Here is a 72089-nt window from a genome sequence, read left to right on the forward strand (position 1 = left end):
ATGGTCCTATGTCCTCAAATTTACATCTATCACTAGTCGTGTGATTTGAACAACCACTATCAATTACCCATCTATTACTTTTTTTTCGTATAAGAGATTAATGTATATTTATCATCTTCATCAGAATCTTCTTTCGTAGCAACATAGCCAACTTCTACATCATTACTTTCAGATTTAGTTTCAGTTTCTTCTTCAACAATATAACAAAATTTCTTAGCTTTGTCTTTGTAGTCCTTTCTCTTCTTGTAGTCTCAGTCATCTCCTCCTCCTTAGTATTTTCTCTCCCTTTCTCATCCTTGTCTTCTTTGTCAATACATCTTGCAACAATATGACCAAATTAGTTGCATAAAAAGTAGATTGTGGGAAGTTTACCTTAGTATTTTCCTTTGCCTCTTTTGAATATCCTAGCTATCAATGCTTCAAGTTCATCGAGTTCATCATCATAAGTATCACTCTCACTTTTCACATGTTTTTATTTTTCTTCCTTGGTAAGAAACAATTGTAATTTAAAAGAATATTCAATAGTAGGAGTGTAATTATCAAAATTAGACATCTCAAAAGTAGTAAGCCTACCAATTACACCTTCTAGATTTATGTCATTACCTAGTGTACATCTTAGTTCTTGTATTACAAAAACCCTAATAACATATATAGGAAGCATAGTTATCAATACCATGCTTATTACTGTCTTGTCCTTAATATTTTCATTGACACCTCAAATAGTATTGACAACATCTTTTATGCATAATACTGAACTATGATCTCACCTTCTCTCATTCTCATTTCATCAAACGTTCCTCTCAAACTTTATAATTTGGTTCTCAAGGAATTATCATATCCTTCATATATGGTCTTTAGTTTATCCCACATTTCTTTTACATTCTTGCACTCTTTTATGTCATCAAACTTAGTATAGCTTAGGGTCGAAGCAACTCCAACATTGCTTGATTGTGTTCTTGCTTTTCTTTCAATTATTTTGCAATCAAATTGACTATTGTTATAAATGTATGTATTATCTAGAAAATATATTTCAGCATCACCAATACTAGCTATATGTACTCTCATCAACATTTTCCACATAGGAAAGTTCTCTTTGTTCAACTTTGGTACCTCCTTTTTGTATGCAATGATCTTCAACTTTGATTACCTTCAAACTTCTCCCTACAAGCACCAATTCTTTGATACCAATTGTTAGAATATTTAGAATAGCTAAGGGGGTGGGGGGGAATCAACTATCCAAGGTCCAAATGTACCAATTGAATAAAAAATCACTTAAAAAACTTTAGATCTTATCAATCCATTGCTCAGTATTTACAGTCAACTATTAGCAACATCAACTAGCTATCCATTGTCCTAAATAATAGAGTTGTAGAATGTAAACATTAATCAATAAAACACCATAATAACATCCAAACAATTTTGACACTAGGATTGAACATGGAAACCCAACTTTGGAAAAACTACCAGTAACATGTCACTAATTTTCACTCTTCTGAAGTGAGCTCTATTATGAGCCAACCCTATTAAAGGTTATAAAACATATTGTTGTGACCTTGTTAAAGGATTTAATCACCCTATTAAGAGTGACCTTGTTAGAGGACTTTAGAACATTCCATTAGAATGTGACCCTATTAAATGATTTACATATGACTATTAGGTCAAACTTGATTAAAGGATCTCAAATATTGTTTACAATAGTTAGAAATTAATAATAGGGTTTTGATTTGTTAAGTACAACTCAAATTTCATGTACAATTCTCAGTTCAGTTTATGAGCTGATTCATTGATAGGCCCTCATATTCATCTTTATGCTTGATTCTCTTGGAAACCCTTCAATGCGATCACTCTTCACTTCTTGTCAACTTGTTTCAACCTTCTACTTAGATTCCCTAGTCAATAACATCAATAACTTGGTCCAACTCTCTGGAACTCTTTCACACTTGCATATACTCTCTGCACATACATAATTTTTTCCCTTGTACCTCCTTAAATAAGTAATACTGATATTTTTCCACTTAAACACCATCGTAGATCTTAGGGTTTATGATTAGATCCATCAAATACAATGTATCTGATTACCATTTTGTTTTTCTCTTCTTTTCTAGAAAATTCTCTTGGAATCTAATGCTTAGGTTGTTTACCTAATACTCTACTAATATTAAATGATCCATCTCATTGATCCTTATCTTCAACACACTTTCCATATCCCAATAAATCAACTTAGTCAACTGGAAATTACAGTTTCTCATAAATAGTTAAAATGTTGTTCCTCAACCAACACTATGTTTTGACAGTTGGTCATCACTGGGTTACTTGGTTGCTACTAAATTTCTTTCTTGACACATACACTATCACTTGGTCGATATTGATTCTTGGTCAATACTAATTTTTCTCGGTACTTACTATGGCTCGGTTGATACTAGCATCACTTGACACGTACTTCAAATTTCTTTAGTCTTCTACTATGTTACTCAGTCAAGCCTATGCATTTGATCTATGCTTTCTCACAGTCTCAAAGTGAACGTTATTGTCTTCTCCACTTGTAACATGATTTAAACAATGAATTTATCTTTTCAAAGTCCAACTAATCAAATGTCCATTTGTAGTTTCTTCTTCATAACTCAACTTATCCTCTAGATTCTTTTGTTATGAACAAATTTAAATCCTCTTCATCAATCAAATAGATATGACACTTAGATTAGATATAAAACTATCTCACCAATATATTTGACATCAATGGTAATGTGACAATTGTTTCATTTGTATTTTCCAACACCTTCAAGTCTAGTCATCAGTGCAAAAGTTTCACCATAATCCTAGCCTTCTTCTTGAGAATATCATTTGCAAAGCAATCATTCCTTGTTCATCATAACTATTAATTCACTTCATTAAGGGGAAAATGTGATTCAAGGAAATTAAACCTAAGTTTATCACATAGCCACACTTACACAATTCAAAGAGGGACTCAAGGAAATTGATCCTTAAATCCCAATTCTAAAAGACTAGATCTAGGAAGATTAGTGTTAGCCAAGTGATAAAGGAGCATTAATGAAGATAGATCCTAGTGAGTAGAATAAGGAAAAAAATGCAAAATTCCTTGAAAACCATTGTAATAATGAGAGATAGGAAAGAATATGTAGACATAATAAGTAGATATGCTAAAATGACAAAGAGGATAGAAGACTCACCTTTTAGATATGAATTTTTGCTTGCTATGTTGTTGCAAACTAGCAAATAATGTTGGACCTAAATCTAAAATACTAAAATATATAAAACATAGAAATCATTCGACGATTTGGTAGGGGTGAATTTCATCCAAGGGTGAATTTCTCCTAAAGCAGGGGAGCACTACGTCCTCGATCAAATATGTTCAACCTTGACTCTTTTTTTCAAAGTTTTGTAGAATGATGAAAATGGTATATGAATCTATGATCTATTCACTAATCCAATTTTTGAAACCTACAATAAAAAAGGTGTTTGTAATTTTGATGGGGGGTTTGCCTCAATGAAACCCAGTATAGGAATTAACTTTGAATTAAAATAATCGAATTGCATAAATGTAAAGTAAATGTATGAATTCACCTTAGAATAGTTAGATCTCTCAAATCAAATGCAATGATCTCTCTTTACTAATTGAATTTGATCAATAATGTAAATTAATAGATGTAGAATATGCAATGAAGGACCTTAAATGGATTGAGCAAGATCTTAAAGATAAACTTCTGCAATTGCTTGAATGCTTGAGTCCCTTATCTTCAATGGAGGAATTTGCTTCAATGCTTGAAGACATGAATGCTTGAGTACTTGAATTTTTGAGTGCTAGTATGCATGAGTTCTTGATAACTTGTAGATGAAACAAGAAATGGATAAAATGGATGGGTTTATAAAGGGCTCAAAATTAAATTTATCCTAAAGGGTAACCTAGCTTAAATTATGTACCATGAATAAACCAAGACTCAAGATACAAGAAGGGAACCCAAGATAGAGCCTAGAAAGGTATGCACTATATCCCTGATGGGCCTATTAGGGATGCATTACATCTCTAATGGGCCTATCAACAATGAAATATTGGAAAGATTAATGGGAAATAAGACACTGAGAGGGGGGAGTGAATCAAGATTGTAAACTTTAACTTATTAAACCAAATTATTAATTTCACACCTAAACTATCTCATATCTTTAACTAAAAAGCATAACATAGTAAAGCTAAAACACACTCATCCATGAAAACTTCAAAACATAACACAATGATATGTTAACCTAGAAACACTTCAATGTTAAGGTAAAACTGGGGTGGGGATAAAACCCACAAATCTTCACTATTGCAACAATAAGGTTAACCTATTAGGGTTACAATGTTTGATCATTAGATATGATCTACCCTTCTAGGGGTCTACCCTATCAAAAGCTTTAGAGACTATTAGGTCTCACCTTGTTAAAGGATTTTACACTCGCAATGAAGTAAGGGCTTTGTTAGGAGGTTTACATAGATCTGTTAAGGCCACTCTATTAAGAGATTTTCTTTGATTCAATTAACTATAACTGATTCAGTACTTGACCCTCAATTTCCCTATAAGATGATCTTGGGTCTCCTCTTTGCAATGTCTCTTATTTGATCTCCTAATTTGATATCTTTGTTTAGTTCTTCACTGCTCCGATTGCACTCTTTCTGATATGCTTTCAAACTTAGTCTTTTCTCTTTATGTGTGCATACACACATTCACTCATTCATTCATACATACATTCATACAGATTCTAGGGTTATAATCCTCCTTAAATAGATGTTCTATGAAGTTCTAGATCTTGATCGACAATTTACAATTTACCATCTTTTTTTGTTTCTATCTAATTTTCTAATTGGTTGAATTGAATTCCTTGGGATCATTACCTTCTACAATGACACATGGTAATCTCCTTAGCTAGCTCTACAAATATGAAATTCCATATAAAAGTTGGACAAAATGGTTTACATATGTGTTTGTGCCATTACAAACTCATATAACAAAACTAAAATTCTTGATAGTTGAATGTTTAGATGTTCGGTCATGTTGACTCATTCATACTCTCACTCAACTTCTATATACCCACTTTCTTGACAATCATTATCTTGTCAATGTGCTTAGTTATGACTATATTTCTTACCATGTATGTATGCTTAGTCTTAACTAAATACTGAACAATCCCTATTCTTCTCAGTATGAGCTTTTATACTAAGTGTTTACTAGATGACTCAGTCATAGTGATGACTGTGTAATCTTGCCAAGTAAATGACTAAGTGTTTGGACACTAATAGACAACATAGGCTTAGAGATCAACAATTTCCCCCTTTGACATTAGGAGTAAAAAAACTTTGTCATGAAAAATTATTTCCTTCAAAATGAAGACTCCCCCTGAGACCATAACTCAACTCTGTTATGTTTTGGTGCCTTTAATAAAACTTCACAAATGTTTCCCCTTGTGGTTTATGTCACTTCCTGTTATGATTATTTATTACACCAATAATTCCTCCTTATTTTTGTCACAAATGGCTTGGAGCTGCTAGGGTTAATTTGTGCTTATCAAAGAATTTCTCATGACTTGCTACAATATTGGCATAACATGTATTCAATCTCTCCTTAACTTGATCCAAAATTTGAAACTAAATTTCTAGCTCAGTAGCTAGATCAATAAATCCTACAAAATGAGAAAAATGTGTTTCTTTCTTCAAAATGTTATTGGCAATAGATATCTCCTTATGAATGATTTCTATATATGGCCGTAATTGAAGTTGAATTAGTGTTAGTTTATTCTTGATTGCTATATCTTTAGCCATGAGCTAGACTATCCTCCATGGACCAAATGTCAATTTGTTATATGAGGATGAACTTGAACTTATGTTCTTTTCCAAATAAAATTATGCTTGCTCTCATGTTTGCATGTAGCATTTATAATAAACGCTTAGTATCAACTCTAAAGAAATTAATATCACACATTTTTAGGTACAATGAATGAATGGTTTACAAAATTATTTCCAGTTCTGTGACCGATGTAGAAATCACAACTTTTCTATTTACAAGTTCCCGTGAGACTTTTTGTAACACTTTATGCTCAACTCTTCTTTTAGACCTATTGGAAAATAGATTTGTCTTCACACAAAACTTTCAAAATAACTCCTATTTTCCAAATAATGAAGACACAAAAGGATACCAATAGGTTGGTCACTTTGCCATTGGATTGTGCAAGCACCCTCTAAATTTTACAGGGTACGACTCCTTGTTTAGATATGCAAAGAATGAGATTAAGAAATACTTTTAACTTGAAAGTGAAGGCTACCCTCACTATTCTTAGATAAGGAACAAATAACTATAACATAAATGAAAAGGAACCCGCATATGCAAAAATGGAAACACACAGTCCCTTCACCCACATATGCTTTCAGAAAGGTCAAGAAATGACTAAACAAATAAGAACTATGCCCAATATACAAACCCAACAATACAAGATGAACCCATAATTGAATCTTGATTCAAATATAAACCATAGAAAAGGATCCAATGTATGCAACCTTTGAATAAGATATAGAGCTTTTCATTCATCCAAAACTCATTTGAAAAAGTTACACTTTTGAACATTCAAAATACTTGCAGAGAACTGAAAAAGACATCTAAATTAAAACTATCAGATTCGATCACAATAAAAAACTGCTCATCCTCATACATTCTATGTTTCCCCTCATATGCAACACACATTCTACCTCTTTCACAAAAAGAAGAACCCTTCCTCTGGCTTTCAATTGCACTTTTGTCCTTTTGTTTCCTAATAATTTCCTTTAGTTTGAATAATTGATTCTTTATTGTCTTTTCAAGATATCCCCTTCAGCAGTATAAGACTTCATTTTTTTATAAACACTGAAGCTAAATTTTAGTAATAAAATGTCAATTTTGTCCAGGTGTAATAACTAATTGACAAGCATATTTTGGAGAAAGAACACTGTATAAATTATTCATAACATGTTTGCCACCTCAATCCTTGTTTAAGCATTCCCAAAAGGGCAGTTGTCAATAGAAAACAAATTTCTTGTTTATGTCATCACCTCTACCTAAGAAACAGTTGACAATGATCCATGTGTGTTCATATATGTTCTTTTCATCGTCAAAGGATGGTTGAGTATATCATGTATCATCAATTTAAAGAAGAGCGCTAGGAATTTGATTTATATGAAGTTAAATCTAACATCTTCATTTTCTTGGGTGCATGGACTCATCTTAATCACCATGGCCTACTCACATCCAATGTCAACAATTAAATAAGAATGAATTTGGATTCATGATTAGTATTCAGTCCATCATTTTACCAATTGGAGAAAACCACTATCGAGCATTCTGTCAAATGATTCACATGCACTCTCTACACCTTCATATGACAATGTTATCTCATTTGGACTCATAATTAATTCACAGAGTGTAGGGGATTAATCTTTAACCTGTCAGGCATTCCATCAAATAGTCCCTTTTTGGTCAACACAAACTTGATGATGATAATATGAGCTATTGGTGTTTCATCCTCCATGACAAGAGAATGTTGCCCTATTTGTAAAATTAGCCACATATTGAGATAACTTCCATCTCAAAATTGTGAATGCACTTTTTACTTTCCACCTAGAAATGAACTTTTCCCAATGATGTAGTAGCTATTGATGTTGGGATTAAGGCCATATCAAGATATAATTTGATCCATACCTTGTACACCGGTCCTCGTGCGATGCTTGTATATGCAGTGCTTGGCCTTAACTCATAAACTTGGCATGCATTTTTTGGGCTTCCACATTTCAATTTATTTGTACTTAAAAATTTTGCAAAAAGATCATTATGCATGCTTGGCTAGTACCATAGAGCAGTCTTTGTTGTTTCTCTATTTTCTCTTGAATCTACCAACCATTATGAAGTGCTCATCAGTTCATAACCTTGATGTGGGCATCATTATGCTCAACTTTTAGTGGAATTATCTCAATTAGTAACTTTTTGAAATAGGGAACTCTTTCTCTAACCTTTTTAGGCCTTAACTAACCATCTTGCATGGGAGCACTATCCAAAACAATATTTTGAGTTTCAAAGAATCAACAGAGACTTCAAATTGCCAATGAGTCTCTTCTTAATATAAAGATGGATTTCATTTTTCACAATGCCTTTGTGCATGATCATGATTTGGTGCACTGTAATCAACTTGATTCATCAATGATGATGGACTCCTACATACACTGAGGCTCAAGCCAGGTTTTGCATATCATTTTATGCCATCCTTTTAAAATATATCGAGACTTTTGAATTGAAAACAATCTTTCTTTGATTTCCTTTTTATGTGTCAGTAGCTTAGGCAATGTATGAACATTGAGTCGATGCCCCTCATCATCATGTATTAATTTTGATGAATTATCTCATGCATCTAGGTGTTGTTGGCTTTAACAAGCACTACAGCCTATGTTGACAACTGGTCAAATAGTTTATAGTTTTCCTCCAAATATTGGCTTTGGGTGTGTTCACTCCTAAATTAACAACTTTTGAATAACCTAGTGATAGGAACAAATACATCTAAAGGCAACTAATTCTCATGTTTAACATACCTAAATTCAAACATTGGGTCCAACTATAGGGCTATACTCCTTCAAACTTTGTAAAACCTAGGTGGGTGAACCTCAGATTCTTCATATGGTACCAGTTTCAAAGCATACAATTGAATCTAGACAAAGAAGATAAAACCCTTATTTATCCAATACTCATACAATGACAAAGATATGCAGTAGAAAATTGAAAAACCTATGAAATCCACAAGTTGAGCGAGGGCATCCTTTCAACTCTTAAATAGAAAGGGAAATGGATAATTGATATCAACAAAATCCAAATATGCAACAACAAGAATATGTAGATCTTGTAGCTGATCAGTGTCTTATCTATTGGGTAATTCCACAAATCACACACTACATCCATGATACTAGTGACATATTCCATACATCAAGATATCAAATCTATCCTATTACTTTGTGAATTAGACATTAGTGTTCATAAAGACCTCATACTCATGAAAAATCCTTCTCATGTAATCAACAACCCTATCAAATATATTAAGCATTTACTTGGCACTTTGTTCCAATAGAAAAACATATTGAGACATACAACCTTAAGGGGCTACAAACAGGTTTATGTTCTTTGTTCTTAAACCACAAAACATTGTAAATAATTGAGATAGAAGACGAGAATTAGAATGAAACTAAGAAGTTTGATGTTCATTTTATTCATTTCTTTGAAACTATACATTCAAGATGCAGGTAAATAACTCATCAAACCATTGAATAGACTAGAACTATCTATATTAGATTTATTACTACTGTTCATACAAGAGAGAATGTTGAAGAATGGTGGAAACCTAGTTGAGAGCTTGCTTACAAAACATAACAACCAATTCTAGAGAAAGAAAGAAAAGAGAAAGATAAAGGAGAGGAAAGAAATCCTAGATCTGATATGGAAGTGACACATATCCACTTGAATCTACATCCTTTACTACTATAAAGTATCTCTCTTCTCTCTACAACCAAAAATTGAAAAGAATCTCATCATTAAGCTTTGACAAACTCAAAATATCTTCTCCAACTGATGAGAAACCTTCATTTTGATAAAAATATTAGATATGCAAATGAAATGCTGATAAAATCTTGACTAAACTAACTTGGAGGTGAAAAGATATCACTAACTGTATCCCTACTAACTTTGGCACACACCTAGTTTACCATTTCACCAAAAACCAAGTCTGAATTGCTATACTAGAATACAGTTGAAAAATAAGCACTTGGGAAAAATCCCTGAATATTTCAAATATACTGCTTCCTATGAAAATACAAACTACAAATCTAGAAAGTTCATTCCGAGAGATTTTTGCTTGTATTTGATAGTCTTAAACCCACTTATCAGAAATGCCCAAGACATCCATTTGAAGATAAGGTTTAGAAACTAACTTAGAGGCCTACATAATTTGCAAAAATTTAACCTTTCCTTAAGGTTAAAAATTTATAATATAACCTCTATTTATTTAAAATGACCCTCTACGTGAAAAGGAGAAAAATCTTTTAAAATTTGATTTTATTACCTTCTATTTTTCCCTCTATTTTTCTATCTAGTTCAACCTACTTTGACTAGCCTATGACATGTGTAACAATTTTATTGGCTAGCCTTTTCTTAATCATCTACCTTGTCATCATCTTCATCACCTAGGTGCCATATGGCACCACCTAATTAGTCCTCAAACTACAACATTTGATCAAGCCCATTGCCACATGGCAACTTTTGATTGCATTTCTATTTTACCATGGTTAACCTCCTTGCATCTTCATTTCATGATATAGTGACGATTATTGATTTTGTACCATGTGGCTCAAGGTGTTGCATCTGTCCTACAACCATCAACTTAGCATTGACCGCCGTGTGTCATTCTATTGCTATCCTACCTTAGCAATTGCAACATCACTAGCAACATAGTGATGAACATGGATTTTGTGGCACACAGCTCAATCTAGTGTTTCTTTCCTGCAACTGCCACCTTAGCATTGACTGCCACATGTCACTCTATTGCTATCCTACCTTAGCAACCACCATGTCACTAGAAACATAGTGACATAGTGACATTGTGCCATGTTTCTTATGGTGCCACATCATTGCCTTAGTTTCCTTGCCAAGTCTAGAGATGTCCACCATGTGTCATGCTCTAATTCATCATTTGATCCTTGTCACCATCCATGTAATTTTTGGGTTTGTTCAAAATATATTCTTTATTCTAGCTAGCCTTAGCAACTGCCATGTCACTAGAAACATAGTGACATTGTGCCACGTGTCTTATGGTGCCACATCATTGCCTCAGTTTCCATTCCAAGTCTAGAGATGTCCACCATGTGTTATGCTCTGATTCATCATTCAATCCTTATCACCATCCATGTAATTTTTGTGTTTGTTTAAAATAAATTCTTTATTCCAACTGGCCATCTGTCCATGAGCCCCACCACATGTGGTTGTGACTTCAAAAGTGCTTGTCTTAAAGACATTATTTTACTCGTGTGTTTGTGTATAAAAGTTCCCAACTTTCCCATTACACTATGAATGTGGGACTAAGCACTATGAGCCATTTTTTTAACTTGCAATGATCGAAAAAGTTGAAATTCTCACCTCAACATAGGCGAATATAGTGCTGAAAAATGGTGCTCATTAGAGTTAACTTCCAAAAAGTGCAAGGTCCAGATTCATCCCAGAGAGCTTCAAAAACATTCCATAAGCCTTGAATTGTGTATACAAATCCCTACTAAATATTTTTGATAGAAAAATTGCACTAGGAAAGGAACCACCGACTAGCAATCAACAAGAGAGCTTTCTCCGAGTCCTCTTCTTTTAGTGTCTTCACATCAATCATCTTGACTGGCCTTCTTCCTCTCTATGTGATCTCATCATCCATGCAATTTAAGTTCACAGTTTAAAACTGACAAAAATGTCCCCAATCTTCATACATTGCATCTTGTAGAAGGCATGGTGCATACTATTTCAAATCCACATGTGAGCATTGCTTACTTTTTGAACTTTTTTGATTCAACAAAGAAGTTTCCTAATTGATCCTTAACATCATCACATCAAAACTTCTCATACCGTAAGTTTGTAACAACAAATGATGATATCTATAAGGTATATTTGGTTCTCCACTTCATTCATGGGCCTTCTACTTCTGGCCTATGTACAAGACCCAAATCATCGAATTTGGCTAAGCCCATTTCACTTATATCCCATCCTAAGTTCTGTTATGGTACTTTTTCTTTGACGTTGCACATGGATTTAGTAGCTCAAGCATTTAACTTCTAAGACAAAACATTTATCTTCTTGTTAGATGTTAGAGTAGCAGCTGTAGGTCTAAAAGGGATGATGCTGCAATTCTCTATCTTTTGGTTGATAAATTCAGTGAGATGCTTGGCTTTTACATGGATCAAAATAGAATAAATCCAATAGTGGAACTTAGAAAGGATTAAGAATGTAAAGAGCTATTTGTATGTAATCCTATTTATTAAGCCTTGGTTTAATGAGGCTTCACTGCAAGGATATGCAGTTCATGCCTTAATCATTGCATGTAATACTATGTTATACTTTCAATATTGCATATTCATTTAGTGCATTCATGGTCCCTCTGAGTTGGATTTAGTTCCCTCGACATATATCTTATTGCATGGAGTTGTGCTTTAAAAAAGAAAACACTTGAAGTTTGATGGCTCTTGAATTGTGGTTCAATTTAGAATTGCTTTGTCTAGATAGCCTCTAACTGATGAGTCAAGATTTATGCCAACTAGAAGTATTTCACATACAAACTAGGAGTAGCATCATTGTTAGATGGAGATGTCTCCATAAAATGGAAGTCTTGTTGTGTCTCCCATGTCTACTAGGTTATGAGCAGAATCTTCTATAACTGCAAATGAGTTTTGAGTTGGCAGTGGCATCATAAAAAAAAATGATTCATTATGGCATAGGCCCTAAGAGTATCATTTCCCATTTGGTCTTGACTCTCAAAGTGACTCTCATGACTCTATTTTCCACTTAAAAATGGGTTTTAGGAATTTATTTTATTGCTATTGTGATCTTTGTGATAAAAAAATGTACCTCCTACCAATTCATGACCATGAAACACTTGGAACCATCTTTCTTCTTAGGGATCAAATCCATTGATAGAGGGTTCACAATATTTTACTTTATGAGGAAAAAGATTAGACATCAGGGTCATGAGAAAGATCTAGTGACAATGGCAATAACTGCTACCCAATCATAAACTTCCAATACATGATCACACACCAAAATTTGTAAAGGATTATGTAGATGAAAATAGACAAACCCATTGATTCATTGATTCTTGTAAGGTGATTGAAAATCAAATGTATAATGGAGGCTGTCTAGCTTTGGATTAGGGTCATGAAAACAATGACATGACTATTGCCTTTCAAAACAAATCTCCCATAAATGATGAGAGATTATAACACATATTTATAATGGTAGTAAGGGTTTATGTTATCTTATTTGATTCTCCAATTTATCAAGTGCAACATTCTCAAATATATCAGAGTCACAAATTTGAGTTTTCAAATGATGATATGTGTATTGAAAATGCCCTCCATGCTTGGCTAGAATGGTCATCTTTGTGATTTAAATTCAACATCATTATTTTCATCACCTTTGAAATGCAATGTATAAATGATTAAAATTCATTCAAATCTCTTTTAACCATCCCAACTCCCAACTATGCCTTATCAATCTGATGAATTTAGTTGGGCCCTTGAGCAGGTCCATCTAAATTATTTTTTGAATTGAAACATCTGACCTCTTCAAAATGAATAGTTAATCATCTGGATTGATTAAAATCAAATCTGACCATTGAATCACCATTTAAAACTCATTTCACCTTGTTCTTATGAACTGTGATTTTTTGATAAAAAGACCTATAGGCTGGCATTAAAAACTGACCAAAACACTTGATTGAGCCCTGATATTTGACACATTGATTATTTGTTCCACATTCTTGTACCCTATTAGATTTCATCTCATGAAGACATCTGCATCAAAAGATATTGAGCATCAAAGTTTCTTACTTGAAACTGCCTGCAAACAAACATGCCAGAAAACCATAAAGTGCGTTCAATTTTGGCTTAAAAAATAGGGTAAACAGGCACTTGAGGGCTTGAAAACTGGGGCATTGGTTCATTGTCATGAGGAGAATATAAGTATATAATTTGGTCTCATAATGAATAAATATTCACATTTGGTAAGCATGCAAAGAGGGGTACTCAAAATTTCAGAAATTGGAATACTATTAGAACTCTGATTTTAACAAATAGAATGGACTAGGGAAAGCGTGCAAATGGATTCATCAAGACTTGAAAATTGGTACAGTTAAAGTATTTTTAGAGTAGAACACATTGGTACAATCCATTTTGTCTCATCTGTAATAGATTTAAAGTTATGATATCCCGAACGAGGCTATTGATCAATATTCACTTTTTGACACCAATACAACTTTATAAATTTTATTTGGAATTGCATTTGAAAACTAGTCAAATAGATTTTTCATAGTCTTAAATATAAAACATATCATCTATTTGACCCCTAGAAGGTAATCCAAAAGGAAATTTCTCATTTTGGTGAATTGTGTCAAAGTTATAACTAGTCAAACAGGGCCTCCTAGAATTTTGAACAATTTGCATCAGCATGATAACAATAAAAAACCAACTTTGAGTGATTAAAAACCTTGTCAAAACATATCACAATAACTTAAAATCTGAAACATAGGTTCTATGATACGTATACTAAAGACTCCCAAAGTGGTGAGTCATGAAACTTAACTGGGTACAAGATAGTCAAATGCAAACTAGGCCTCTATCATTATTTAACACTTGGCCAAAAATGCAGATTTAAACAATGCTCAAAATGAAACTTCACAGAATGACTTGGAATGACAATTTATTAATACAAGAATCACACATATATTGATGCAAGGTCTTAGAAACATAAAACACCTCATAGGCCTCAAAAGGATAGCCAGACACACATGAATTAAAAATGCTTATAGGGAACAAATTTTAGAATGGTACTCAAAATGTGAATGCAATTTTGAGTTCCAATAGGGTGCATGTATTGATTGCTACCATGTGGTTCAAAGGAATTCTCTTTCTATTTTGATCCAAAAATCATTCCATATGGATCCATGTGCCTTTGCATCATGTCAGTATTCATGGCTCAACACCATTAACTTTGACCGCCATGAGAGAGGAAGCAACATCTTCTATACACATGTGGGTCATCTTGAGATGAGTGGAGCCTTGTGGGTGTGACCTTGGGGATTCACTTATATTCATCTCTACCCCATGGCTCAAATGTGAGTTTTTTTAATCATTACAATTATCCTTCCTTTATCAATGAACCAATAGCTACAAACCTGTGTATGTGAGGGCATGAGATTGCCCAGGTTTCTCCATTTGGGATTTTAAGTGCCAGGTTCAAGCATGGATTCCATATATTATAGATTGACACAAAAATAACTTTTAAATCCTCCAAGTTTATGCATTATTATATTACACTAGTAGGTAACTCACAACTTCAAAGGCAATAGTATAAGTTGATCTTGGAGCCTTCAACTATGAACCTTTCAACTTTTAATTTGAAACTGAACTCCAAAGTGGGGTACTTGAATCTACATATTAGTATCCTCTTATCTGTTGGAGATCTCAATATCATGTTAAAAACATCATTACTTGTGAATTAATGCAGGCATCCTCAATGAACTTGAGATGTTTCTTACAAATACTTTTGGCTCATCAAATTGTTATGAGTTCTTTGAGATTTGGCAAGATTGCCAACCAAAAATGAAAAATTCGTTCCATGTTATGGATTTGATCATCATGAAAGTGTCACCATGGGATCCAAAAAATATTCCAACAATGGAGATTATATGCAAATAAGAAACATATGATTGCACTTTTTGAAATTTGAATCATATGATATAGATTAGAGAATCTTCACTTGAACTCAACCCAATTATCTATAACACTAGGTTAGAGCTATATTTTGGAACTATAAACTTTAGATAAACTGAGGTTCAAACTTGTTCAAACTTGAACCCTAGAAATGGGATGATTAGATCACTTTTACTATCAAACTTGTGAACCTTTGGAATCAATTGAACCATCTAAACCACCAAACTTTAGATTTATAATTCAAACCTTAGGAATTTAAATCTGCATCTTAAACTCCAAACTTGAACTTTGAACTGAACCTCCAAACTTTTGAACTAGTTCAAATGGTATAAAGTTGTTTAGAACCACTTCATACTACTTCAAGATTGATATAAAATTGGTGAGTTGACCCAACCTTTCATCTGAAACCTGCCTTATACAACATAACTTTACACAACATTTTCAATATAAATTAGAGGAGAATCAAAGGAAACCAAGGAAAAGCCATCAGGAAGACTCGATCTTCAAGTGTAAAATTGGGGTTCAAAACACCAACTAACAAGACCATTGCAACAATTTATCATTAGTCTCTATATCTTTCATTTGAATCTTATCAACTAAAATCTACTAGCTGATCCAAAGTTAGATGTTGATTATTCAAATATACAATCTCAAATGCATCTACAAAAATATCTTTGATAATGTGTAATACCCACTTCCTCTTCTGCTCTCTTCTTGATTGTACTTAATTTGCCTTGTGGCTCAGTAAAGTTTGTAGCTCTTAAATTTTATCAAGATTTAGATTTTCCAAATCATACATAGGTAATGTTATTACCTTATGAAGACTGGTTGACTCATCTACCTCGCCTGACTAAGTCACATCTTGATATCCTGGGGGTGTATCACTTGGTAGTGATAGTTGTAGATGTTTCCCCTTGTCACTAGATCTCAATATTTTTTGCTGTACTTGTGTAGAAATTGCTTGTTGCATAGGTGTCTTAGTTGTGGGTTCTGCAACTTTTGCACTTGGCAATTGAATAAGAGCTTGAGTGGCCTCTTTCTCTTTCTATGTTGCTTCTTCTGCAACAAATTCCATGCACATGTCCTTTACAACATTTGCCTCTACTTGCAAAATAGGTAGACAAGTAAGTGGTGTAAACAAAATTACAACCTTACCAAGTTTCTCAACACTTGTATCCTCTATAATTGTTGTCCTGTCAAAATCATCATTCTTCCTATTATCAAGCTTTGGATAAGCTACAATTTGTATCAAAATTGGGTTTGTGCAGGGCTTTCTTAGATCTTCCATTAAGCTCTGAATTTCCTCTTCAATTAGTATATTCAAATTTAGTAGAGGGGTGTCAGTGTCATCTTCAATTGTGAGAATCTCTCTCTATTCACACTAACTGAATAGTTGCTAAATTTCCTTAGTCATCTTTTCAACTTCTTACTTGTAGGAATTTTCAAATTCTACTGGATATCTATCTTCCCTCACTTCCATAGATGGAGTAAGCAATCCAAATGCTTCTTTCCATATCTAAATGCTATCTTGCTCAACTTTACGAGCATTAATTTTCAGAATATTATATGCCCTGTCTCTTAGCATAAAATTATTTACAAAATTCTTAAGGTCTATACACATATGAGTCTTCCCCAAATCTTTCATAGCTTGTGCCAATGTTTTCTCTCTTATTTGTTTCTTGGTGGCCAGTGCTCACTTCCACTTTTCATCAACTTGTTTCTATGTACTTGTTGGAAATCCATCTCCTCATTCCAAGGGTGTACATCTAAACTTGATCATTATGTCAATCATAGATTCTTCAAGCTTATCTTAATCAACATTATTCAAAGAATAATAATGAATATCTTTGAATCTTATTAAATTTTCTAATTCTCTTAAGTTTTGACATACCCGATCTATGGTTATTGGAGGGAGTCTCTTTACTATTTGAAGTTTTCTAGGTTCATCAAACTCTATTTATTCATCATCTTCCTCCTCTTGTGTTATGATCAATTTTCTCCTTGGCTTCTTTGGTGATATTTTCTTTTGTATTTCAATTGGTTTCCTCTTCTTTGATGCACTTCCTTAAACTTTCTTGGAAAAGGGATGACATATCTTAGACTTGGTGATAATCACCTAGCCCTTTAGCTTCTAAGGTGTCACCATCCCTTGCACATTCTTCTTCAAGTTGACATATACCTAAGGCTCAATAATAATAAGCTTTTTTTCCCTTTGTTTCCTTAGGCTTTACAACAACACATTCCTTTCTTTTTCCTTCCATGAACTATTTAAGTTTTCCAGACCCTCCTCCTTCATCTTTATTACTACCCTCTAATTTCTTTCTTTCCTATTTCTTCTCTACCTTGGGTGTGCTAGATTCATTAGTTAGCTCAAGGATTATTGTTTTATACATGCCAAATTTCTTGACATCTACATCTATCTCCTTATCCAAAAGTGTAGTTACTACTACAGTGATCTCATCTATATTCACTTCATCAGGAATTGGCTTTAGCCATGCTACACTTGGCAAACCTATTTGGGCATAAAGAAAATTTGTATCTATAATAAAGAATATTTCACCATAATAGTTATCTACTATAGACTTGGGAATTCTCATCCCATTCCTCATCTTTATTTGGAACTCTTCAAAATAGTTATCCATTATTGCTTAAAAATATTCTCCCAATATAATAATTAAATTGTTTATCTACTCCATTTCTTATTGATTCCTATCCCATGCAATTATTCCAATACTAGGAAAAGAATTTTGGACATAGAAAAATGTACAAACTAATAAAGACCCAAACTTACAAGAGGTATTCTTTACTTTCCTTATTGCCTCTAAATTCTCTATAAGTTGGTGAAGTTGTAGCTCAATAGGTATGATCCTTCTTCATAATCATGTAGCCCAAATCCACTGCTACACATGGTACATTGTTCAACCTGCTAGATTGATAAAGTTTGTCTTGGTCATATTTTCAATTTTGATCTTTGTTGCACACCTTATACTTTTAAATTGATTCAAGGTAGGGTACCTTGTTACCTTATGAATGATGGCCTTGTTTATCTTGTTTGGCCCACCTTTTAACCATATCTTCCTGTTGTGAATGTGGGTAAGCACAATATTTATCCATTAAACTTTGAAAACCTTTTGAAAACCTAGGCCATGGGTAAGAACTTTTTTGGAAATGATCTTGTGTTCATCCTTCAAGACTGCATCAACACATAGCTTCTCATAAGCTACTTTAATCTCAATGTTTCCAATTTCTCCAACTTTTCATAGGTAATAGGATCTAACATCTTGCATATTGAAGACTCTGGGTGGAATTGATGATAAAGCTCCAATATCATCAATAATTTTTTTGAGGTTTACATAATTTTTGAAATTAGGCAAAGGACTTTGGTCATTTCTTACAATTTGTGCACTGCAACCCTTCAAAATTTTTATTCTAGATGCCATTATGAACTAGGTTTTTGCAATAAATATTTTTGCAATATTTCCACTGAATAATCAACTCAACATTGAGAGGAATACTTACTTTGTTTGACAAATTCACTGGTATTCTATTATGATCCTCTTGCACTGGTCACTGAAATCACTTTGGTTGCCTTAACATCTCTTGTGAGATCTTTTAATTCTAGTGAATGAAAATGAACATCTAAATTTAATAAATACCCTCAAATTTTTGTTTTAGGTCTAAAATTAATGCCTTTGTACTTGGTTGGTGCATGAAAACTAGTTCAATCTCTATACTTGGTTGGTCAAGGTTACCTCACTCAGCCAACACTAATTTATCAGGTCAATAGATCAACTTCCTTGATCATTCAGTCTATACTACAAAGCTCAATCAATATAGATTGTACCATTGATGCTCAATACCCCATGTAATAAATGAATTTTCTTTTTCTTCCCTTCTATGAATATGTTCTTAATGCATTTTTACTCATGCAGATATGAATCTTTGGTGCTTCTATGTGAGGAACTGATGTAAAATATATCATTGAATATGTAGTTCCTACATACCTTCTTTATTTTGTTGGATGTGGAGTGATCACCTAATCCATTAAATTGGGTGATCTCAACTTTTCCTTCTCCACTACTTCCAGCTCTCACTATCTCTATCCATGTCTTCTTCCCCTCAACCTTTTTATTTCCATTACTTGGTGTAGGTGCTTTGGTTTTGCAATTTCTATTGATATGTCCAACTTTGAGACAAATTAAACATACTATTTCTCCATTTAGATACTTCTTGTAATTTCCTCTAAAATGTGTCTTGATGCAATTCTCTAGAATATGTCCATATTCTCCACAATATTGACAACTATGACATGTATTGTAATCCAAATTGTAGGAATTTCCTTTTCTTCATGCATGCTTTTGTTTCTCAGGTATCTAGTTTGATTTTTTCTTGAAATTTCACTCATGAAATCTATGCCCATACTTCTGATAGTTATATAAATTTCCTTTGAATGTAGGTAATGAATCATTTTTATTTGATTTGCATTCATGTGCTTGATGTCCTACCTTCTTACATTTAGAAAAATTAGGTTTTGAAGTTTGTATACCTTTTTTTCTTTTACAAGTGTTTGTTGTTCATCCAAGTTTACCACACTGATTGCATGTAGGTTTTCCTTTGAATTTAGCTTTCCTTTGTTCTCCACTATTTGATAATTCTCCTTCTTTAATAGATAAAAAGTCTTTTTTGTATCCAAGTCTAGAGGTGTCTTTTTTTCTAGCTGACCTCAACAATTCTTCAAAGTGTTTGATAGCTTCATTTGGTTTGTTCATTCTTTCCATAAATTCCTTTTCATGCTTAACTCACTTCTCAATTGCTTATTCTATGATCTTAGGCTAGTGATCTCCAAGTAATTTCTATTAGCTTCTTGATTTGCAACTACTAATTGATTTATCATGTCCAAATGATTATTTGTAAGATTTCGTACTTCGAATGACCTCTCTTCAAGTCTGATAGCCATCTATATTTTGTCTTCTTTTTCCATGATCTTGTCTTCCATTTCTTTCTTCTTTTTTTGCAATGCTTCACATAGTGTGACTGATTGGATTTCTTTCTCTCTCTTGAGATCTTTTTCTTCTTTTGTTAGAGCACTATTCTTCTCTAGTAGTTCTATCAATGCTTTATTGTTGTTGGAAATCTTGCCACTATCAAGAAATCCTTTTCTATCAACTTCTTTGTATTGTGCCATTTTTTTGAATGTTGGCGTAGCAACTATATCCCTGATGAGATCCCTGTCCACCATCAGTACGTGCTTTTGGTGTGATGGAAAATCTACATAGTATTAGAGAGTAGGTCACTACTTTGAGTCCCTCAAGCCCTTTGACCCTTCGTCCATGTAGGCTTGGATTATCAACATGGTATGTAGTGTGTGCAAATCCCACATGAAAAATGGTTGTATTTGACTCCATCATGTGTGGGGGTGTTGGCATAGTGACTATATCCCCAATGAGATCCCCTCTCCACCTTCAGTATGTACTTTTGGTGTGATGGATAAATCTACATTGAGTAGTTATATCTTTCCTTCTTTTTAGGGATGTCCTCAACTCTTCTTTTGTTGCTTCTAATTGTTGCAATATGATCTAGATTTCAATCATCCAATTCTCAATGATTTTTCCCATTGTATACACTTCCATCTCCATGATATGATCCTCTCAAGTTGTTAGGCTTCCTGATGAGATAACTAAGCTCTCGTACCAATTGTTGGAAAGATTAATGGGAAACAAGATGGGGGGGGGGGGGGGGGGTGAATTAGGATCTTAAACTTTAACTTATAAAACCAAATTATTGATTTTTCACCTAAAGCATCTCATATCTTTAACTAAAAAGCATAATATAGTAAAGCTAAAACATAATGATCCATGAAAACTTCAACACATAACACAATAATTTGGTAACCAAGAAACATACGAAGGTAAAAATGGGGTTAGGATGAAACCCATGAATCTTCACTGTTGCAATAATGAAGTTAACTTGTTAGGATTACAATGTTTGATCATAAGATATGATCTACCCTATGAGGGGTCTACCCTATTAAAATATTTAGAGACTATTAGGTCTCACCTTGTTAAAGGATTTTACACTCATAATGAACTAAGGACTCTTTTAGGAGGTTTACATAGATCTGTTAAGAGATTTACCCTAATTCAATTAACTAGAAATGACTCTCAATTTTCTCTGTAAGATGATCTTGGGTCTCCTCTTTGCAATGTCTCTTATCTAATCTCCTAATCTGATATCTCTGTTCATTCCTTCACTGCTCTAATTTCCCTCTTTCTAATTAGCTTTCACACTTAGTCTTTTCTCTTCATGTGTGAATACACACATTCACTCCTTCATTTATACATACATTCATACCGATTCTAGGGTTAGAATCCTCCTTAAATAGATGTTTTGTGAAAGTTCTAGGTCTTGATTGATGACTTAAAATTTACCATCTTTTGTCATTTTTATCTAATTTTTTGATTGGTTGAATTGCATTCCTTGGGATCATTACCTTCTACAATGATGTGTGATCATATCCTTAGCTGGCTCTACAAATATTAAATTTCATATAGAATTTTTCCAAAATGGTTTACATATGTGTTTGTGCCATTACAAACTCATATGAAAAAATTGAACTACTCAACACTTGAATGTTCATATGCTCAGTCATGTTGACTTTTTCATACCATTACTCAACTTCTATATACCCGCTTGCTCATTAATCATTACCTTGTCAATATACTCAATTCTAACTATATTTTAATGTGTACATGTGCTCGGTCTCAACTGAATGCTTGACAATCACTATCCTTATCGATATGAGCTATTTATACTCGACCTTTAGTAGATGACTTGGTAGTAAATGAATAAGTGTTTAAGTGTTTGGAAACTAATAGTCAACATAGGCTTAGAGATAAACATGCACTAAATACCTAATAGGGAAGGGACACACTACATCCCTACCAACTAGGGCCCAAATCCCTAAAATTAGTCCCAGATCCTACAAATTAGGTACAATTAATGAGATATGAATGGCTTATTGCAAAAAATATATTTTGAGTGATTAGATGAAGGAAAGGGAGGACCTCGGTGGTTAAATACTACCTCAAGCTTTATTCTATGGAAATAGAAGCTTTAAAGAGGATCAATTAAGTGTTATCCCAATTCCACCTAGGAGAAAGGATAATAATGGAGGGTAAATGAAAGGAGATGATGATCTCACATTAATAGATGCTAAATCATTATTAAATTGAAGTGCTTCCAATTTAAAGTAGTACATAGTTTATTATTGAAGATCCACTTTGAACCAATCACATTCTTTTTATTTGTCATAGGAAATAATATCCAATTATCATTCTTGTTAGTCTAATCATATTCTTCTTGCATTGCCTTAACCCAATCATCACTTTTCAAAGTTTCACTCACTGTTCTAGGTTCAAATTCAGAAATCAAATAGATAATTTCTCTAATATTCCTTTTATTATGAATTCTCACATTCTTGTCTCCAATTATCTAATTTGAATAACGATTCAACTTTATAGACCTTGGTAGTACTAGTTTAGGCCTTTGTATATCTTCTTCATTTGTTAGTTGCACTACTTCATTTTCTTCCTTATTCTACACAATAATATCTTTCTATTCTAGTTTCACAAATATCATATCCTAAATATTTTTAGTTTCATACTTTTTTTAATCATCATGCACCTTAAATATATTTAGAAATTAATCTACCTTCACATTAACACTTTCAATCATTTTATTAGTACTTGTTTTTCCAATACGTGTATGCCTTGCTATTGTTATAAGTACATAAGAATATTCCTTTATCACTTTTATTATGAAACATTCCAATGAATTCATCTCTCTTGATATAACATTTGATTCCAATTTATTTTAGTAATTCACACTTGGAGTATGACCATACCATAATTCATAGGATTTTTTACTAGTTTGTTTCTTGACTAGTACCTAGTTTAATTTATAAACTTCAATACTTATTATTTCTCTCTCTAACATCTTTGAAACATCTCATTGTAGTAACATGGTTCTCTCAATATCAATTTTAAAATTTTTTTTTATTTCTTGTATACCTTTCTACTAAGGATTCCTCAAACCTGACATTGATCTTTTACTTCCATTCATTTTACAAAAGCAAAAAATCTCCCAAGAGGTATACTCACCACTTCTTTCATAAATGAAATACTTGATATTCTTACCACTCTCTTTATCAACTAAGTCTTTAAATATTTTGAACTTACAAAATATTTCTAATTTTACTCTTAAGAAAGTAATCCACATCATCCCAGAGTAGCCATCATTAAATAATATAAAATATTATCACCATGATAAGTTCTAGATCTCATAGGTCCACATAAGTTAGTATGCACCAAATGTTAATTAGAAAATAATACAAAGAAATGATGATAATTTTTAGGTTATGTTTGTAATTAATGTCAAACAACTATACAAGAAGAGTCAATAGATAAAGATGCAAAGTCACAAAGTAAATAGGTATATCTTATTATAGAATAGTAATATATTAATTGCTATATACTATCAAAAATAAGGAATTTACCAGTAAATAGACAAAAAAGTAAAAAAAAAATGTTACCAGTAGACTAGAGAGTTATTAGTGTAAAGTGAATGCAAAGACTTAATTGATACACATGATTTTTTTGATTGGTAATCACTTTTTACTGGGGCTATGAACCAATGGAGCCATAGTTGGGGGCCCCATCCCATGGTAATTTCAAGGTATTAACACCTCTAAGATTTAGCTCTAATTACACCTAACTTTGTAATCAACACTAAAATCACACCAGCTTAGAGTCAACACTGTTAGGATCACCAATCACCTTATCACTCCAATTATATCTCCTTATACCTCCCAATCCCTTATCAATCCATGGTGACTCCCCTTATAAATCCTAAATATAAGACAATGGTAACAGTTGCATGGACATGCAAACCCCAAGGAAGAAGCACACAAACCAACACCAAGTAGACATAGTGAGCATAGTTAGTAACAAGCACGACATGAATAGTGAGAATGATGGGTGTTTCAAACCCAAGAACTTAATCAACTAACACTTGTGATGTTTACTATTACACTATTAGGTGAATCCCTATACACATGATATTATTGGTAAACTATAATTATTGGTAAATGGAGAACCATGAATAGGTTAAGTTTACTAGTCAACAAATAAACATAATAAAAACTAATCAAACCTATCATGCTATAGGTAGATTCACCAAACCTAGAAAAAAGGAAAAACGGTTTACATAGTAAGATGCATAGACTAAAACAAACTATGGAGTTTGGTGATAAAGATTTATGTGCAGATAATGAGGAGAGTCTAACAAATACTATTTTACCTCATAAATGATAAAATATTATATTATAGTCGACTTGATACGAAAATTTATAGAAGGTTCTAGATGGATTTGAGGACATATTAATGAGACCTCTAATTAGGTAATGAAGAATTTGAAATAATAGAAAGAAAATCAAGAAAGAGAGTTTAGGTTGTTGAGAGTGAAGAGGTTAGAGATATAATGCGTAATTGAGTTGCAATCGAGATCAAAGTGCAATGCACCTATAGAGAGGAATAAAAGTTAATACATAAATGATCTAACAAGATTTGAGAGGAAATAATTTATAGGTCATTAATTTCTTATAAGCATACCTAATAGTTTCTACAAGTTATTGTAAAATTCCTTAACTGGATAATCTTTAACAAGACTTATGAGTTCTAGATTGGACTTATTACAAATCTTCTAACCAGATAAGTACTATATAAATGGGATTAAATATCTTACTAGAGTAGTTCCTAAAAGGAATATTAGATACATATAATAATATATCGGTCACTCCTAAAAGGGTGAGTCACTTGGAATGTGACATATGTTTTACTGCAATGAAGAGTTGTGGGTACCATTTGTTAGCTTGTAGTGATTCATCAAGAAAGTATTGTACAATCACCATAATTTTTTTGGGACTATTTTATCAGATATTTTTCCAAGGGCTAACATGTTGTAATTATTCTAGCCCTAATTTTGTAACTGGAAAAAATATTGAATAAAAAGGATTAGAGTTAGAAATATCATAGTGTGTGATGAGATAGTAGCTTCTTATAGAGGTATTAAGCTGTAAGGGATTATAGATTGTAATGACTAGATAATAAAAATAATGGACTCATTATTTGGTAGATGTAGCCTATGGATTGGGTGAACCACATTAAATATTTGTGTCTTGTGTTGTAGTCTATGTGCATTATTATTTTATGATATTGGACATATTTAGATGTAATTATTATTTCTATCTCATTAATCCTAACAAGCGATATTAGAGCAAGGTTGTTTCAGGTATTCTCTATAGAAAATTCTCCCAGTTGAGTGGGAGTCTCATGATTGATTGATAGAAATGGAAAATGAGGGAAAGCTAAAGGTTGAGAAGTTTGATGGAAAGAACTTTTAGTTATGGAAAATACAAATGGAGGACTATCTTTATTAGGAGGATTTATGGCAGCCTTTGCAAAGAAAATACAAGAAATTGTTTGCAATGAAAGATCAGGACTACAATATTTTGGATAAAAAGACACTTGGAAGTATTTTTTTATGCTTGGCACAATTGGTGAGATTTAATAAATTAAAAGTGAAGATGACTGAAGAGTTGATGCAAACCCTAGAAAAGTTATATGAAAAGACCCCTACTTGAAATAAGGTATTTCTCATGAAGCATTTATTTAATATGAAGATGGTAGAAGTTGGATCAATTTATTATCATTTAAATGACTTTATTATGGTTACTAGTCAATTATCTTTGGTAAATGTTAATTTTGATGAAGAAATTAGGGCTCTCTTGATTTTGCATTTTTTCCCAAAAATTAGAATGGCTTGGTAATGGTTGTGAGTAATTATGTTTCTAGTTCTAATACCCTAAAATTTGATGATGCTATTGGTGTTTTTCTAAGTGAGGAAACTCGTAAGAAAATATCAGGTGGATTTACATCAGGAAGTGTCTTGAACATACAAAGAAGAAGTAGAACGAATGCGAGAGGAAATAATTTTGAAAATCATGGGAAATCAAGAGGAAAATAAAAGGAAAAGATATCTTAATCTAGAGGACCAAGAGATTGCTAGTACTACAAGGAATTAGGGCATAAAAAATAAAGATTGTCAGATTGGAAAGAAGAATGAAGGAGATGAACAAGGAGGAAAAATTGGTAAGTAATAAATCCAAAGAGGGCGCTTTGCTTCTTTTTTTAGAAAGTGTTGATGATTCATGGGCTTTAGATTCAGGGGCTTCATTTCATGCTTCTCCCCATAGAGGTTATTTTATTGATTATGTCTAAGGGGATTTTGGACTTTTTTTATTTGGGGGATAATGAACCTTGTTAGATTGTTGGAAAGGAAAAAATTAAGATTAAGTTGCAAAGTGGGAATCATTTATACTACAAGAGGTAAGACATGTTCCAAGGTTGAGTAGCAATTTAATTTCAATAGGGAAACTAGGTGATGAGGGTTGTACAATTGCTTTTAATGATAGAAATTGGAAGGTTTCAAAGGATTCTCTTGTGGTAGAAAAAGGTGTGAAATTAGGCACCTTATATCTTTCTATAGGTCATGGTGTTTTTTATACTTTAGTCATTTCAAAGAAAAATGAATGTTTAGGAATAGTTGTTGTAGTTGAGCAAGGAGAACAAACATATGCTATAGATTCTGATACAAAACTATGGCACAACAGACTTGGGAAAATGAGTGAGAAAGGTATGAAATTACTTCATTCAAAGAAATTTTTACTAGGTCTAAAATGTGTCTATATGGATTTATATGAAATTTGTTTATATGGAAAAAACAAGTGATTTAGTTTTGTGAAGAATGTGATGAAAATAAAAATGAGAAATTAGAGCATGTACATACATATGTTTGGGGACCAACTCAGGTATATTCCCTTAGTGGTTCTCATTATTATGTCAAATTTATTGATGATGTAACTAGAATAGTTTGGGTTTATTTCCTTAGACATAAATATTATGTATTTGTAACTTTTAATAAATGGAAACACTTGATTGACAATGAGACTGGTAAAAGGATAAAATATCTTAGATCTGGTAATGGTGGTAAGTATTGCAGCAATGAATTTGAATATTCTTGTTCCATTAATGGTATTCATAGGTAGAAAACTATTCCAAGGACTCCACAATAAAATGGAGTGGTTAAACACATGAAAAAGAAAATAGTGGAGTGTGCAAGGAGTATGAGTTTGCATGTTGGGCTACCCTTAAATATGTGAGTGGAGGTTATTAATATTGGTGTATATTTTATTAATATAGGTTGCTCTACTCCTTTGGGCCGTGGTATTCCATAGGAAGCATGGATTGGTAAGAAGTTGAGTTATTTTTTTCTCAAAAATTTTGGTTATGAAGCATTTGCATATATAGATTATGAAAGTAGAACCAAGCTGGAAGTTAAATCTAAGAAATATATATTTGTTGGACATGACATTGATGAATTTTTTAATAGGCTTTGGGACTTTGAAAATCATAAATCTGGAAGAATAAGGGATGTCATATTCAATGAGAATTTTTTTTACAAATATCTATAGTAGTAGCATGAGAAGAAACAAAGTTATCATGTAGTGCTCGATGATAATCAAAAGGATGATGTTCCATAAGTCCCTTAGGCTCTGCAAAAAATGCAAGAAAAAAATACCACACCCTAGCAAATGTTAGACAGTTAGAAAAGCTAATAAGACCTCCAAAAATATTTTCTCCCTATTTTTATTCTGTTTTATTAATAGATGGGTGTGAACCTAAATAGTATGATGAAGTTGTGCAGGTGGTTACAAAGATTCTATGGGAGTTTTCAATGACATAATAAACAAACTACTTGTTGAAAAATTAGACTTAGGATTTACATAAGTTACTTGAAAGTATAAAGGCTTTACATAATAAATGGGTATACAAGTTGAAAGAAGAGAATGGAGGTAAGAAAATATTTAAATCTAGGTTAGTTGTAAAAGGATTTTCATAGAAAAAGTGCATTAATTTTGATGAAATATTTTATCTAGTTGTTAAAATGACTTATATTCATGTTATTTTAAGTATTGTGAATATTGAAGATTTGCATTTGGAGAAACTTAATGTTTAAACAACTTTTCTCCATGGTGATTTGGATGAAGAAATATATATGGAGCAACCACAAGGATTTGAGGTCAAAGGTAAGGAGAATTTAGTGTGAAGATTCAAGAAAAGTTTATATGGCTTAAGGCAAGAACCTTAGCAATGGTGTCTTAAATTTGACTATTTTATGCATGAACATGGATATACTAGGTGTCATTTAGACTATTTCATTTATTTTAAGAGGTTGGATGATGATAGCTACATTATTTTATGTTTATATGTTGATGATATGATTGTAGTTGTGTCTAATATGGATCACATTAAGGGATTAAAATAATAGTTAGCACATTAATTTTCTATGAAGGATTTGGAGGAAATAAAACAAATCCTTGGTATGAAAATTTGTAGAGATAGGAAGTATAGAAAATTGACATTATCTCAGGCTGATTATATTGAGAAGGTGTTGCAACATTTCTCTATGAAGAATGCCAAATATGTCAACACACATTTTCCTAGTCATTTGAAATTAAATAAGGAGATGTTTTCAAAGACATGAGATGAGGAGGATAAGATGTCCAAGGTAACTTATGCTTCAACTTTAGGAAGTTTGATTTGTGCTATGGTATGTACTATGCGAGATATTGCACATGTAATGGGAGTTATTAGTAGATATACGAGTCATCTTGGGATTGAACATTAGAATGCAATCAAATGGATTATCAAATATCTAAGAGGAATGCCCAATAAATATTTACATTTTAGGGGCTCTACTACTAATTTACAAGGCTATGTTGACTCAGATTTGGTAGGGGATCTACATACTAGGTGGAGTACTACAAGTTATATATGTATCATTGGTGGGATGTTTGTGAGTTAGGTTTGTCGGTTATAGAAGGTGAATGATTTATCTACTATAAAGGAATAGTATTTTGTTGCTACAAAGGCAACTAAGGAGATAATATGGAATAAATTCTTCATGAAAGAATTGGGCCATCCATAAAGGGATAAGTATCTATATATAGATAGCTAGAGTGCCATTCATCTAGCCAAGAATTCTACTTTGAACTCAAAAGAAAAACACATACATTTTCAATCCCATTTTATTCAATTAGTTTTGGATGATGGATAATTAAGTTGGACAAGATACATATGGATGATAATCCAGCATATATGTTTACAAAGGTAGTGACAAGGGAGAAGTTGAAATCCTCTTCATATTCAATTAGTCTTCTAGACTGAATAGAGTAAAGGAACAACTGAGTCCAGGGTGGTTTGATCTAGTGGGAATTACCTCATGTGGTAGTGGTATTGCTACAAGATCAATATTTAAGCAAGAGTTTGATGTTTAGTGTGGAGCTTGATTAGCCACCAAGTCGAAGATTTTTATGTCGTGGTGAATGATTAGGAAAGTACTATAGTATTGAATTGTAAGGGGTTATTGATTGTAATCAAGTTGTAATCACTAGATAATGAAAATATTGGATTCATTGTTTGGTGGAACCACAATAAATCTTTACATCTTGTGTTCACTTCTATGTGCATTATTATATTTTGACATTGGATATATTTGCATGCAATGTTTATTTATGTCTTCCTAATTCCAACACCATCCCCACCATAGTTTTTCCTCCTAACAAAGAGTTTTCACTAGACCAAAAATCATGGTTTAATGTATGGATGTGTGGTTTTATGGTTTAGTGTTATATATCTTTGCTATTTGACTTTACAACATAACATTAAACAAATATATATTGCAATGACTGATAGGTTAAAGTGGATTATATTTATAAGTTTATAGTTAAATGTTTGAATTGACAAATATTTTGTGAGTACTAATTCATCCCCTCTCTCAATACACACTCTTCCAACACAAAACTTAAAACATTATCAGATGAATATGACTTTCTACTAAAATTAGAACTTGTGAACTTACCCAATTAACATTCCTTGCACTTAATATTATCTGGTTTCACTAAAGTAGGTGATCCCTTAACTTTATTAGTCTTACTCATCTTTATCAAATTGTCAAAGTTCATATCAAAACACGTTCTATGCCATAACCAACTATCTTCAACATTTTCTTCCAAATAACTATGAACTATTGTACTCAAATGGAATAAGTTACATTTTTTCTACCTCCCAATAGCAATAAAACCTCTTGAGCTTCCTATAATCTTGTACAAACATCCCTTGAACTCTATAAGATATTTTTTATCATTCAATTAACCACATCAAGAAAATTGGGCCTTAGCCTTCAACAAGATATACATCATCAATATTAATCTTCCCATTCAAAGAAATAGATCCTTTATCTTTCACCAAACAAGGAGTATCATTGCCAATAATCACAACACCACCATCAAACTATTTAAGCTTGATGGAATTGCTTCTATATCTAGTCATATGATGTGAACAACTACTATATCAATAATCGATTAATGCCTCTAATCTATATATGAAAAAAGAGTTTTATTGCCATCTTTTATTTCTTCCTTGATTGTAAAAAATTAAATTTCCTCTCTATCATTGTCATTAGATTAGTCATCATCAATGTTTTCTTTATCATGTGCAACATAGCATTTTTTCTTCCCGTTATGTTTGAATCTTCTCTTAATCTCGTTATGTTCTACATTAGGAAATATTACAAAAAGATGACCAAAAATTTTACATGACAAATGTACCAAAGATAATCTACCTTTATGCTTACAAGTATCCCTAGGTAATTGTTGGCCATTTTTGCCATGCATTCATCCCATAATCAATAACCGATCAGAGAGATCTCGAATGGGCTATATTCTTTGCTGTGGGTTAACACGTGTTTTTGCAAGGATAACATCTAATGTTAACCATTTTCACTATTTTTGAAGGTGACTCTCATGCCTTGTCAAAAATAGAAAAAATCACTATTTCAGCAAGTAACTTTTATGCCTCGTCTAAAACTGTGAAATTTGCCATTTCAAAGAATTTCCTCCTTTGCCTCCATGGAGTAGCGACATCGGATTGTGCCAATGGGGTGGTGCCACATGGTAGTGGGAAAAAATGTGTGTTATCCCATTTCATCTTTTTTCTAAGATTCTTTTGATTAGAAAACCCTCACATTTTTGCATTATTGCCCTTTGCCCTTATGAAGACATGATAGCCATCAGATTTGGATCACTCTTGGGAGATTTCTCGCTTCATCTGAGCTATCCATTTGGTATGGGGGGATCTCAATCAATGCCATCTCTTCAACCATGCATTGGAGAATATTCCAACCAATAGATGTTTGCCACACAATGAATTCTTCCTTCGTTGGGCTGCTTTTGATCCAATGACACTAATATTTTGTATCATTGCTTATGTCTCTTGCAAACATATGATAGCCATTAGATTTAATCTCATTGTGGGATTTCCTTATCGCATCTCAACCATTTGTTTTATAATGAGAATCTCAATTGATGGATATGTTTTAATCATGTGTTGGGGATTTCCTTGCAGCATCTGAGCCATCTATCTCAAATGAAGAAATTTACACTAATGATCATCATTTTAAGGGTAGATTTGATTATCTTTTGTGTGGGTCAACTGTACATTTTTTGCAATGGGTTAACATTATGTGTTAACCCACCCTGAATTTCTTGATAGTGGCATGAAATCAGCTTGTTGTGGCCTTGCCACATTACTAGGACTATCCATTTAATGTGGAATAGTCTCTAGATCCTTGCAATTCCAATGTTGACACTTCCCCATGCTCCTTTAATGATTTTATAGGGAATGATGGTCCCTTCAGCCACCAAATGCATTCTTTGGTCCTTCTTGTCACTTCCATGGATCAAGTGATAATAGAATCAAATTTCTCTTTGATTCTTCATTTATTGTATGCTTTATAACCTCAAATCTATTGCTATTGGAGTTTAAACTCAAGGTTGTATTTGGGTTATGGCTGCACCCCATAAAGGCAATTTTTTTTGTTGTTCTCAGGATGTCTTTTTCTTTGATCTTTTGCAAATTTCTTCTCTATAAATTCTTTTTCTTTTTATTCGATAGAAATTACTACTATCTCATCCATTCTTAGCTAGTTAAAATTGTGCAATCTCTTAGGCCTCATTTTCCTTAATGTATTTTGATAGTTGTGATACCTTATGGGTATGTTGATTTTAATCAACTAATCTATTAAGTGAATCTGCTATGTTCCTTGCATGGTTATATTATTTATTATCTTTTCTAAGGTGTTAAAGTCAAAAGAGTATAGATAATGGTATGTCTAGCAAAATCTATTGGGTCCTAGTGCAATTATTAGAAGAAATAGATCAACAATCTATTTGGTGGATCACCACTTTCCCCCTTTAGCATTTAAATTTATGTTTCCTTCTCCCCTTTTCTTTCCTAGTTTTAGTTAGCTTCACCTAGATTATGAGGAAGTCAGCCTTCTCCAAAGATTCAATCTCAAATTTCAAAGTCCCACACTTTTGAGATTGTTTCCATGTTACACAAGGTCACCTAGGGATACCACATCGAATAGGGGTGCAAACTTTTGTGTCAATAGTTTTTGGCACATCCGGTGAGACTACATTTAAGCTTACTAAGAAGTATACTGGTTTGCTAGTGTCAACTAAAGGAATTCAACTTCTATGCTAAGAAAATAGTGCTACTCTTAGAATTTTAGCCTTCAAGAGGCCCACATTCAAGCACTTGGTGACTCTATCTCTAAATCTTTGTTTTCAATTTAGAATTGTTGTAATTCATGCCCAAGGTTCAAACAAGGGCATCTTCTAGAGGTAACTTTCAATTTATTGAGATATCATTTTCAAATCCTGGAAGAAAAAGAAATAGACTTTCACTATCACCAATTAGGAGTTCAAAACTAACACATTCCTTGTAGCTCTCTTTCTACTCCCCCAGTTGATAGGTCAAAACCTAGGGTACCATCATTTCACCATAATAGAACCTTATTTCACATGGACCTCCCTAGAAATCAAGTGTTTTCTAGCTTTAATAGTGGAAGACCACTTATTTTATCTCAAAGACAAGATATCACAGTATCTACTCTTAAGAGTCTACTAGATTTTACTGGAGAAACTTCAATTTCCCCCATACAACATATTTAGGAAGTTTCAAATATCTGCAATATACATGGTATTACAAAGGATGATGTTGCTATTAGACTATTAGCTTCATCACTAAAGGGAAAAACCTTATAATGGTATAGAGGATCCCTACATAACTCCATTAATAACTAGGATGAGCTAGGAGAAGGATTGTATAAGCATTTCAAAGATAAGAGTGACCATCTATCACTTTTGGAGAAACTAAATACAATTAAAAGAGCACCTTATGAGTGCATGACTGGTTTTAACTATATATTTCTAAAAAATGGGATAGAATTCCTAGTACAATGAAGCCTCTTTCAGGTGATGCTTTCTTGCATTATCATAGAGCTTTCAATGGCAAAATTACTACCACATTGTAGATCTTGGGAGGAAATACTCTACCAGCTATTGTGATGTGGAGCCTAATCAAACTCATAGATTTACTCGGTGTGGTTTTCTCCTCATATTATTTCTATGGGGATTTGGGGGAAGTGACCCCAAGATGGGGTCAAGGGGTAGTGCCCCTGTGGGGTAAAAGGCACAAACTTCTATTTTTCCTATTGGATGACTTATTCTAGCCCAATTTTGTAAGTGACAAAATCTTATATAAAAAGGCTTAGGGTTAGGGATTTCATAATGTAATGGTGATATTGTAGCTTCTTGCAGAGGTATTGAGTTGTAAGGCATTGTGGGTTATACTCATTGGATAATAATAATATTGGACTTGCTATTGGTGGACATAGCCTAGGGATTGGGTGAACCACGTTAAATCTTAGTGTCTTGTGTTCTCTTCTTTGCGATTTATTATTTTCTAATATTGGTTATATTTGCATATAACTATTATTTCTATATGAGGTTAATCCTAACAAGTGATATCAAAGCTAGATAATCATCATTTTTTTATAGCTAGATTGTCATCATTTTTTTAGTGATCCTTTGCAGGAAGGTCTCATGATTGAGTGGGAGTCTCATGGTTAAGTGGTAGTGATGATAGACGATGATAAAATAAAGGTGGAGAAGTTTAATGGGTAGAACTTTTAGTTATGAAAGATACAAATGAAGGGCTATCTTTATTAGAAGGATTTATGGAAGCTGTTGGAAGGCAAATCCAAGAAACAAGAAACTATGTTAGATGAGGATTGGGAGATTTTAGATAGAAAGGCACTTGAAAGAATTCGATTATGCTTGGCACCATTAGTGACATTTAACATTAGAAAAGAAAAGATGATGGTAGATTTGATGCAAACCCTAACTAAACTATATGAAAAGCCCTCCAATTTAAACAAGATATTTCTCTTGAAGCATTTATTTAAATTAAGAATGACAGAAGGTAGATTTGTTGCAGACCAATTAAATGAGTTTAATACTATTACTAGTCATTTATCTTTTGTGGGTATTAATTTTGATGAAGAAATTAGGGCTCTCTTAATTTTGTGTTCTTTTCTTGAAAGCTTGAATGGCTTGGTAATGGTTGCGAGTAATTATATTTCTAGATCTAATACCCTAAAATTTGATGATGTGATTGGTATTATTTTGAGTGAGGAACTTTGTAGGAAAACCTCAGGTGGATCTACATTAGGAAGTGCTTTGAATGCACAAAGCAGAGGTAGAATGACTGAGAGGGGAAAACAATTCTGGAAATCATGAAAAATCAAGAGGAAAGTCAAAGGGAAAGAGCTCTCAATCAAGAGGACCAAATGACTGCTAGTACAATGGTAAACTAGGGCATAAGAAGAAAGATTGTTGGACTTGAAAGAACAATGAAGGAGATAAACCAAAAGGGAACAAGGAGGCTAACAAGTAAGTAACAAATTTGAAGAGGATGCTTTGCTTTTGTCTTTAGAAAGTGTTGATGATTCATGGGTTTTAGATTCTGGTGCTTCATTTCATGCTACACCTCATAGACATTATTTTATTAATTATGTCAAAGGGGATTTTGGGCTTGTTTATTTGGGGAATAATGAACCTTGTTAGATTGTTGGAAAGGGAAAACTTAATATTAAGTTGCAAAATGGGAATCATTGGCTACTAGATGAGGCTAGACGTGTTCTAAGGTTGAGTAGTAATTTAATTTTAGTAGGGCAACTCTGTGAAGAGAGTTGCATAGTTAATTTTAATGATAAAAATTGGAAAGTTTCAAAAGGTTCCCTTGTAGTATCAAAAGGTGTGAAAGTAGGCACCTTATATCTTTGTACAAGTCATACTATTTCTTCTACTTTGATTATTTTTGAGAAAAATGAATGTTCATGAACAATTGTTGTAATTGAGTAGGGAGAACACATAGTTGCTATAGATTCTGATATAACACTATGGGACAACCGACTTGGGCACATGAGTGAAAAAGGTATGAAAGTACTTCATTCAAAACAAGTTTTACTAGGTCTGAAATGTGTTATTGTGGATTTCTGTGAAAGTTATGTGTATGGAAAACAAAAGAGAGTGAGTTTCGTGAAGGCTGGGAAGGAAAAGAAAAGTGAGAGATTAGAGGTTCTACATATAGATGTATGGGGACCATCTTAAGTATCTTCCCTCAATGGCTCTCATTATTATGTTACATTTATTAATGAAGCAACTAGAAAAGTAGGGGTCTATTTCCTTAGACATAAATCTGATGTATTTCAAACTTTTAAGAAATAGAAATGCTTGGTTGAAAATGAGACTAGTAAGAAATTAAAATGTCTCAGATATGATAATGGTGTGAAAATTGTAATCAAAATTTTGAAGATTATTTCTCCACTAATGGTATTCATAGATAAAAAACTATTCCAAGGATTACGCAGGAAAATGGAGTGGCTGAACACATGAACATGACTATAATGGAGTGTGCAAGGAGCATGAGGTTACATGTTGGGTTACCCTTAAACATGTGGGTAGAGGCTATCAATACTATTGTATATTTGATTAATAGAGGTACCTCTACTCCTTTGGGTTATGGTATTCTAGAGGAAGCATGGACTAGTAAGAAGGTGAGTTATTCTTTTCTCAAAACCTTCAGTTGTGAATCATTTTTCTCATATAGATTCTAAAAATAAAACCAAGATGGAAGCTAAGTCAAAGAAATGTGTATTTGGTGGATATGACATTGATGAATTTGATTATAGGGTTTGGGATTTTGAAAATTGTAAGAAGCAACGATTTCATATGCAATAAGCAAGTGTTGTACAAACATATGTTGCAACAAGATGAGAAGAAAGAAGATGATTATGTAGTGCTAGATGATACTACAAAATATGATGTTCTAGAAATTTCTCATGATCTACAACAACCACAACAACAATTACCACACACACTAATGACTGTTAGATGGTCAACAAGGCTTAGTAGACCTCTAGAAAAATTTTCTCCTTCTTTGTATTATATTTTACTTACTGATGCAAGTGAACTTGAATGTTATGATGAAGCTATGCAGGTGGATACAAATATTTAGTTGGAGTCTTCAATGAAAGAAGAAATTGACTCTTTGCTAAAAAATAAGACATGGGATTTATGCAAGTTGATTGTAGGTAAAAGGGTTTTACATAATAAATGGGTTTACAGGTTGAAAGAAGAGAATGGAGGTAAGAAAAGATTTAAAACTAGGTTAGTCATAAAAGGATTTACATAGAAAAAGGGCATTGATTTTGATGAGATATTCTCTCTTATTGTTAAAATGACTTCTATTCACACTGTTTTAAGTATTGTGGCTACTAAAGACTTGCATTTGGAGTAGCTTGATGTTAAAACAACCTTTCTTCATGGTGATTTGGATGAAGAGATATATATGGTAGAACCATAGGTATTTATGGTCAAAGGTAGGGAGAATTTAGTTCGTAGATTGAAGAAAAGTATATATGGCTTGAAGCAAGCACCTAGACAATGGTATTTGAAATTTGATAGTTTTATGCATGAGCATGGATATAGCAGGTGTCATTCAGATCATTGTTTACTTTAAGAGGTTGAATGATGACAACTACATTATTTTATGTTTATATATTGATGATTTTCTTGTAGCTAGATCTAACATGGATCACATTAAGAGGCTGAAACACCAGTTAGCACATACATTTGCTATGAAGGATTTGCGGGTAGAATTTTTTTTTCTTAGTATAAAGATTTTTAGAGATAGGAAGAACATGAAATTGACATTATCTTAAGCTGATTATATTGTGAAGTTGTTGCAACATTTCTCTATGGAGAATGCTAAAGCTATCATGATGAAGGGTGCTACGCTTAATACCATAAACCATAAAAAAAATAAAGAAACAACAACAAATACAAGAATAAAATATGGACTTGTTATTTGCACCACAAATGAAAAATTATAGAATTCACAAGTATAATATGCTAACCCACATGGTCACCATCATTACAGTAATCTGCAAGACAAGCTATGAACTATCACTCAGAGCTATCCAAGACAATGTTCGGGCCTTTCTTAAATAGGAAATTTTATGCCACCCAGGAAGGTTCTAGATGTTCAAACTTAATACATAGGGCCAAAATACCCTAACAATACATATAGAGTTCGCTAAATACATCTTTGACAAATTATTTTAGAAATTTTGGTAGCCTAACTTCCAAAGGCCATAACTCTTGAATCGTTACTCTAATTGGCTATTATAACCACTTTTTGGAAACATTAGCTCCTGATCTATAGGCTCTAAAGTACACAAGTGCCCTTTTGTTGAGTTTTTGGACCTCATTTGGGCACTATAATGCCTCCAACAGTGAGCTTGTAGATTTTTTTGTAATTTTTTCCATTGAAAATCCATAATAACTTCTCTGATACTTAAGTTGGAGCAATGAGATTTTTATGGTAGGCTTATAACTCTAAAATGAACCTTCCTATAGAAAATGAGAACATTCTAAGCTCATATGACAAACTTACTAAAAATAAAAATTTCTCATAAATAATAACCACCCTATCTACTAGTCCTTATTGAAATAGAAAAGACTAAAATGAATTTTTTTTTGGGTGATGCAAGATTCCTCTTACACCTAGGATGCTCCTGCATCAGACACTTAAGGTAATTTGAGAAGTGACTCCATCATGTCTCAGGTGTTTAGAGGAAAACCAAGATGGTTAACCTCCTCCCTTGCTACCCATGATGAATCCTCTACTGGCCTCCCTTTCCATTTGACCAAGTATTTTTCATAAGTTCTATTCCTTTTACTTTTGCCAATATGACTGTCCAATACCTCCTCAATCTCCTTTATAGCTAAACTAGTTGCCAAAATACTCCATTACGATTTTACAACTTCATCTCCATCACCTCCTTCATAATACTAGTGAAATATTCAATTCAATAGGAAACTTCACTTCATAAGCATTTCCAGAATCATGCCTTTTCACTATTTTACACGGTTCAAACTTCTTCATCTTCAACTTATTACATGTACCCATTGGAAAATGCTCCTTTCTCAAATGAACCATGAATTCATTTCCAATATGAAAATCCTTATACCTCCTTTTCACATCTATCTGAGCTTTATATTATGTATTCACCTTTATGATATGCTTCCTCACCTCTTCATGGATATTCTTCAAATGTTTAGTAATTTACTCTTCTACTTTAGCACTACGTATCTCTCCTTTATCCAACTGCCTCAATTTAGGAGCATTTTTGAGACTACTCCTATATACAATCTAGAATGGTGATTTGCTAATACTCTTGTTGATGGAATTATTATATGCAAATTTTTCCTATGGTAAAATCATATCCCATCCTTTTGGTTTATCTCCAACCTGCAAGCATCTCAGCAAGTTTCCCATCTGCAATTCACAACTTCTATCTGTCCATTAGTCTGTGGATGATGTGATGAACTAAACTTTAAATCTGTCTTCAACTTCTTCCAAAATGTATGCCAAAAATATCCAAGAAATTTTGTATCTTGATATGAAACTATACTCTTTGGTAGACCATGTAGTATCACCACTTCTCTAAAAAAAACCTCTACCACATGAACAACATCACTAGTCTTCTTGCAAGGAATAAAATGCGCCATCTTGGAAAACCTATCAAGCACCACAAAAATAAAATCATGCCCATGCCGAGTCCTTGGTAATCCAAGAACAAAATCCATGTTGACATCCTCCCATGACTTCTCTGGTATAGGTAATGGATGATACAATCCTGTATTTTACTTTACCCCTTTCACCATCTGACATACTCCACAACTTTGTACAAACTTCTTCAAATCTTGTTGCAATTATGGCTAGTAATAATTCTTAGAAACCAAAGCTATGGTTTTATCTATGCCAAAAGGTCTAGCTAGTCTACCACTATGCTTCTCCTTGATGGGATTCTCTCTCATTGAGCTTCTAGGAATGCACAAGTGGCTTTCTTTGAACAACATACTATCTTGGATCATGAAATCCAACCACTTTTTCCGGTTAAATGTAACAGGTTTTTTACAAGCCTTCCACACTTCACTAAAATAAGGATAATCTAGATACAAAGTACTAAGTTCCTTGAACCCAACCACCTCTATCTGCATTTCTGTCAGAAAAAAATGTTTTGTACTAAGAGCATCAAAAACTTTGTTAGATTTCCCACTCCCATTTTTTGAAACAAATGTATAACTCTACAAAAACTCAACCCACTTCGAATGCCTTTGGTTCAATTTTTCTTGACTATTCAAATCTTGCAATGCTTGATGATCAGTATACAAAACAAAATCATTAGGAAGAAGATAATGTCTCCACTTCTTCAATGATTGAACTATACCATAAAATTTCTAATCATAAACAAAATATTTTCTTTTTGTACCATTCAAATTCTCACTAAAATAAGAAATAGGTCTACCTTCTTGGCTAAAAATAGATCCTATTGTGGTATCACTAGCATCATAGTCTACTTGAAACACCATGTTAAAATTAGGAAGTACTAAAACAAGCCGCTCAGTAACTTTATGTCTGAATAGATTAAAACTCTTATTTTCTCCTACAATCCACTTAAATTCTTTTTTATCCCCTCTCATTTTTTTAGTTAGGAGACCACAAATACTGCTAAAACCTCTTATGAACATTTTGTAAAAACTAGCTAGTCCATGAAAAGATCTTATCTCTGTTGTACTCCTTGGAGTAGGCCATTGAAGGATAGTGTTTACTTTCTCTAGGTCTATTTTCAAACCTTTTATTGAGACTACAAATCCTAGGTACACCAACTCCTTTAAAAAATTGCACTTATTCAAGTTTATCAACTTTTTTTTCTTCTCTCAAACTATCAAACACCTTGCAAATATGGATCAAGGTTTCCTCCAATGTCTCACTAAAGATCAAAATATCATCTAGGTAAACAATGACAAACTTACCTAGAAATTGCTTCAGTACCTTAGTCATGAGCCTCATGAAAGTACTTAGTGCATTGGTTAGCCCAAAAGGCATGACTAACCACTAGTAAAATCCTTCTTTGGTCTTGAAAGTAGTCTTCCATTCATCATCTTCTCTGATACGAATCGAATGGTACCCACTCTTTAGATCTATAAATACTCAAATCCACTCAAATAGTCCATAATATCATCCATCCTTGGTAATAGAAATCTATACTTGATCATGATCTTGTCGATATTGTGAGAATCTATGCATATCCTCCATTCTCCATTCTTCTTTGGTGCTAATATGGCAGGTACAACACATGGACTTAGACTCTATCAAATCAACCCTTTATGCAACAACTCATGAACTTGTCTATTTAACTCTTCACTTTTTTCTAATGTCATTCTATGCGTTTCATGTTAGAGTTGATGAAATCCAACTTCGAAGACACCCAAGATCACTTGCATGCAAAAACCTATCAATTGGAAGCCAAGGAGAGAAGAGCGCGGAGAGGCAAAAAAAACCTAAATAGACATGAGAGACAAAGATATGCAAACAAAAAAAAAATGTATTTACAATATATTATATGAGATATGTGTTGTGAAAATAAAATGAGGGAGCTCGAATATAAAGAGCTCCAAGAATCTCCTAGAAGAAGTTAGAAGACACTAGGAGATAAGTGTGACAACTAAGCATACATCCACTTGAGGTGGAAAGTCCTCGAACAAGGTGAGAGGATAGGTATGACTTATGAGAGAACAAACTCCTGTATTGTCAACAACTTATAACAAACTCTTAGACTACAACTAATAAATAAATGCATTTACCTAAGTAAGCTTAACTAAATAGAATAAATAATTAGAAAATTAATTATTTACTCTAACAGCCCCCCTTAAGTGAAACTTAGGGAAATGCCTTAAGCTCACAAAACTAAGATGAATGCAGAAATGGAGAATGCATAATAGGTCCTGGCAATGAGGCCATGTTAGGTACCCATGTACAATGCAAATAAATGCAACCTTTGAGAATAGGGAAAGAGAGAAAACCACATGGGGAAAACCCTCTCCCAAAAAAAAGTAACCTAGTGAAGGACTGAAGAAGCCTCCAACTAGGGAAATGTCCCCTAAAATAAGAACAAGGAGTGATCATGAAGAGCATCACTGAAGCATGAAGAAGTCACAAAATCTACCGTTAGAAATAAAACTACTGATCTGAAGAACCTCCATGGAAGAAGAAGGCATGAACCGAGCATGTCTATATGGTAGATGATCCATCTCATCGAAATGCATAGGTAGCAAGCCACTGCAATCGCCTTGTATATAGGATCAACCATTGAATTCATAGTTCACACTATTGAACCATTGAACCATAGATGCATTAGAATAACAACATAACCCCCCCTTAATGTAGATGGGGTGTGATGACAAGCAACTTAGAAGGTGGGCCAAAGTCTCCTATAGAAAAACCAAGAACTACAAGAGAGGAAGAGTTACAGACACCTATAAAGACACAGTTAGACTGATGCTACATGGGGCTAATGTCATGGAAGAGACACTCACTTGACAAAGGAAGAATGCCTAAAATAGAAAACAACTATCTCCCCCATGGTGCTTTATGAAAAGAGTGCAAGTACATCTATCTCAAAACAACGTTCATGACCCCCAAAATGCAAGAGTGACACTTTATCTCAGTGCGATACATAAAAGTGCTTCAAAATGATAGCTACAATGATCAAAACAAGGAAACAAAGCTGACACAAAAGATAGGATAGCCTAAAATAAAAGAAACCATGTTAGGAAAATGATCTTTGAACCTAAAACACTCAAGATATCTACTATATAGAAAAAATGCCAAAAATATGATAGAAAGAGCATGGGCCAAAATCTAAGGAAAAGGACCATATTTCTAAAAAGGCGACATAATCAGCTTTTCAAAAATATAAAGTTTTCAAAAAATTGACATGGGACGCAAAAGAAAAGCTTACCGAAGTCAAAAAAACAACTTCAAACTTTGACTAAAAAAGGGCAATAAAAATGCATCAAAACCTAAAAATACCTACACCAATGTCTCCATCTCGGAACTAGCTTTTTGACACTTGTTTCAGATCAAAAAAATACCTTTGTATGCTCAAGTTATGGCCAAAAAGCAAGAGTAGGTCAAAAAATACCTTGAAGGAGAGGTGCATGAAGTGGATGATGTAGTGCTGACATCAGCATTTCACATGCTTACAATTGATGGGTTAATGGCTGTCACAACAGAAAAGAAAGCCATGTGGTAGGTCCACATGGTAGCCATGTGGCAAAAGATGATGTGACTGCTGATGTTAAGATTTCCCAATTAATTAGCTCCTCTGGGTTAAGATTTCCCAAAAATATGGAAACTTCAAACTCAGGTCTTTTTTCAATCTTGGAGATGGCCCTAAAAAGTCTCTCTTCCTCTGGGTTTAGAACTGCCTCTACTTTGGCATTTTCTTCTACTTCGTCCTCATCCTCACTTTCATCTCTTATAGGAAGATTTTTTTGTCTACAAATTTGTTCTTCCAATGCTTGCATTTGTCTTTGGAGGGCTTAAAAACCATTAGGCATAACACCTATAACTCTTCTGCCACACTCTCTTTATGGAGGCATTTTTGCACTTCTACTGAAACCATAGTGCAAACCGCCTCACAATTGGCGATCTATCTACACACTTACCCCAAATCATGGTCCTAGTGTGAACTGCCTCATAGTCAGTGATTTTTCCACACACTCAAGAAATCTAGCTCTGATACCACTTGATGAATGGTGCTCCCCTTAATACCATAAACCATAAAATAAATAAAGAAACAAAAAAAAATTCAAGAACAAAATATGGACTTCTAATTTGTGCTGTAAATACATAACTACATAATTCACAAGTACAATATGCTAGCCCACATAGGTGCCTTTATTACAATAATCTACAAGACAAGCTATGAACTATCACCTAGAGCTGTCCTAGACAATATTTGGGCCTTTCTTAAATAGGAAATTTTATGCCACCCAGGAAGGTTATAGACGCTAAAACTTAATACCTAGGATCGACAAACCCTGACAATACATATAGAATCAACTAAATACATCTTTGAAAAATTATTTTAGAAATTTTAGTAGCCCAACTTTCGAAGGCCATAACTTTGGAATCATTCCTTCGATTGGCTATTACATCCACTTTTTAGAAACACCAATTCCTAATCTATAGGCTCAGATCTGCACAAGCACCCTTCTTTCAAGTTTTTAGGCCTCATTTGTGCACTATAAGGCCTCCAATGGTGAGCCTAAAGATTTTTCTGCAAATTTTTCCATCAAAAATCTATAATAACTTCTTCGATACTTAAGCTACAGCAATGAGATTTTTACAATAGGCTTATAACTCTAAAATGAACCTTCCTATAGAAAATGAGAACATTCCAATCTCATATGAAAAACTTACTAAAAATAGCAAGTTCCCATAAATAGTAACCATCCTATCTACTAGTCCTTATTAATATAGAAAAGACTAAAATGAAAATATTTTACGGTGATGCAAGATTGCTCTTACACCCAAGATGCTCCTACATCATGTTAGCACACCTTTACCTAGACATTTAAAGTTGACTAAGGAGATGTGTCTCAAGACAAAAGATGAGGAGGGTAAGATGTCCAAGGTACACTATGCTTTAGCTATAGGAAGCTTGATGTATGCTATGGTATGTACAAGGCCAGATATTGCACATGCAGTGGGAGTTGTTAGGAGCTATATGAGTCATCCAGGAATAGAGAATTGGAATGCAGTTAAATGGATTGTCATATATTTGAGAGGAAAATCTAGTAAGTGTCTACACTTTTGGGGCTCTACTACTTATTTATAGGGATATGTTGACTCAGATTTGGTAGGGGATATTGATACTAGGTAGAGTACTACATATTATGTATTTACTATTGGTGGGGTAGCAATGAGCTAGGTTTGTTGATTACAAAAGGTTAATGCACTATCCACTATAGAGGTAGAGTATGTTGCTACTATAGAGGCAACTAAGGAGATGATATGGCTTTAGTTCTTGTTTTAAGAATTGAGATACCCTCAGAAGGATAATTATTTGTTTACAAATAGTCAGAGTGCCTTTCATCTTGTGAAGAATTCAACTCTATATTCAAAGACAAAACACATACAGTTGCAATACCATTTCATTCGATCAATTTTGGATGATGGACAATTAAATTTGGAGAAGATACATAAAAATGATGATCCATAAAATATGTGTACCAAGGTAGTAAGAAGAGAGAAGCTAAACTCCTCTCCAGTGTTAGTTGCTCTTCTAGACTAAACAAAATAAAAGAACAACAATTTCCAATGTGGTTTGATATTCCAGTGGGAGCTACAAGTTTAGTAGTGCTATGATTAGTCTCTAAGTGGGAGGTTATTGTTGTGGAGTCCAATCAGACTACACGTGGGAGATTATTGTGATGTGGAGCCTAATCAGACTCAGAAGTTTACTTAGCATGGTTTTCTCTGCATATTAATTCTACAGGGTTTTGGGGGAAGTGCCCCCAAGATGAGGTCATGGGGTAGCACCCCTATGGGGTCTTGGGACAGTGCCCTAGGTGTGCTCCCTATCATAGTATAGGGTGGAGTTGAGGGGGAATGCCATCATGAGGGTTTTTGGGAGTAGTGCCCCCAAAGATAAAAATAACCTTATATTGTAAAAGGCATCGACTACTATTTTTCCTATTAGACAACTTATTGTAGCCCTAATTTTGCAAGCAAAAAAAGCTTGTATAAAAAGACTTAGGGTTAGGGATTTCATAATGTAATGGTGATATTATAGCTTCTTGTAGCAATATAAAGATATAAGGAATTGAGGATTGTAATCACTAGATAATAATAATATTAGACTTGTTATTAGTGGATGTAGCCCAAGGATTAGGTGAACCATGTTAAATCTTGGTATCTTGTTTCCTCTTCTATGTGATCTATTATTTTCTGATATTGATTATATTTTTATGTAACTATTATTTTTGTTTGAGGTTAATCCTATATATGAATTTTCCATAAGGGAAAAAAATACTTTGATCCAATGTGGGGAACTATCTCCAAGGCCTCCAATGCCACTCTTTCTTGATATTCCCACACACCAACCTACAATGGCTCCCATCCCAACTATGACTACATGTCAGTTTCTTGTAATTTATCCTTTATCTTTGAGTGGGATAGATAAAATTGAGGCCATGATGCAGGTTATGATGCAAAATATAGATAAAAAGTTTCATGATCAGAATTGAAATAGAGATAAGAAGCTTTAAGATCATGGTTTTGATATAAAGAGGAGATTACAAGATCATACCATAATAGTGCAAAAAATGAACAACAAATTAGTGAGTTTGGAGAGACAACAAGCTCGGGGTAGCAAGCCCTTTCAACTCAACTATCAGAATTACATGTCCAATAGGCATCCAAATAATGGTCAAGCCCCATACAACCAAAATAGACTCATGGGTAATGCAACCCCTGAAAATGCAAGTACAAATCTAGTAAGGATGGTAGTTGCTCAAAATAATTTGGATCAAGAACAAGAATATTTTTCAGTTTGTAATTTTTCATATGAGAAATACATTTACCCCAGAGTGGAACCTTCTCAGGCTTTGGCTACACAAGAGAAAAAAATAGGGCATCAATATGATGCTAATCAACCCACTTTCAGTTTTCAATCCCAATACGAAGGCAACTACACTTTCATGAATTATCAGCCTAAAGATTACTTCCATATAAATCATGATGGTAATGATGGAATAAATTATAACACTAGGGGAAAAAAGAGAGCTATAGAGAATATTTCATCCTCTTCATCAAATTAGGCTACAAATTTTGTTCCACATGCGACAAGTTCAAATGTACAACATAGTGTTTATGCCCCATTGGAAAATCAAAACAACAGTAAGACTAAAGAGCCACATACTACTCCCATTAATATACTAGACACTGTGGTCACCAAGATTCTATCCAAGTCAACATACACTCCTCTCAAAATTGTAGAATAGATGAAGAGGACCAACATTAGTGTTCCTATGAGGGATGTTCTTGCAATACCATCTCAATTGGAATTTCTACAACAAGAATTAAAGACTGTCAAAGTGTGGAATGGATTAGCTACGATTGATGGAGAAACATGCTTTGTTTAACCTATAGGGGAAGAAGAAACAAGTAACAAGAGTAAGAAAATCCTCTTTTATCTCTCTCTGATTACAGGAGATAAATTAGTTCACAATTGTATGATAGAATCTGGAGCTACTAGCTTGGTGATGCCAAGGTGTGTAGCTAGTCTCCTTGGTATTAAATATGAACCAATGTCCAAGGGAGTTATTAAATTGGATGATAGTTCTATTCCAATATTAGGAGTGTTTAAAAATATAAAGATGACATTACATGCATGCCCTGGATGTATAGTTATACAAGACATATTAGTTGTTGAGATTCCTCCACATTTTTCTATTTTCCTGTATAAGGACTTCACTGCACAAATTAGTGGCTATAAGGCATTTGATTGGTCCTACATGATCTTTAGAACTATATATGGAATAAAGGCTTGGATAAAGGTAGAAGCATTGACCCTTAATCACATAGAGACCTATACTCCTAGCCCCATAAATATGAATTGTACAATTGATGAAGATGATGAGGAATGCATAGCCCATGAACATGCTACTCTATTAATAGAGGTTCCTAATTATCTTGTAGATGAATAGGATAATGCTTTCAAAATAGATCTAATACAAGAAGCTAAAGAGACAGGCCTTGGAACTTATTATATATTTAAGGAGGGTGCTCCTATTCCCAATCTCACAAAAGTAGAAGAAGATATTAATGGATTATGGAATATGTTCTTCAATGGTTCAAGGAATAAAAATTGTTCAGGTGCTGGTGTGATGGTGGTTTCTCCTTGTTTGGAGAAATAATAATGTTCATATAGACTCCAATTCAGCTGCACCAACAATGTGGCCAAGTATGAAGCCTTGATCCAAGGTCTCTAAGTTGCACAAAGAAGAGGTATAAAGCTCTTGAAGGTATTTGGGAACAATGAGTTGGTTTTGAATCAAATTAGAAATTAAAATGTCACAAAGAACAACCTTCTCAAGTCATATAAACATAGAGTTTGGGATCTACTTGAGGGCTTCTAGGCATTCAATATTCAGAGTGTTCCTAGAAATTAAAAAAAAAACATGCTGATATACTTGTAGTAATTTGTGCTCACTATGATATACCAGAACATGTTGCTCATGCAAAGGAACAACATATCAGACTTGTTGTAAGGCCTATTGTCCCAGAAAATTACATAAATTGGAAAATCTTTGATTCTAATTTACAAATTATTAATTTTTTGCAAAATCAAGTAGAATTCTCTGCTAAAAATCAGTCCAAGTTGCAAAGCTAGTATGGAGATCAGATTGTGAATCTTAATTCCAAAAAATTGCCTAAAGGTCTAGTCAGTTTAGAGGGCATATTAAATTCTAATGATCAAGCAAGAAGTAAAGGCTCAAACTTGACTACAAGAAGGGATGACTACATACCTATCACCATTGCTGATAGGAAGACACTTAACTTGGGAAAGGTATGCACTAAGACTAAGAAAGAAGTTTTCATTAATATATGTCAAGAATTTAGTAATGTTATTGCTTGGACATATGAGAACTTAAAGGGTTTTGAACCGAGTTTATTTCAACATACTATAGTTTTAAACCATGATGCAAAGCCTATTAGAAAAAAACAACATCCAGTCAACACCAAGATTAAACCCTTGATGAGAAAAGAGCTATCCAAACTTATAGAAGCCTATATTATGTTTTGTATTAAGTACTCTTCATGGGTAGCCAATCTTGTTCCTATTAGAAATAAGAATGGAGAAATCAGATTATATGTAGATTTTTGGGACCTTAATAAGACTTCTCTTAAAGATCACCATCCCCTTCCTTCTATGGAATAGATCCTATCCAAAGCTAGTGGCTCAGAGAGGTTTTCTTTCCTAGATGGGTTTTAGGCTATAAACAAGTCTTAGTCCACGAGTCAAATTGATACAAGACAAAACCTTTACTACTAAATGTGCTACTTATGCCTATTATAAGTTTCCATTTGGACTAACCAATGCAAGTGCTACATTTAAAAAGCAATAGAGATGGCTTTTAAGGGTGTGCTAGAAAATTTAGTGTTGATATATCTTGATGATATAACTTTCTATTTGAAGCATGCAATAAACCACTTTGATCATCTAAGGTAGGTGTTCATCAAGTGCAAAGAGTATGGTGTGTCTAAATCCAAAAAATGTGTGTTCACCACTAATCAAGGAAACCTCTTGGGACACATTATGTCAAGAGATGGCCTAATGATAGATCTAGGAAGGGTAGAAAAAATTCTCTTTTTATCACTTCCTAGACACAAGAAAGGATTATAGAGTTTTCTTGGTAGGATCAACTTCATTAGAAGGTTCATTCCTAATCTTGATTCTATGGTGAAGCCTTAGCTTACATTCATGTTGAAGAAGAATATGATATTTAGTTAGATGAAGGAAGTAAAAGACAACTTTAAAGAGAACAAGAATTCAATTGCATCTTCTCCCATTCTTGTCAATCCCAAGTTTGATAGTTATTTCATCCTCTATTCTCTTAGAGGAGAATCAAGTATATCAATTGTATATCAAGTATATCAGTAAAGGGTTTAAGGACTATGAGAGTAGATATAACTATGTAGAGAAGAAGGTTCTTGATATTGTAAGGGCTCTAAAAAAGTTCAGACATCTACTATCCCATAACAAGAATAAACTCTTGGTTCCACATGCAAGTGTAAAGGAATTCCTTTCGAACAAGGATATCAATGAAAAGAGAGTTGGATGGATCACCAAAGTCATGGAATATGAAATTGAAATTAAGATCACCAAGCTTGTGAGAGGAAAAGGATTGTGTGAGAAAATGGTCTCATCTTTTGAGATATCTAAAGAGGCTACCCTCTTAATACAAGATGAACAATCTAAAGAGAATGATTGGTTACATGATGTGACTGCTTTCTTGGTAGAAGGAAGATATCCACAAGGCTTAAACAAAGATAAGAGAAGAAAGTTTGGCTTATAGTCTATTCTTTATGTCTTGGTGGATGGAATTTCTTTTAGGAAGGATTCTAATGGAGTCCTATTGAGTTGTATCAATATAGATCAAGTCAGTAGGTTGTTAAAAGAGGTCCATGATGGCCCTATTAGTGGTCATTTCTTAGCTAGGATCACAACAATGAAGATAATAAGGGCTGGTTATTATTGGCCAACCTTATTCAATGATTCTCATAAGTGGGTGAGAAAATGTGAGAAATGTGCCTTCTTATTAGGAAAATAAATATTGGTTGCCCTTCCTCTTCATCCTATTCAATTTGATCAACCTTTTTCTCGATGGGGTTTGGATTTTATTGGTCTAATAAACCCACCCTTGAGTTTTGTTCACAAATGGATATTGGTAGCTATGGATTAATTTATGAGATGGACAGAGGTAGTTTCTTTGAGAGATGCAAAAAATGCTTTAGTGGTTGAGTTCCTTGATATGATATTAACTAGATTTGGTGTTCCTTCAACTATCAAATTAGATAACACCAAGTCTTTTGTTGGAACCCATAAATGCTCTTGGGTTGTATTTGAGTACTTCTTCAAATTATTATCCCAAGGAAATGGCATGGATGAATCCTCCAACAAGAACCTCATCAGAATAATAAAGAGAACAATTGAAGATAATTAGAGATGCTGGCATGTGAAATTAAGGACTACCCTTTGGGCTGATAGAATTACATCCAAGAGAGAAATTGGGAACTCACCGCTCATGCCAGTATATGGAAGGGAAGCAAGGCTTCTTATTTCACTTGAGTTTCCCTCTCTTGAAATATCTCATCAATTAGAGATAGTTGAGAATGATGCTATGATAGTCAGGCTGGTTGAAGTAATGGAATTGGAAGAAAAAAGACAACAAGCTATGCATATACTTGATGCACATCAGCAATAGGTCAAAAGAAGCTTTGAAAAGAAGGCTACAAATAGAATATTCAAGGAAGGAGACCTTGTCCTCAAATGGGATGCTAATAGAGCTAAGCCTAGTAGGCACTCCAAATTTGATACTATGTGGAGTGGCCCATATATTATCACCAACTGCAAAGAGGCTATCACTTTTCAGCTATCTAGGCCTGATGGTAAAGCTCTTCCAATCCTAGTCAATGAGATCCACCTTAAACCTTGATTTTAGAGGAGGTTAAAGGTTCTATGTACATATTAGAGTAGGTCTTTTGTCTTCCAAGAAGTGCATGTGCACAATGTCTTCTCATTTTTGGAGCTATCCCAAGCTTTCTGGAGCTCCTTGAGGCTTTTTTTTTGTTGTTTATAGTGTTTTGTGAGGTTGTAAGTTGGATAACATGTCATTTCTTGCTGGTGAATCCATTCCCAATGGATTTATTAAGGTCACTGATCTATTCTTAGTAGGAAAGCATCTTGTTGAGTTGCCAAGAATGTTGGCTAGTTTTGCCCCCATTTAGCCCATCATCAATAACTGATTAGAGAGATCTCAAATGGACTATAATATTTACTATGAGTTATCATGTGATTTTGCTGGGATAATATCTCATGTTAACCATTTTTGATATTTCAGAAGGTGACTCTCATGCCTTGTGTGAAATAATTTTTTTTTCTATTTTAGGAAGTAACTTTTATGCCTTTTCTGAAATTGTGAAATTTTTCATTTTGGAGAACTTCCTCCTTTGCCTTTGTGAAGTAGCGACATCAGATTGTGCCAATGGGGTGGTGCCTTATGGCAGTGGTAAAACATGCATGTTATCCCATTTCATATTTTTTCTAAGATTCTATTGATTGGATGACCCTCACATTTTCATGTTACTATCCTTTACCCTTATGAAGACATGATAGCCATCCAATTTGGATCACTCTTTGGGAGATTCCCCACTTTATTTGAGCCATCCATTTGGTATGGAGGAATCTTGATTGATGTTACCTCTTCAGCCATGCATTGGGGAATGTTCCAACAAATAGATGTGTGCTACGTAGTGGAGTCTTCCTTTGCTAGGTTACTTTTGATCCAACGATGCTCATTTTTTTGCACCATCGCTTGGGTCTGTCATGAATATATGATTAGCATTGGATTTAATCTCATTGTAGGATTTCCTTGTCACATCTCAGCTATCAATTTTATAAGGAGAATCTTAATCGATGGCTACTTTTTAATCATGCATTTGGGATTTCCTTGCAGCATCTGAGCCGTCCATTTTGAATGAAGAAATCTACATGAAATGTCATAATTTTAAGGGCGCATCTAATTCTCTTTCACATCGATTGAATCTACATTGTTTGCGGTAGGTTAACATTTCATTTTAATACACATTATGTTTCTTGATAGTGGCATGAAATCATCTTATTGTGGCCTCACCACATTACCAAGACTATCCATTTAATGCAAAACAATACTTGGAGCCTTGTAGCACGAATATTGATGCTTCCCCATGCTCCTTTAATGATTTTGTAGGGAATAATAGTCTCTTTAGCTACCAAATACATTCTTTGGCCCTTCTTATCACTTCCATGGGTCATGTGATAATGGAAATCAAAATTCTTTATGATTCTTCATTTATTGTATGCTTTGTAACCTCAACTCTATTACTATTGGAGTTTGGAATCAAGGTTGTATCTAAGTTATGCCTACACCCCATAAAGGCTAGTTTTATTGCTATTCTTAGGATCTCTTTTTCTTTGATCTTTTGTAGATTTCTTCTCTATAAATGGTTTTTCCTTTTATTCAATAGAAATTACTATGGTCTCATCCATTCTTAGCTAGTTAAATTTGTGCAATCTCTTAGGCCTCATTTCTTAGATGTATTTTGACAATTGTAATACCTTGTGAATATGTTCATTTCAATCAACTAATTTTTTAAGTGAATCTACTATGTTCCTTGCATGGTTATGTTATTTATTGGCTTTTCTAAGGTGTTAAAGTTGAAAGAGTACAAATAATGGTATGTCTAGTGAAATCTATTGGGTTCTAGTGTAATTATTAGAAGAAGTAGATCAAAATCTATATGGTGCATCACCTCTTTTCCCCTTTAGCATTTAAATTTTTGTTTCCTTCTCCCCTTTTCCTTCCCAGTATTAGTTAGGTGCACCTAGATTGTGAGGAAGCTAACCTTATCTAGAGATTCAATATCTTAGTGCAACGTCTGACACTTTTGAGATTATTTCCATGTTACATAGGGTTTCCTAGGGATAACACGTTGGGTAAGGGTGTAGACTTTTGTGTCAATAATATTCTTAAAAGCTTCAAATTCTCTTGTTTCTTTTCTTCGTCAGTAAATGAGTTAGGATCACTAAGACTAGTAATTTTCTTTACCTTTATTTCTTGGATTTAATGAAAAGGAGGCTTAAAAAAAATTCAAGCTTGTGAATACAGTTTTCATAGTTTTTCATTTCAAAAGAAGTAAACTCACCAATTTGTTCATCAATGGAAACTTCCTCAAAAGTTCTTAGTTCATGAATTATAGAAACTTTGATTGTAGAAATATGTAGTAAGGTTCTCAAAAGTCAACTCTCCACAACTTTAGCATCCATAGTTTTACCATCATTTATGATTGAAAAACTCACTTATTTTATCCTATAACCATATTGAGAAGCATATTCACCTTTTACCATCTTTATATCATTATAGTTTTGTTTTAAGCTGCTAACCCTATAACTTTTGAACATGAACATCTCCACCATGGACTAAATTAAGTTTAGCTCAAATATCATGTGTATTATAATTCCCATGAATATGAATAAAATAAAAATTCAATAAGGTACTCATAATTGTATTTAAGGTCTGTATACTTTCTTTCTCCACATTTAATTGACCGTCACTCCAAGTCCCATTAGGTCTTGTATACTTGTTCTCTACTTGTGTCTAATATTGTGGCCCCATTTCTTTGATGTAGGGTTCCATCCTATCACACAAAAAAAATATTTATCCTTGGAAAATTTTGGACCTTGTTCATCATCTTTATCTTCTAAAATATTTTTAGATGAATAAGACTTTCTACTAAAATTATATAACTTGTCAACTTACCCAATTGACATTCCTTGCACATAACATTTTTTGGTTTCACTAAAGTAGTCAATCCCATAACTACATTATTCTTACTCACATTTTGTAATCTATCAAAGTTCATATGGAAATACCTTCTATGTCATAACCATCTTCAACATTTTCTTCCAAACAACTATTAACTGTTGTGCTCAAATAGAATAACTTACCTCTTTTCTACCTCCCAATAGAAATAATATCTCCTAAGCTTCCTATAATATTGTACACACCTCTTGTGCACTCTATAATACATCCTTTTTCATTCATACCATACTAAGAAATTTTTTCCTTAAACCTTCAACAAAATATGCATCATCAACATTACTCTTCTTCTTCATAGAAATAGATCATTTACCTTTCACTAAGGAATATTGTTTCCAAATATGACAACACCACCTTAAAACTATTTAAGATTGATTAACTTGCTTCTATATCTAGTCATGTGATGTGAATAACCACTATAAATAACTCATTGATTCTTGTGATCTATTTATGAAACAAGATCTTTCTCACCATATTTGCTTTGTTGATTTACTGTAGAAAAGACAACTTCCTCTCTATAAATATCATTAGATTTGTCATCATCAATATCTTCTTTATCAACTGTTACATATCATTTTTTATTCTCTTTGTCCTTCATCTTCTCCTCATCTCCTTTTATTCTACATTAGGATATCTCACAATAATATGGGAAATATTTTTTCATGATAAACATACCAATGGTATTTTTCCTTTATACTTACTAGTACCTCTAAGTAATCTTGAAAGCTTCAAATTCATCTTGTTTCCTTTTTTCATCAATGAATGAATTGAGATCACTTAGGCTAGTAATTTATTTGCCTTTATTTCTTGGATTTAATGACAAGGAAGCTTCTGAAATAATTTCAACCTTAGCTATGCTTTTGTCATAGTTGTTTATCTCAAATAAGTAAACTTACCAATTAGTTCATCAATAGAAACTTCCTCAAAAGTTCTTAATTCATAAATTATAGAAAATTTGATTGCAAAAATTGTTGGAAGTTGATTGGGAAATTGAGATATAGAGAGGGGGGTTGAATTAGGACCACTAGAACTTTTAACCTTTAAAACAACTTAAGTGCATTCACCACATAATCCATCTCATATGTAGATCATGCATAACATAACTTAAAGATTTAAATCCCAAAATAGATCTGCCTATATATCACATCCATAAACATGGAAATGTAAACACATAACAGAAGAGATTTGGTTACCAAGATACCCTCCAAGATGAAGGTAAAACTAGGGTGGGGATGACACCCACAAATCTTAACTATTGCATTAATAAAGTTTTCTTGTTAAGACTACAAATTTGATCACTTTTGATGATCTACCCTATGAGGGGTCTACCTTGCTAAAAGCTTTAATGGACTATTAGGTCTACCTTGATTAAATTGTTGGAATTCTTTAGAATAACTGGGGGGGCTGTTGAATTAGTTTTCTAAGGTCTAGATGTATAAATAAACCTTTTTATAGCTTAGTGAACCCATAAAACATTTATCGTCATGCATGCATCCATAAGATTTATGCAATCACTTAAAACTTGTAGGTTACTGTAAAATCAATTTGCACAAATGTAAACATGAAACATAATAAATTCAACAACACATTTGACACAATGATGTATATGGAAACCCAATTTGGGAAAATCCACCAGTAATATGCTACTCTTTTTCACTCTTCTAAAGTGATGCCCTGTGAAAGGCCAACCCTCTTAAAGGTTACAATGCACACTGTTAAATGTGACCCTATTAAAGGATTTCAACCACCCTCTTAGGAGTGAGTCTTGTTAGAGGACTTTATAAAATTCATTTGGAATGTCACCCAATTAAAGAATTTACAAATGACTGTTAGGTCAACCTTAATCCAAAGGATTTACCTTAGACTAATACAATTATTAGAGAGTAACAATAAGAATTTGATCTGATAAAAACTTACAACTCCATTTGTAAATTATAGATCTTCGTTTTAGTCCCTCCATTTTGGTTGACTTTCACACATTTCAACTCTGATAGCTTGTTCACCGTTCAAGTATTCATACCCTTAAGCCTTCTTTCTTAACATGCCAATGTAGATTCTTCACTTAGGTCACTTGATGAAGCTATACCCTTGAATCCTTGTCTTCCTTAAGTTCTCACACATGACAACCCTTGCTTTTGACCAACCATCCCTATAAATAGAGAATTAAGATCTTTTTCTATTCATTCTCCATTGTACAATTTAGGGTTAGGATATATTAGGTAGGAATCAATGAACCTACCCCTCATTTGATGTGACTTCTAGAAACTTCTCCTTCAATCCTCTTTGACTTCACCTCAAAATGGTTTACCATGAACTTTATGCCACTAGCTCGTCAATCTTATCTTTCACCTAGTTCACACAATCCAAGAGAAAGAACTTGTTAGCTCATATGCATGATCTTTCTAATAATATTATCACTCGACATTAACTTATTTCTAATGCTCGACACATGCTATGTTGCTCGACATCCTCTTAAAAATTAGTCGTCATGAACTAAAGTTTACTGGTGCTCGACCTCAACTAAACTTTACTTGGCATCCACTATTTCACTTAGCATACACTAAAATAAACTTTTACTTGGCTCCAACTAATTTTCTTCTCAACTTTCACTAACTTTTCTTAGTAGCTACAATTCATTCGATCAAGCTTGGGAGACAAAATTTGTTTAACTTGTTCTTCTGAAATTGCTTAGTATAACCAGCCTTTGTAACCTTAAGTAGATAATCAATGCACTATGATATCACTACCTTAGCTAATTCTTGTACTCCTCTTTTATATCATAACTCAACCTTCCCTCTAGGTGCTTTTGTTACATCTGTAGAAAGAGAAGAATGCATAGATTGTGCAGAGCAGAGAAGAAGTGAAGGAAGCTTCATTGCCAAGGTTTTGTTGAGTGATCCAAGGATTGATATTTGGATTTGAGGTTTGTGACCTAGTCTACAAGGTCTCATAGTGTTTGGTTCAGTTGACAGAATAAAGGAAAGAAGAACATAATAGTAAATTGCATGTTTGAGTAGGGAGATCTTTTTGTACTTGAAATTGCATGTTTGGGTAGTGGGCTCTTCTTGCATATATTGTACTACAACTCCTAACAAGGTTGGAAAAACTCCTAATAGGGTTGGAATCTCCTAACAAGGATTCAAAGTCTCCTAATAGGGACTCTATGTGCCAAATGTTGTAATAAACTCCTAACAGGGTCCATCCTCTAACAAGAAATATTTATATTAGTACATCATCTTGTGGGCATCATTCTCATCGGAGTTTTCCCTTTGATCAAGGGTTTCGCTAGTTAGCATTATTGGTGTACTTGTCTATGTGCATCTTATTATGGTTGTTGTTTACTTTGGTTGAATGGTTAAGGTAAATGCTTTAATTGTTGGATAACTGATTCAACCCCTTGCCCCCTCTAGTTATCTTGGTGGACTATTAATTCTAACATTTGGTATTAGAGCATCAAGTACTTGAAGATAAAGTTTAACAACTTTGGGAGATCCATGGAAAGCATGTTTAGAAAAGATAGTCCAAAGTTCAATGGAACAAATTATGACAGCTGGAAGCAAAAGATGAAGACACATCTACTGTGTATGGGTTCAAGATATTGGATCTTGACAAAATCAGGAAAGATTGAAAAGGATTTGGAAAATTGTATTGAGGATGAAATAAATCTTTTTATGTGTGACATGAGAGGTATAGAAGCACCATGGAATGCACTTCTTGAAATTGAATACAATCAGCTAAATCACTTGCTACTTCACATTTGATTTGGAAAGCTTTGGAAACTAGTTTTGAAGGTGATGCACATTCTAAGAATTTGAGGCTACAAAGTTGGATTTGTGCATTTCAAGATGCCAAAATGATGGAAGATGAATCTTTAAGAAAATATGTAGGCACGATATTAGAAATTACTATAGGTATTAAATCTCAGGGAGGAACCAAAGAAGATGATGAGGTTATATGGAAGATATTGAAGACTCTAACACCACTATTTAAGTCAACAATTCAAATGATACAATTGTTGATATCTTGTACCAAAGAATTTACAAAGGAGATATTACTTGGAAGACTTGAAGTAGTTGAGAATGAGCTTAGAAAGTCCAAAGAATTGAAAAGAACTAAGACATGTTAGTTTGTGGTGACTAATCAAGAAAGTACTTTACATACTTCATAAATTCTATGGGACACATCTCCTTAGTTAACTTCAAATTACCTAGTCATTTGAAGTTGACTAAGGAGATGTGTTCGAAGACACAAGAAGAGGAGGATAAAATGTCCAAGGTACCCTACACTTTAGCTGTAGGAAGCTTGATGTATGCTATGGTATGTACAAGGCTAGATATTGCACATATAGTGAGAGTCATTAGAAGGTATATGAGTCATCTAGGAATTGAGCATTGCAATGTAGTCAAATGGATTCTTAAATATTTGAGAGGAACATCTAGTAAGTATTTACACTTTGGGGGCTATACTATTGACTAAACAAGAATAAAAGAATAACAAAGTCTAGGGTGGTTTGATCTAGTGGGAGCCCTATAGCACAAAACTTTGGGCTACTATTCACCATTTTCCATTGACAGAAAATTTTGGGCTACTATTTTCTAGTTGGCTATTGCTTATATTTGCTAATTTATCACTGACATGTTGTAACTAGCTTTAACCTTAAAGTGGCACAAATACTTGTATAAAAGGGCTTAGGGTTAGGGATTGTTTGATAAGACGTGATGCAAAAATTGGTTCTTGAGATGGTATTGAGTTGTAAGGGATTATAGATTGTAATTAGGTTTTAATCACTAGATCGTAATAATATTGGACTTGCTGTTTGGTGGACATAACTCAAGGATTGGGTGAACCATGTTAAATCTTGGTGTCTTGTGTTCTTTTCTATGTGATCTATTATTTTATGTTATTGCTTATATTTGCATGTAATTGTTATTTCTATTTGAGGTTTAATACTAACAAGACAACTTTTAGTGCCTTGAATATTTGACCTAGTTTATCAAGGAGCACAAGTGCTAGAGGAGATTTTGCTAGGAAGAATAGATCTGATGAGGATAGAAAGATTGAAGAAGGAGTAGCCCTTTTGGTAAGAAAAGAAAAATATGGTAAGAAAATCTTTAAATGTACTAAAAGAGAGTAAAAGTATAAAGGATAAACCTAGAAGAGATAGAGAGTGTTTGTATGCAAGTGAAGAAAATGATTTTGATGAACAAATAGTAAGTGCTAGTGATGATGAGCTAAGATTTGTGGAAATTAAAGAAGAAAGTCCAGAGAAAGTAGCTTTGGTGTCATAGGTTGAAAAGAAATCTAATTGGATAATTGATAGTGGTTGTTCACATCATATGAATAGTGATATGAACAAGTTTATTGACTTCAAAAGTCAAATGGAGGCATTTTTAGAGTTGGAAACAATGTAGCATGCCAAGTTAAAGGTATTGGATCTATAACTCTTGTTGGTAAAACTAAAAATGAGGATATATATATTTTGTTGATGGTTTGAAGCATAACCATTTGAGTGCTAGACAATTAGTGAACAAAGGTTATCAGTTGCAGCTCACATAAAAGACATGCATGATTAGAGACAAAGATGGAAAGGTAATTGGAATAGGAATCAAATCTAGAGGTAATTTATTTTAGTTGAATCCTACTAAAATGACATGTTTGGTTGCAAAGGTAGATGACAATTGGTTATGGCATAAGAGATTTTATCATATAAACTTTGATAGTATTATGAAGACTAGTAGTATGTTTGGAGTTAGAGCTTTGCCTAAGATTGTAAAGCCTACTAACACAATTTGCAAGGAATGTGTTTTGGCAAAGCACAACAGAACTTGTTTTCCTTGCAAGAAGTTTACTACTGCAACAAAATTTGAGATTGTACATAGATCTCAATGGTGGATTCTATGGTGAAAGGTATTTTATGAATCTAGTTGATGACTTTTCTAGAATGATGTGGGTTGCATTTCTTAAAGAGAAATATGAGGCATTTGATAAGTTCAAGATATTCAAGAATAGAGTTGAGAATGTATCTAGTATGAAGATTAAGATTATAAGAGGAGGAGAATTTAATTCAAATGAGTTTAACATGTTTTGTGAAGAAAATGGAATCAAACTATAGTTATTAGCTCCAAGAACCCCTAAACAAAATCACATCCAAGATAAGGAACAAGCTAGTTACAGAAGAAGCAAGAGCTATGTTAGTAGAGAATGATGTATCCAAGATGTTTTGGAGAGAAGCTAGGAATACAATAGTCTACACTATGAACAAAGTACAAGTCAGGAAAGATATAAATAAGACACCTTATGAACTATGGTTTGGTCACTCACCTATAGTTAAGTATTTTAGAATTTTTGGTAGTAAGTGTTATATCAAAAGAGATGATGATATTTGTAAGTTTGATGCTAGAATTGATGAAGGTATGTTTCTTGGTTATTCATTGAAAAGAAAGTCTCATAGATGTTATAATCATAGAACTAAGACTATTATAAAAAGTGCAAATGTGAGAATTGATGAGAAATTTAGGATACAAGAGAGAATAGTTGATTACAATTTAGATGATGATGCTATTACTAAAATAAGGAATAATGAAGTATTTCTTGAAACTAACAATGATTTGCAAAATGAAGGAGAGCTAAGGGAGGAACAAAGCTCAAAACCTTTAGTAGAGCCAAGAGTTGACATAACAACTCCTACTTTAAGAAAGAATATGATAAAGAATCACCCATCTAAGCAGATCATCAAAATTAGAGATAAAGGTGTGATGAAAAGAAGCAAGGTCAATGAAGAACTATGTTTGATATCTCAAGTTGAACCTAAGAATTTAGATGAAGAATGTAAAGATAATTATTGGAAACAAGCTATGAAAGAGGAATTGGATTAGATAGTAAAAAATGAGACATGGGAATTGGTCCCTAGACCCACAGACAAGAATGTGAATGAAACTAAATGTGTATTCAGGAACAAGATGAATAAACAAGGTGAAGTTGTAAGGAATAAAGCAAGATTGGTATGTAAATGTTACTCACAACAAGAAGGAATAGACTATGATAAGACCTATGCTCCAGTGGCTAGAATAGAAGCATTAAGATTATTCTTAGCCTATGCAACCAAAAGAAATTCAAAGTATATCAGATGGATGTCAAGTCAACATTTCTCAATGGAGAACTTGAAGAAGAGGTATACATTAAGAAGCCTGAAGGTTGTCCTTTGATAGATGACAAGGACATAGTATGTAGACTGAAGAAAGCATTGTATGGCTTGAAGCAAGTACCAAGAACTTGGTATGTGAGGTTGGACAATCATTTGACAAAGCTTACATATAGAAAAGGTATAGTAGACAATAATCTATACTAGAAAGAAATTGATGATGGTTTGATGAATTTGGTAATATTTTTTGATGATATCATATTAGGAGGAAATGATGAAGAAAGTGAGAAGTTTGTAGAAGAGATGAAGAAAGAATTTGAGGTGAGTATGATAGGAGAAATGTAATATTTTCTAAGATTGTAGATTGTACAAAAATAAAGAAGGAATATTTATTTCTCAAAATAAGTACTTCTGTGATTTACTAAAAAGGTTTGGTTTGGAAGCATGTAAACCCATTGGAACACCAATGGTAACTAGACACAAGTTATTTACAAAGGATGAGACACCTACTATTGAGAAGAAGAAGTATAGATCTATGATTAGAGGTTTGCAATATCTGACAAACACAAGGCTAGATATAGTAAATGATGTTGGAATTGTTGCAAGATTCTAATGTGATCTTAGAGAAGCACATTATATAGTAGTCAAAAGGATATTTAGATATCTAAAAGGAACATCAAAGTTTGGATTGTGGTATGATTGATCTAATGATTTTACTCTAAGTGCTTATATTGATGCTGATTGGGCAGGAAATATGGATGATAGAAAGAGTACCAATGGTGGAGTCTCCTTTCTTGGAGGAAGATTGGTTTCTTGGCTAAACAAGAAGCATGATTGTACCTCACAAAGTATAGTGGAAGAAGAATATGTTGTAGTAGAAAATAATTGAAATCAAGTTGTTTGGATGAAGAAAATGTTAAAGGATATAAGGATAGAAATCCATGAACATATTGTCATACATTGTGACAACACAAACACAATAAATATGTCCAAGAATCTAGTATTGCATTTGAAGACTAAGCACGTTTGTATTAAGTATCACATGTTGAGAGAGAAAGTTGTAGAAAAGGAAATTAGATTGGAGTATGTGAGAACTAAAGAGCATATTGCAAATATATTCACTAAGCCTCTTCCCAAAGAGACTTTTGAGTATTTGTGAGGTGTTGGTTCCTGATTTAACAGTTTTAAAGATAACCGAGAAACCAGACCAATACATCTAAGGCTAGAAAATTCCTATGATGGATGCACTTGACTGTAATCTTGGGCCAATTATAAGGCTATTTAACTCTCCTTCTTTTTCTTTAGGCTCTACAAGACCTAGGTAGGTGGACCTCAAATTCTTTATATGGTACCAGTGTAAGGTATACAAATGAATCTAGATAACAGATAAAACCCCTTAATATTCTATGCTTATGCAAGCATTCATGGATGTGAAATAGCTAATAACAGAGTACATGAACCTGATAAAACAAGCGAAGGAAACTCTTTCAATTCTTAAACATAAAAGGAAAAGATATTGGATTAATGATTGAATCACAACATAACCCAAGTATGCAATAGTAGAGAACATGCAATCTTTAAGCTGAACAGTCCCTTATTCATTGGGCATCAACTAAACCTTAACATACACATGGGCACCTAGAGTATACTCATATATTCAGACATCTTATCTATCTATTCAACTTGCAAATATACATCTGTCTTTATAAAAACTCTCATACTTATTGTAAAATCCTCCTGGTGAAACTTGCAACCTTGTCAATGTAAACAAATATTTACTTGGCCATTTGTTCCAATAGCAAATTTATCCAGACATACAACCATAAGGGATTGCAATTGAGTTTAAGTTTTTCATTTTTAAACAAAAAGCATTGTAGATAATAGAGGAAGGAGATGATAATTAGAATGAAATTAAGAAAAATGAAGCTCTTGTATTAATCCCATTGAGAACAATACATTGTATCTATGTCAAAACTTAGAAAATAACACCAAGGAATGACTGTGTAGTATCAAAATGCTTCAAAAGAAATACACTATTGCTGATCATAACAGAGGAATACTAAGAATGATATCATAGTAGTCAGGAAATTCTCCAACTCTGGAACCCCTTACAATGAGTAGAGAAGAAAGATATATATAAGAGAAGATATTTTAGGATTTGGAATCTGAAATTAACATGTATCTCGCTAAAATTGTCTTCATTCTGATATTGTTGAAACTGAACTTCTTCATCTATCAGTAATAAAAAATCATCAATGATGTAAAAAAAATCTGATATATCCCTTTAAAAGTAATCAACAAAATATCCCTTGAATAAAATATCATATACACATCAAATATGTGCTAGAGCTTCAAATCTGATTTTGGCTTGTCACTTTTGGTTTTTCCATGAAATTGAACTCTATTATTGGAGAAAAATTCATTTCTTCCAACTACCTCTAAAACAATCAAATCATCCCTCACAATTATCAATGAAATAAAAATGATGCACATCTAGCTATAACTGATCCCATTCCATTTTGAAAACATCAAATAAACATTTGCATTGAGGAGCCCCTGGAATCACAAAACCTCTTGTAGCTACATCTGGTGAATACCTATACAAAAATTGATTTTAGAAATGGAAAATTTATCTCTTCCTAGTTCCAATAGTATATTATAGTGCACATTCTAGACAAAAATATGCCCCTTAGATCAATTCAAAATTCCAGCCCCCAAGCCATTAATAGAGCTAAAATTGAAAAATTCTAAAAAATACATAGTTGGACTATATAAGATCTTAAATATATTTAAATCTTTCATCATTTGATCTTCTACATTGAAAATCTTTGGATTTTAATTATTTATATTCATTTTCCATTTTTGTAATCCACATGTGCCAAGTAACAAAATTTGATTCGACAACTTAATTGGTAGGCCCCACACAATTTCATACCTTTGAAATTTGAAATATCTCCCATTGTGAGATCTTAACATCAATATTTGACCTCTTCAACCACTCAACAACTTGATGTTATGAGGACATGATAACATCCCATATCTTTAATTTATGCCTTTCAACCATATGGTGGGCCCCATCATAGCATCATCCCCCATTGGCTTCATCTTTATGATCTTACAAAATTTGTAAGATTGTAAGCCTTCATCCTTGGCCTCCCAATCTTACAGCTTTTTTGTAACTCCATTCAACCTTGTAACATCATGAGTTTTTGTTTCTACCTCCCCAATCTCTCGATTGGACACTCAAGGTGTAGAATGTTAAAATTTGCATTGACTTCACATTTCTCCATTGGCCATGGTGGGCCCCTCCACATGAGAAAGGCTTGTTCTTGTTTCATAAAGCAAGATGCTTTTGACACTTGTATTGAATGTTCTTAGTTATTTAAAAGGGTAAAAAGGAAATGTTGTGATTAATGTGGGATAAAGGGATAGTCCCCCTCCCAAACATGTCTTATCTTCAAATCATAGCCTGTGTGATCATAGCCAGGTTGAGCTTTTCCTTGCTTGTCATATCCTCAAGCATGCATGAAATAATGTGTCTACTTGTTGGGGTGTTGCCTTCAAATGTAAATCATTGTTCCTTGCATAGAAGTAGGTGCTCTACTACTGTGGTCTTCCTCTTACCTCTACTTGGGAAATTTTTTCCCAACATGGATTGCTTTGTTTTTTTTTGGCATCCACCTTCAACATGGATCTCTATTGTATGCTATGGCCTCCTCTTAATTCATTCCTGGTAACAATGCTGCTTCTCGTGAATTAGCTTCCCTCTTGTTGTGGCAATCTTCCCCTATTTTATGCATACATTTCCTCCTCATCCTTCTACCCTCCCTATGTCATGTATCCTACTTCTATGATGGTGTTACCTTCAAATGTCGTGAGATGGCTTGTGGATGTGGATGATCTCTATCTTTTTGCATAGACACCATATGGGGTTGTAAGATCTACATAAAACTAAGTGGCTACACAAAAGGGCTCACCACCTTTGCTCTTCCTCTCTTGGATTTCTTCTTCAATGTGGGAGGATGAAATATCAACCTTTGAATGTGTGGGATGAGGAACCAAAATCCTATCATAAACCTTCCCTACAACACTCCAAGCATTACTATGCCATATTTCAATGACATGAGTTGTTCTTCTATTCTTGCACATGGATATGGGTGGAGCTCTACCCCTTGTTGCCAACTACAACTCCATTGTCCTTATGCATCGAACTCTCTGCCATACTCTATCTCCAACTCTTTTTCTTTGCCATGTATATGATACTCTTTTCTCTCAACTTACCATTGAGGAACATAGATATAAGAAGACATTCTTATAAGTAAATGTAGGAGAAGGAAAAATGATCACAAATGGAAAGAAAGGAAAAACATTTTTGATCAGTTACAATTAGTTCATAAAACATATATAAGTCAGCACATGCCTCACACAGATCATGGGATTATAGCATAAAAATATAAGCCATCAAGTCAATGTTTCACTTGTTCACCATGTGCATACATTCACCTATTCACTTGATCTATAAAGACAAAGTACATACACTAGAATCCTAAAACAATTAGTCATTGCCATCATTCATCTTAAAACATCCTTAATCTTCACTAGTTGTCATCAATCTCATGGAATAAGTTGGACCCCAGAGTGGGTCTAACTAATTTTTTTTTTCATTTTCAAACAACTGATACTGCAAACTAATCCATTGATCTTCTTGAACTTTTGAAATTCAAAATCAAGCACTGAATCATCATTTAAAACTCATTTCACAATTTATCTATAAATTGTGATTCTCTGCTAACAGGGCCTATCATCTAGCTTTAAAAACTGACATAAATAGATAATAGGGTCCTTAAATCTGACATGTTGATTCTTTGTTTCACCATCTTTGTACCCTACCAGATCTCATCACATGGTGACCACTTAGTCAAAATATTTTGATGTTCAAAGTTGCCCAGTTAAAACTGCCTGTAGATAAACAAGTTAGAAGATTGGAAAGTGTGTTTGCTTTTGGCTTCAAAAATTGGGAAAACAGATACTCAAAGGCTCAAAAACTAGGGAAATAGTTCATTTCCATGAGGGGAGTATAATTATGTGATTTGGGCTCATGAAGAATCATGGGACACATTTGGAAAACATGCAAAGTGGGCTATTTAGATTTGTAGAATGGGGGACAACAATAGAAAAACATTTTTGGCAAATGGAGTAGCCTTGGGAAAGCGTGCAGACGGATTCACCAAGGTTTATAGACTGGCATACTTGAAGCATTTTTAGAGTAGAATGTAGTGGCAAAAACCATTTGATCCAGACAATCATGGATTTTAAGATATTATATCTGGAACTGGGGTACTGATCATTCTGCATTTTATGACACCAGTAAAAGTTTTAAATTGCATTCAGAATCACATTTGAAAACTAATCAAAAGAATTCATAATAAGGTCAAATCTAGAGCATGACAAGTGTGTGACCTCTAGAATGCAATGCAAAAGGAAATTTCTTAATATGGTGAACTGGGTCAAAGTTATAGTCAGTCAAATAGGGCCTCCTAGATTTTTGGGCAATTTTCATCAGCATGATAGAGATAAGTAACCAACTTTTACAGACTCAAAACCTAGACAAAACATATTGAAATGACTAAAAAATTGAAACATAGGTTCATTGATATGCATACTAAACAATTCCAAAGTAGAAAGTCATGAAACATTATCAAGTACAAGATATTTGAATGCAAACTGGGCCTCCTATCATTGTTTGACACTTTGGCAAAAATGCATAACTAAACATTACTTAAAATGGAACTTCACAAAATGACCCAGAATGACAATTTATCATTATAGAACACATGGAAAGGCTGAATATAGGGTGTTAGAAACATAAAAAACCTCTTAGACCTTAATACGACAACCAACTACACAAGCAAGAAAATGCATTTATAGGGCTCAAAATGACTCAAAATTTGGAAATGTACTCAAAATGGGGAATGCAAAATTGAGTCCCATCACGAGGTATGCTAGAGGTTACACCCCTTCCTACATCAAACTAGATGATGTGAGAGTGCATCAGTCCAGTATAATAGAGTACCATGATTATTTGGACTGAATGCTAATGCTTCTTGTATGGGAGAGTATCTATGATGGACATAATCATCTAGGACTCTTTTTGGATGTTGTCTTTGAATAGTGCCTTTGGACACTTGAGCTACTAATAATTAGTTGTTGTAGAGTTTGATGCAATGAAGTTGGTTTCTAAAACCTTTGACATTGATGTAAATAGGGGAGAAGTTTGGCATAAAAAAATCATGAGAAGATCGCGAGGGAGAACATCATGAGGAAAATACAAGCAAGAATAGGTACAAGTATTCAAAAAGCATGGAAAAATAGTTTGATGAGAAACACTTTGAGGTATATCAATGTGGAGAAGTTGGAGAATTTTAGCATGGGAGAATGATTGATGAAGAGGATTTGAAAAGAAAGATTAATAGTCTTTTGTTGGTATTCTTAGAACTAGATGTTTTTCATCTATGTTTCCATCAATACCAAAGGGAGATATTGTTGGGAGATTGTTGGAAGCATGAATGCTGATGATATTCCTATGGGGGAGTATTGAAGATATGTTACTATGATGATATGCCACATTCATGTATGTCATTGATGTCAACATAGTAGTTTTCTATGGTATTTGATAGAAGAACAATAGAAAGATCAAGTTGGTATGGATGACTAGTTGAGTATTCTCCCTATCTAAGGTTATGGGAGATAATTATAAGTATCTAGTATATGCAGTTAATGTTAGATGAAGAAATGATAAGTCTATAAGAAGTTATGTAAGTTTTGGTGATGTTTTTTCTAAGATAGAGTTTATAGAGGCATGTCCTGGTAAGCTTGTTATATCTCTTAGCAAAATTGTTATTCTAAGAATCAAGGTTGAGGATATGTAGAAGATATGTTGGTAATGATGTGTATAAGGTCACTCATCATAATATTGCATGTAGGGAAAGTTATTGAAGTTGCAAGATAGAAGATTAATGTTATTGCTAAGTGTAATGTGTTTTGAATGTGGTCCTATAATGATTAATTGATAAGGTCTAACAAACAACTCAGGGATTTTTTTTATGGATTTGGTTAAAAGGAAGGCCATTTTCCTTTATTATGTACATAAATGAGAAGTGATAGCAAGTAGTAGAAAGTGCAAAATGCAAAGATTGAGAAGAGTAGAGTAGAATTGAAGAAAGCTTCATTGCCAAGGTTTTGTTGAGTGATCCTATTAGGATTAAACTATGGACAAAAATAAAAATTACATACAAATATAAATAATATTAGAAAATAATAGATCACACAAAAAAGAACACAGGACACCAAGATTTAACATGGTTCACCCAATCCCTAGGTTATGTCCACCAAATAGTAAGTATGATATTATTATGATTTAGTGATTACAACCTGATTACAATCCATAATCCCTTATAGCTCAATATAGCCACAAGAACCAATTTTTTCATTACAACAATGAAATAATCCCTAGCCCTAAGCCCTTTTATACAAGTATTTTTACTATTTTAGGGTTATAATTAATAATTACCATTTTTACCAGGGAATTATGGAGTATGTACATTATTTCCGTCATTAGTCACCACAATCTAACAATCTCCCAGTTGGGGACTGATTAGGCTCCACACTAAACAATAATCTCCCACTTGGAGACTAATCCTATAGCTATGTCGCTACTCCATGAGGCTCCCACTATATCAAACCACCTTGGACTTTTCTATTCTTTTATTCATGTTCAGTCTAGAAGACCAATCAAAGCTGAAGAGGAGTTTAGCTTCTCCCTCATTACTACCTTTGTAAACATATCTGCTAGATTCTCATCTATTTGTATCTTTTTTAGCATTAACTATCCATCATCCAAAACTAACTAAATGAAATGGTACTGCAACTGAATATGTTTTGTCTTTGAATGTAGAGTTGAATTCTTGGCAAGATAAATGACACTTTGGCTATTTGTAAACAAATAATTATCCCTCTGAGGGTGTCCCAATTCTTCCAAGAATAATTAAAGCCATATCATCTCCTTCACAAACAACATACTCTACCTCTCTAGTCGATAAAGCATTAACCTTTTGTAACCTAGAAACCCATCTCATGGTTGCCCTACCATTAGTAAAGACATAAACTATATTATTCCACCTAGTATCAATATTCCTTGCCAAATTTGAGTCAACATAGCCCTATAAATCAGTAGTAGAACCCCCAAAGTGTAAACACTTATTGGATGTTCATCTCAAATACCCGAGAATCCATTTGACTACATTCCAATGTTCAATTCTTGGATGAATCATATACCTTCTAATGACTCCCACTACATGTGTAATCTCTAGTTTTGTATATACCATAACATACATCAAGCTTCCTACAATTGAAGCATAGGGTACCTTTGACATCTTATCCTTGTCTTCTTGTGCCTTGGGACACATCTTCTTAGTCAACTTCAAATGACTAGGTAAAGGTGTTCTGACAACTTTAGCATTCTCCGTAGAGAAATGTTGCAACACCTTCTCAACATAATCAACCTGAGATAGTCTCAATTTCCTTTTCTTCCTACCTCTACAAATCTTCATACTAAGGATTTTTTTCCCCCAAATCCTTCATGGAAAATGCATGTGCTAACTACATTTCAGCCCCTTAATTTGATCCATGTTAGACCCAACTATAAGCATATCATCAACATATAAAGACAAAATGATGTAGCTATCACCATCCAACCTCTTATAGTAAACACAATGATCTAAGTGACACCTACTATATCCATGCTCATGCATAAAATCATCAAATTTTAGATACCATTGCCGAAGTGCTTGCTTCAAGCCATATAAACTTTTCTTCAATTTGCACACTAAGTTCTCCTTACCTTTGACCTCAAATATCTATGGCTAAGCCATATACATCACTTCATCCAAATTACCATGAAGGAAGACCATTTTAACATCAAGTTGCTCTAAATGCAAATTTTCAGTAGCCACAATACTTAAAACAATATAGATAAAAGTCATTTTAACAATAGGAGAAAATATCTGATCAAAATTAATTCCTCTTGTCTATGCAAATCCTTTTACAACTAACCTGCCTTTAAATCTTTTCTTACCTTCATCCTCTTCTTTTGACTTGTAAACCCACTTATTATGTAAAACCCTTTTACCTATAGGCAACTTGCATAAATCCCATGTCTTATTTTTTAGCAAAGAGTTCATTTCATCTTTCATTGCATACTCCCATTAAATCTTAGTATCTACCTACACAATTTCATCATAACATTTAAGTTCACTAGCATTTTTTAGTAAAATAGAATACAAAGAGGGAAAAAATCTTTCTCGAGGTCTAATTTGCCTTGTTGACTATCTAACATTCACTGGTGTGTGTGGTATTTGTTGTTGTAGTTTTTGCACATCATGAGGAGTGGTTGGAACATCATCTTTTGGAGTATCATCTAGCACTACATAATCACCTTTCTTCTCATGTTGCTGCAATAGATATTTGTACAACACTTTCTCATTGAATATGACATCCTTGCTTGTTACAATTTTATGATTTTCAAAATCCCAAAGCCTATAACCAAATTCATTAATGCCATATCCAAAAAATACATATTTCTTTGACTTAATTCTATTTTCAAAATCTATATGAGAAAATGCTTCACAATTGAAGGTTTTGAGAAATGAATAACTCATGTAATAGCCAATGATTCCCATTCTACAACTTAATCTTAAGTTTTCCCTTTCCAACAATCTAATAGGGTTCATTATCCCCCAAATAAACAAGTCCAAAATCCCCTTGGACATAATCAATGAAATAACCTCTATGAGGTGTAGCATGAAATGAAGCACTAGAATCTAAATTGCATGAATCATCAACACTTTCTAAAGATAGAAGCAAAACATTCTATTTGGATTTGTTACTTACCACATTTTCCTCCTTATCGCTATCTAGTTTATCTGATTCATTTTTCTTTTGAGTCCAAAAATATTTCTTTTTATGCCCTTTTTTCCCACAGTACCAGTAGTCATCCAGTCTTCTAAATTGAGACCTCCTCCCTTTGACTTTCCTCTTGATTTCCCATCATTTATGGAATTACTTCGTATCTCAGTTATTTTTCCTAGACTTTGTGCATTCAAAACACTTCCTAATATAGATCCACCTAAGGTTTTCCTATGACTTTTCTCACTCAAAATAACATCGATCACATCATCATATTTTAGGGTACCAGATCCAAGAATAGAATTAATCACAACGATTACCAAGCCATTCTAGCTTTTAGACAAATAACAAAAAATCAAGAGAGCCATAATTTCTTCATAAAAATTGATACCCATAGAAGATAACTGACTAGTGATATTATTAAACTCTTTTAAATGAACCACAATAAATCCACTTTCCACCATTTTTATATTAGATAAATGCTTCATGATAAATATCTTGTTTAAAGTGGAGTGCTTTTCATATAGTTTTGCTAGGGTTTGCATCAACTCTTCTATTGTCTTTTCTTTTGTAATATTAAAAACCACTAATGGTACCAGGCATAATTGAATGCTTCCAAGTGACTTTTTGTCCAAAAGATCCCAATCATCATTTGACATAGATCCCTAATTCTTGGTTTTTCCTTCCAATGGCTTGCATAAATCATTTTGATAAAGATAGTCTTCCATTTGTATCTTCCATAACTGAAAGTTTTTCCTATTAAACTTGTCAACCCTCAGCTTACCCTCATCTTCCATCACTCCCACTCAATTGTGAGACTTTCT

The sequence above is a fragment of the Cupressus sempervirens genome, chromosome 7, assembly GCF_028749045.1.
Source record: "Cupressus sempervirens isolate cs-2001-9-10 chromosome 7, ASM2874904v1, whole genome shotgun sequence".
In the NCBI taxonomy this organism is placed as follows: Eukaryota; Viridiplantae; Streptophyta; class Pinopsida; order Cupressales; family Cupressaceae; genus Cupressus; species Cupressus sempervirens.